Source organism: Brienomyrus brachyistius, chromosome 10 (genome assembly GCF_023856365.1).
Source record: "Brienomyrus brachyistius isolate T26 chromosome 10, BBRACH_0.4, whole genome shotgun sequence".
Classification (NCBI taxonomy): Eukaryota; Metazoa; Chordata; class Actinopteri; order Osteoglossiformes; family Mormyridae; genus Brienomyrus; species Brienomyrus brachyistius.
Window position 1 is genome coordinate 5,734,254 of NC_064542.1, and position 72,089 is coordinate 5,806,342.

General features: G+C 43.6%; 2 protein-coding genes across 3 annotated transcripts; both read right to left on the reverse strand.

Moving 5' to 3' along the window:
- Positions 1 to 35,659: 35,659 nt before the first annotated feature.
- On the reverse strand, positions 35,660 to 53,198 carry LOC125750751 (paraneoplastic antigen Ma1 homolog). 2 transcript variants are annotated; one of them, XM_049028984.1, is made up of 2 exons: positions 52,391 to 53,198; positions 35,660 to 38,047 (listed from the first exon to the last, which is right to left on the reverse strand). In XM_049028984.1, exon 2 carries the CDS (start codon positions 37,213 to 37,215, stop codon positions 35,764 to 35,766), a length of 1,452 nt encoding a protein of 483 aa, XP_048884941.1. In that variant the 5' UTR covers positions 37,216 to 38,047; positions 52,391 to 53,198; the 3' UTR covers positions 35,660 to 35,763. The 2 variants fall into 2 exon arrangements, with proteins under 2 accessions (XP_048884941.1, XP_048884940.1); XM_049028983.1 differs by lacking the exon at positions 52,391 to 53,198 and adding an exon at positions 45,220 to 46,027.
- LOC125750749 (paraneoplastic antigen Ma1 homolog) lies at positions 50,002 to 59,700 on the reverse strand. Its single transcript, XM_049028982.1, has 2 exons — positions 59,562 to 59,700; positions 50,002 to 52,389 (listed from the first exon to the last, which is right to left on the reverse strand). Exon 2 carries the CDS (start codon positions 51,555 to 51,557, stop codon positions 50,106 to 50,108), a length of 1,452 nt encoding a protein of 483 aa, XP_048884939.1. The 5' UTR covers positions 51,558 to 52,389; positions 59,562 to 59,700; the 3' UTR covers positions 50,002 to 50,105.
- Between the last annotated feature and the right edge of the window lie 12,389 nt (positions 59,701 to 72,089).

A 72,089-nucleotide genomic window follows, 5' to 3' on the forward strand; every position in this document is an offset into this window, starting at 1 on the left:
ATTGCGGGGATGGGGAAGGGAGTCTGCACCACCCGGCAGTTCCAGGCTGGTGAGGTGGTATGTGACTACCACGGGCCGGTAGTCACAGCCACTGAGGGCCAGCGAATTCATCAGAGTACAAACGAAGAAGAATCCGGCTATATGTTTTTTTTTTAGGAACAGCCAGGGCATCCACATGTGTGTGGATGCCCATTCACCAGAGTGTGCCTGTCACCCAGGCATACAGACTTTTGGACGTTAATCACTCACGGAAAAAAGCCAACCTCCGGCCAAGGTTGTACAGCACGCCAGAGGGACAGGACATTATTTTATTTTTGTCTGTCAGAAAAATAAATGTTGGGGAGGAACTTTTTATTTGATTATGGGGTGCAGAGGACATCATTCAGGGGAGAGGGGTTGGAGCTCTCCTGGCTCTGAAACCCTGTAACCTCAGTTTGCCCCATTTTATTCTGTTTTGTGTTTCTGTATTATATTTATGAATGTGCAATAAAGTTACACCTTTCTATCAAAAAACAGGTGTACTCATTTTTGAATAGTGTTTAATGCCTATAATATTCCTAGACACATCGGGACAACCACAATACTTTTTTTTACAGCCAGTAAGGCCGATAGCCCTATTAGATCAAGAGCAATATATATATTACCCACTCCTGACACGGGGAGGTAGTGATGAAAAATAACCATACAGGACTCTTTCGAGGCCCTGTAATGAGAATGAGTACACTTTAAATCCTTTAACGAGGATCCATTGGAGGGCAAGTTTGGTGCCAGCAGCCGCGGTAATTCCAGCTCCAATAGCGTATGGTAAGGGTATATTACACTTCTCATAGCACCGACAGGTCTCATGGAATATAAACAAAAGCAACTGCAACAATTATACTCAACACTAAACGTCAAGGCACCAAGGAAAGGCAACAGAGCGTATGTATTTCTCAGGATGCATTCTAGTAAAATGCCCGGAAAATGAGCTGAAGACATATTTCAAGGGGTACTATATAAAACCGATGGAACTTTTACTGATTAAATAAAACGAAAAGCATCGTTTGAAAAATCACAAATGTTTCTAAGATTCAATGCATCGCTTTTTGACCACATCATGGCGATGAACACATCATTGTTCCTGACAATGCCCTAATACAGAAATAAAACTTTATGTAGGTAAACTCAAAACGCCTTCACTTGTCACACTGGCTGACTATCTCAAACGATTATAAAGCAGCATTTTGAAAACTGCTTTTTTAAAATAACAGGTACAACACTTACCTTGGCTTCTGGCCAAATGCCTTTCACAGCTTGGCACTCCAACGCAGCGAAATTTGTATTTCCCCCTACCTCGTTGGCCCTTCAGTTCTTCTTTTTTCCCTTTGGATGTTTTTTTTGTCTTCTTTAAATATTCTTTTTTTCCTTCTTTTGATAATGTTTTTTCGGAACAAGAGCCAGACAGTGTTACGATGTCTGCAGATAGTGCCAAACAGATAAGGTGCAAAGACAGAACTCATGGTACAAACAAAGTAAACGTAGTGCACTATGTAGGGTAGGCTGTACACTTGTCTGCACTTTGCAGCTTCGGGTGGGCCATCCTGATGTGTATAAATATATTTTATACACATATATAATGTGTATAATGACCCACAGGTCATTTACTCAAGCTGTTAACATCAGCATCTGAGATGAGGGGACACAGACTTTGGAAGGGCCTGACAATCAGTACAGATGCCTGCCTGAAACAGATGCCTGAAAGGAATCATGCTTTCATTTTACAGTTTGCAAGGGAATTAGCAAGATATCCATAGTAAAATCACAGACTTCAAAGCAATGTATTCAGTAAAAATAGCCCAACTGGTCAGGCCTGATCTGCAGCAGCATCAAATGTGTGTGTGTGTGTCTCTCCAGCAGACTTCTATGTTAAATATATCAAAATCACATTTTAAATTGCTTTAAATTAAAACAAACACACACAAACCCTTATATATGTAATGCATCAGGAATAATATTTCACTGCTTGCAAGATTCATCATGGATGTTTATATATAATTCACATTTATCAGTGACCTACTGTATATATTCATTTTAAATGTCATTTATCCAAAGCATTGAGCACTGAACAATGGAGATGATCACTGGAATTCAACTGAAAGTCACTAATAAGGACAAATTACAATGATGCAAATATTTTTAATCCAACTATTTGGTTACAAATTACTCAGCCTGTGAGTCATCACCATTGCAATCAGGCAGGTCATTTAATCAAGCAGGGAACATCTCCATCTGTGATGAGGGGACACATTCCTGGGATAGCCTTGCCAGCCCAGGGCTATTGTTTCCTTAATGGCTGTTTTGCACCTCTGTGATGCACATGCAGGGCTATCCAAAGCACATTATTTTTTAATTATTTATATATATATATGCAGGTCACATATGTCTCTCTACCAGAACTCTATCTTTTATGTTTTAAGTGATTTTTATTTTTTAGTGATTAATTGTCATACCACTTACCTCAGTGGTGCTCAAAATCACATTTAAAATTTAATTCCCTTATATGTGTGTGTTTGTCTGTGTGTGTGTCTCCACCAGACTTCTATCTTAAATATATCAAAGTCACATTTTTAATTCTTTTAAATTAAAACAAACAAACACACACAAACCCTTATGTATTTAATGCATCAGAAATAATATTTCACTTCTTACAAGATTCATCATGGATGTTTATATATAATTCACATTTATCAGTGACCTATATATTCATTTTAAATGTCATTTATCCAAAGCATTGAGCACTGTACAATGGAGATGATCACTGGAATTCAACTGAAAGTCACTAATAAGGACAAATTACAATGATGCAAATTTTTTTAATCCAACTATTTAGTTACAAATTACTCAGCCTGTGAGTCATCAGCATTGCAATCAGGCAGGTCATTTACTCAAGCAGGGAACATCTCCATCTGAGATGAGGGGACACATTCCTGGGATAGCTTTGCCAGCCCAGGGCTATTGTTTCCTTAATGGCTGTTTTGCACCTCTGTGATGCACATGCAGGGATAGCCATCCCCCAATAATAACACAACAATTGCGCTGAGATCACATATATACGTAGAAAAAAAAGATTGAGTCAGATAAATGTATCAAATATTTTATTATAATTATCATTATTATTTTTTACAACCAGTAATGCCGATAGCCCCATTGCATGAAGAGCAATACACCAAAATATTAGGAACATTATACACTCAGCCTATCCTCCTGCTAATATGAGTAGTCACTTTATGTATTGCCTGTGTCAGAACAGTACGGATTAGAACAATCTGTATTACAATCTGTAATGCGATCCGGGCCCTTTAAGGCTGGCTCGCTGCGAAGAGTGGGTGAGTCCGAGTGTGCGTTAGAGCGGGGTAGCGATTTCAGTCAGAAATTTCAGGGTAATAGCGGCGAAAAAAATGGATCATATTGCCAGTGTTGCTCAGAATCGCAGTAGCCTTCCGATGGTATGCGGTGCGTTGCGGTAGATTACTGTGACAAGAAAGCAAACTTTCATTATTACCATTCTGTTTATATTAAATTACGATCTTCCATATTAATCAAGGGATTGTAAAACTGAGAATATTTCAGCTCCAGTAGTTTATATTAAAGTTGCCCGAGTCACAACATGGTCTTTAAATGGCAAAGACAGACATAAATCAAATGTATATGAGCAGCAACATATGGGATCTGTTGTTCTGGTAAATGATATTATAGTATACGGAAATGTGATGTGGTGGCGAAGTCGTGCAGAAGTTTTACAACTGCACTATCGATTTATCACTCTATTTAGAAATATAAATTCAGTTCTTATCATTTTTAAAAGTTACTTTCTTTCACATTTGAATTTCAAGGTGTCCCTCACAGTGACACTGAAGGTGGGGTGGGCGGGGCTACGGGGGGCGGAGGTGGGGGACGCGGTCAGAATGGTATATTAAGAGGAGACCTGCACATGTAAAGTCACTCAACCTCTGCTTCCAGCGAGACAAGAGCTCCAGATTCTGTTGAAGATTTCATCTTTTGTTGAACAACTTCTCAAGAATGGCTTCCAAGTTGTAAGTTATGGTCAATTTATTATTTCATTTGAATCTGTAGAAATTGTGGATAAACTTGTTCTACTTTACTGACACTGTGCAAAAGTCTCTGACCACTGACTGCTATTGTTAAAACTTAAATTGCATCCATTACAAAACTAAAACAATATTTTGAAGCAACTTAAGTTTAATTTAATATATTAAATTATATTTTAATATAAATGTAAGTAATTAGTCAACATGTTTCAATAGCTGTGATTATGTACTTTACTCAGTCTAGGAGCCATCAGGATATGCAAATGTTATTTATCCAAACCACTGTGAAACGAACAGTGTTGATGATGACTGGACTGTTTCTTTATTCAACTAAAAGTAATGAATCAAATCTAATCTTTATTTATGACTTTTTTAATTGTATTTTTATCCCCAGTGCTTCCAGCAGGCATTTCCTGCTCTGCCCCGTGTGCAAGAAGACACAGCCAAGCCTCTCAGTGCATCTGGCTAGGGTGTGCATGAAAAGGTCTTCGAAAGAGGCCATCCAGGAAGTGATGGAGAAGGAAAAGCAGAATTCCCTTGAACTTCTGCAGTGGGGCAGGGTCTTCAGCTACAGGCACCTGCGGGAGATTTTGGATGACACTAATGCGTTTGGCAGGTTGGTGGGAAAACTCTTCAGCCTGTTTTACACACCTCACATCTTTCTTCTGTATGAAATTGACTAACAGTTTTTAATTTATTTATTTTTATCATTTATGAAAGGTTGGTCCAGGAGCTGGAGCGTCGGCACATGGTGGTGACTGACATCCCCTTCCCAGCAGTGGCGGCGCAGACCAGCAGTGTTCCTGTGGTGGCTGGTGCAACCGCGCAGGGACCGGAGAGCTCTGCAAGTGAGCAGTCAGAAGACATTGTTGTCAGTGACAGCAGTGGCGAGACCTTTCAAGTGTAAGTATGATTATCTCGGTTTTACAGCTTTCACTGATACCTTTTGCTTTTGTTTGTGAGCCACACGTTGAATGTGCAGTTGTATGACGAAATGTGTTTTCCATTTGGCAGTACCCGGGAGGTGCAATGGCCACAGACCTCCAGGCAGATGATGCAGGAGAAGGGACTGTACAGGAAACATTCCCTGGACCATCCCCTCCTGAAGGGCTTCGCCACATACTTGGAGAAGGATCTCCTGAATGAGAATTTCAAGCAGGAGGTGAGGTCTCCCATAAAAATACACTTTTTCTAAACAATGGATTTTTTCTAAGCAATGGATTTTTTTCTAAGCAATGGATATATCTAATGCTGATTTTTCTTTCCAGGTGGAAAACGTCAGCAGGTTCATGTTTTTTGTGAACCCCGGAGAGCCTTCCCTTGAGTTTGTCAGGGAGAGGGAGAAGACGAAGCTCTTCTTTCGGGAGCTGACTGAGGCTGGTCTCTCCAGGCAGACTCAGGTGAACTACATGAAGAGCCTGAAGAGGTTGGTAGCATGGTTTGTTTTTATATTTTAGGCATATGTTGTATTACATATCTGTTTCTTCGAGGAAGAAGTTCTCCCGCTATTGTCTTTGTCATGACTGCATGTACAAGTTTATGTACATATACATATGGATACTTACATACCTGTCCTTCCTCTGACAGATTCCTCAAGTACCACACTGTCACCACCGACCTGCGGCGTGACAACATTGCCTTGTGGAACGAGGCAAAGTTCTTTGTGGAGTACCTGAGCTCACTACAGCAGAGCTCTGCCAAGTTGGTGAGTAAGGAGATCATCCACAGGAGGTAAGTTCGACTGTCCATTAAATTTCATATCACGGTTTGATTATATATCTCCTCTGCTATGTTTAACACTCTTGTTTTTTTTTTTTATCTCCCTCACTGCTCCTGGGGTGTCCTGCCTGGAGATCCAGAGCCATTTTACATCGTGAGCACATTAAAATGTGGATTGTATTAATTAGGATTGACAGTAATGGAATATTCTTCTGTTTTCCCCCCACACATAGACATGCCGTCCTCACGGAGAAGGACCCTCTCAGTCCAGAGGACTGCTGGGCCGTGCTGAGGGCTGCCAAGAACGACTTCTTGGCAATCCTTGGCAAGGTGTATCCTGAGGAGAGGCCCCTGGAGTCTGCGGAATGCTGCCTGGTCCTCTACTACCTGGAGGCCACGGTCATTCTAAAACATCTCCAGCGACCAGGCGTGGTGGAGCACATGACCGTAAGTATTTTACTCTTTTTTTTTTTTTTGTCTTCACCACTTTTCCTTTTTGCCGGTTCTCTTTTTGATCAGTGGGGCATCATTGTCTTGTGCAGGTCGAGGAGTGGATGGCCAGGAGCAGGACCGAATCGGACCATGCGGTGATTGGGGTGAAGGAGCACAAGACGTCGGCGCAGCAAGTGGCCACGTTTGCACTGTCCTCTGAGGAGGAGACGGTAAGTATATCAAGTTTGAAAAGATTTATTTTGTCGTTTATTTCAAAAGCAGAAATTAAGTCGTTTTCCTCTGCCAACAGTGGTTCGACATCTACTTCACCCGGGTACGGCCACAGCTCCTGACATCCAAGAGAAGCCGGATGACGACGGATGACCAGGGAGGAGATGGACGGTTCTTTGTCTCCACTGCAGGCCGGCCGATCTTCAATGCGTCGAATGACCTCAGCCGGCTACACCAAAAGTCAGCTAATCACCATGATTCATTCCCACTATAATTTGCTCTAGATACACATTGTCAGGTGTTGTGTGAAACGTATTAATGAATTTCTTATTCATTTTGTATTTTAGATACAAGCTGGATCCAGTCACCAGCCAGATGGCCCGGCGCATCTTTGAGACGGCCACCAAGGACTTGAGTGACCAGCAGAAGTCCTTGGTGGCCGATTACCTCACACATTCTACTGCGACAGCTGACGAGCACTATAGGATGAAGCAGTCGCGGAATGTGGTGCTGGCCAGTAAGCTGCTGAAGAAGCTGGCAGGTGACTCGAGGTATGCATGTTTTCCGTTTGTCAATACACTTACCAACCAACATCAAGACACACAACCAAAGTCCTCACCACTGAACACTAACCGTAAAACTTATTTGTGTGTGTGTGTTTTTTTATCCCAGCGCTGACTCTGCTGAAGAAGGATCCAGCTGTTCTGCCCGTGGCGCCGCACGGGATGCTGCCATGGGGTCCAACCAGCAGATGGATGTCCAGGCAGCATTCGATCAGCTACTTCAAACCAACCCTGTGACCCTGGATGGCGACGTCCCAGATAAGAATGTACGGACACAGAAGTCGGGCCAGTTTCAGCGACGGCTCTATGAGCGCTGGCTGAAGGCCCAGATGAGGATGCGTGTCCGGCATGTCCTCTGTGAGTATTGTTTGTAGTACTAATTTTTAAAGCATTTTACTGATAAGCAATCCTATCTACATAGTCTTCCTAACTGACAACAATTTGCTTTGTTCTTGACAGCACACTTTGGCAGACGGCAGCCCACCGAGTCCCGGGTCGACGCTTGGATCAGGAACCAAGGCTGGAGAAGCAACGTTCCAAGCGCGGCCAGCGTCCTCAAGGACTGGAGACCAGTGGGCTCCGTGAACACCGCCATTGATTCTAGCCACATATAGGACCTCATCCGCAGGCAGAAGTGGAAGGGACTTGTTGTGGCGGACATTGCGGGGATGGGGAAGGGAGTCTGCACCACCCGGCAGTTCCAGGCTGGTGAGGTGGTATGTGACTACCACGGGCCGGTAGTCACAGCCACTGAGGGCCAGCGAATTCATAAGAGTACAAACGAAGAAGAATCCGGCTATATGTTTTTTTTTTAGGAACAGCCAGGGCATCCACATGTGTGTGGATGCCCATTCACCAGAGTGTGCCTGTCACCCAGGCATACAGACTTTTGGCCGGCTGGTTAATCACTCACGGAAAAAAGCCAACCTCCGGCCAAGGTTGTACAGCACGCCAGAGGGGCAGGACATTATTTTATTTTTGTCCGTCAGAAAAATAAATGTTGGGTGACAAGAGCTCCAGATTCTGTTGAAGATTTCATCTTTTGTTGAACAACTTCTCAAGAATGGCTTCCAAGTTGTAAGTTATGGTCAATTTATTATTTCATTTGAATCTGTAGAAATTGTGGATAAACTTGTTCTACTTTACTGACACTGTGCAAAAGTCTCTGACCACTGACTGCTATTGTTAAAACTTAAATTGCATCCATTACAAAACTAAAACAATATTTTGAAGCAACTTAAGTTTAATTTAATATATTAAATTATATTTTAATATAAATGTAAGTAATTAGTCAACATGTTTCAATAGCTGTGATTATGTACTTTACTCAGTCTAGGAGCCATCAGGATATGCAAATGTTATTTATCCAAACCACTGTGAAACGAACAGTGTTGATGATGACTGGACTGTTTCTTTATTCAACTAAAAGTAATGAATCAAATCTAATCTTTATTTATGACTTTTTTAATTGTATTTTTATCCCCAGTGCTTCCAGCAGGCATTTCCTGCTCTGCCCCGTGTGCAAGAAGACACAGCCAAGCCTCTCAGTGCATCTGGCTAGGGTGTGCATGAAGAGGTCTTCGAAAGAGGCCATCCAGGAAGTGATGGAGAAGGAAAAGCAGAATTCCCTTGAACTTCTGCAGTGGGGCAGGGTCTTCAGCTACAGGCACCTGCGGGAGATTTTGGATGACACTAATGCGTTTGGCAGGTTGGTGGGAAAACTCTTCAGCCTGTTTTACACACCTCACATCTTTCTTCTGTATGAAATTGACTAACAGTTTTTAATTTATTTATTTTTATCATTTATGAAAGGTTGGTCCAGGAGCTGGAGCATCGGCACATGGTGGTGACTGACATCCCCTTCCCAGCAGTGGCGGCGCAGACCAGCAGTGTTCCTGTGGTGGCTGGTGCAACCGCGCAGGGACCGGAGAGCTCTGCAAGTGAGCAGTCAGAAGACATTGTTGTCAGTGACAGCAGCGGCGAGACCTTTCAAGTGTAAGTATGATTATCTCGGTTTTACAGCTTTCACTGATACCTTTTGCTTTTGTTTGTGAGCCACACGTTGAATGTGCAGTTGTATGACGAAATGTGTTTTCCATTTGGCAGTACCCGGGAGGTGCAATGGCCACAGACCTCCAGGCAGATGATGCAGGAGAAGGGACTGTACAGGAAACATTCCCTGGACCATCCCCTCCTGAAGGGCTTCGCCACATACTTGGAGAAGGATCTCCTGAATGAGAATTTCAAGCAGGAGGTGAGGTCTCCCATAAAAATACACTTTTTCTAAACAATGGATTTTTTCTAAGCAATGGATTTTTTTCTAAGCAATGGATATATCTAATGCTGATTTTTCTTTCCAGGTGGAAAACGTCAGCAGGTTCATGTTTTTTGTGAACCCCGGAGAGCCTTCCCTTGAGTTTGTCAGGGAGAGGGAGAAGACGAAGCTCTTCTTTCGGGAGCTGACTGAGGCTGGTCTCTCCAGGCAGACTCAGGTGAACTACATGAAGAGCCTGAAGAGGTTGGTAGCATGGTTTGTTTTTATATTTTAGGCATATGTTGTATTACATATCTGTTTCTTCGAGGAAGAAGTTCTCCCGCTATTGTCTTTGTCATGACTGCATGTACAAGTTTATGTACATATACATATGGATACTTACATACCTGTCCTTCCTCTGACAGATTCCTCAAGTACCACACTGTCACCACCGACCTGCGGCGTGACAACATTGCCTTGTGGAACGAGGCAAAGTTCTTTGTGGAGTACCTGAGCTCACTACAGCAGAGCTCTGCCAAGTTGGTGAGTAAGGAGATCATCCACAGGAGGTAAGTTCGACTGTCCATTAAATTTCATATCACGGTTTGATTATATATCTCCTCTGCTATGTTTAACACTCTTGTTTTTTTTTTTATCTCCCTCACTGCTCCTGTGGTGTCCTGCCTGGAGATCCAGAGCCATTTTACATCGTGAGCACATTAAAATGTGGATTGTATTAATTAGGATTGACAGTAATGGAATATTCTTCTGTTTTCCCCCCACACATAGACATGCCGTCCTCACGGAGAAGGACCCTCTCAGTCCAGAGGACTGCTGGGCCGTGCTGAGGGCTGCCAAGAACGACTTCTTGGCAATCCTTGGCAAGGTGTATCCTGAGGAGAGGCCCCTGGAGTCTGCGGAATGCTGCCTGGTCCTCTACTACCTGGAGGCCACGGTCATTCTAAAACATCTCCAGCGACCAGGCGTGGTGGAGCACATGACCGTAAGTATTTTACTCTTTTTTTTTTTTTTGTCTTCACCACTTTTCTTTTTTGCCGGTTCTCTTTTTGATCAGTGGGGCATCATTGTCTTGTGCAGGTCGAGGAGTGGATGGCCAGGAGCAGGACCGAATCGGACCATGCGGTGATTGGGGTGAAGGAGCACAAGACGTCGGCGCAGCAAGTGGCCACGTTTGCACTGTCCTCTGAGGAGGAGACGGTAAGTATATCAAGTTTGAAAAGATTTATTTTGTCGTTTATTTCAAAAGCAGAAATTAAGTCGTTTTCCTCTGCCAACAGTGGTTCGACATCTACTTCACCCGGGTACGGCCACAGCTCCTGACATCCAAGAGAAGCCGGATGACGACGGATGACCAGGGAGGAGATGGACGGTTCTTTGTCTCCACTGCAGGCCGGCCGATCTTCAATGCGTCGAATGACCTCAGCCGGCTACACCAAAAGTCAGCTAATCACCATGATTCATTCCCACTATAATTTGCTCTAGATACACATTGTCAGGTGTTGTGTGAAACGTATTAATGAATTTCTTATTCATTTTGTATTTTAGATACAAGCTGGATCCAGTCACCAGCCAGATGGCCCGGCGCATCTTTGAGACGGCCACCAAGGACTTGAGTGACCAGCAGAAGTCCTTGGTGGCCGATTACCTCACACATTCTACTGCGACGGCTGACGAGCACTATAGGATGAAGCAGTCGCGGAATGTGGTGCTGGCCAGTAAGCTGCTGAAGAAGCTGGCAGGTGACTCGAGGTATGCATGTTTTCCGTTTGTCAATACACTTACCAACCAACATCAAGACACACAACCAAAGTCCTCACCACTGAACACTAACCGTAAAACTTATTTGTGTGTGTGTGTTTTTTTATCCCAGCGCTGACTCTGCTGAAGAAGGATCCAGCTGTTCTGCCCGTGGCGCCGCACGGGATGCTGCCATGGGGTCCAACCAGCAGATGGATGTCCAGGCAGCATTCGATCAGCTACTTCAAACCAACCCTGTGACCCTGGATGGCGACGTCCCAGATAAGAATGTACGGACACAGAAGTCGGGCCAGTTTCAGCGACGGCTCTATGAGCGCTGGCTGAAGGCCCAGATGAGGATGCGTGTCCGGCATGTCCTCTGTGAGTATTGTTTGTAGTACTAATTTTTAAAGCATTTTACTGATAAGCAATCCTATCTACATAGTCTTCCTAACTGACAACAATTTGCTTTGTTCTTGACAGCACACTTTGGCAGACGGCAGCCCACCGAGTCCCGGGTCGACGCTTGGATCAGGAACCAAGGCTGGAGAAGCAACGTTCCAAGCGCGGCCAGCGTCCTCAAGGACTGGAGACAAGTGGGCTCCGTGAACACCGCCATTGATTCTAGCCACATATAGGACCTCATCCGCAGGCAGAAGTGGAAGGGACTTGTTGTGGCGGACATTGCGGGGATGGGGAAGGGAGTCTGCACCACCCGGCAGTTCCAGGCTGGTGAGGTGGTATGTGACTACCACGGGCCGGTAGTCACAGCCACTGAGGGCCAGCGAATTCATCAGAGTACAAACGAAGAAGAATCCGGCTATATGTTTTTTTTTTAGGAACAGCCAGGGCATCCACATGTGTGTGGATGCCCATTCACCAGAGTGTGCCTGTCACCCAGGCATACAGACTTTTGGCCGGCTGGTTAATCACTCACGGAAAAAAGCCAACCTCCGGCCAAGGTTGTACAGCACGCCAGAGGGGCAGGACATTATTTTATTTTTGTCCGTCAGAAAAATAAATGTTGGGGAGGAACTTTTTCCTGGCTCTGAAACCCTGTACCTCAGTTTGCCCCATTTTATTCTGTTTTGTGTTTCTGTATTATATTTATGAATGTGCAATAAAGTTACACCTTTCTATCAAAAAACAGGTGTACTCATTTTTGAATAGTGTTTAATGCCTATAATATTCCTAGACACATCGGGACAACCACAATACTTTTTTTTACAACCAGTAAGGCCGATAGCCCTATTAGATCAAGAGCAATATATATATTACCCACTCCTGACACGGGGAGGTAGTGATGAAAAATAACCATACAGGACTCTTTCGAGGCCCTGTAATGAGAATGAGTACACTTTAAATCCTTTAACGAGGATCCATTGGAGGGCAAGTTTGGTGCCAGCAGCCGCGGTAATTCCAGCTCCAATAGCGTATGGTAAGGGTATATTACACTTCTCATAGCACCGACAGGTCTCATGGAATATAAACAAAAGCAACTGCAACAATTATACTCAACACTAAACGTCAAGGCACCAAGGAAAGGCAACAGAGCGTATGTATTTCTCAGGATGCATTCTAGTAAAATGCCCGGAAAATGAGCTGAAGACATATTTCAAGGGGTACTATATAAAACCGATGGAACTTTTATTGATTAAATAAAACGAAAAGCAACGTTTGAAAAATCACAAATGTTTCTAAGATTCAATGCATCGCTTTTTGACCACATCATGGCGATGAACACATTATTGTTCCTGACAATGCCCTAATACAGAAATAAAACTTTATGTAGGTAAACTCAAAACGCCTTCACTTGTCACACTGGCTGACTATCTCATACGATTATAAAGCAGCATTTTGAAAACTGCTTTTTTAAAATAACAGGTACAACACTTACCTTGGCTTCTGGCCAAATGCCTTTCACAGCTTGGCACTCCAACGCAGCGAAATTTGTATTTCCCCCTACCTCGTTGGCCCTTCAGTTTTTCTTTTTTCCCTTTGGATGTTTTTCCTTCTTCTTCGGATATTGTTTTTTTTGTTAAGTTTTTTTCCCTTTGGATGTTTTTTTTGTCTTCTTTAAATATTCTTTTTTTCCTTCTTTTGATAATGTTTTTTCGGAACAAGAGCCAGACAGTGTTACGATGTCTGCAGATAGTGCCAAACAGATAAGGTGCAAAGACAGAACTCATGGTACAAACAAAGTAAACGTAGTGCACTATGTAGGGTAGGCTGTACACTTGTCTGCACTTTGCAGCTTCGGGTGGGCCATCCTGATGTGTATAAATATATTCTATACACATATATAATGTGTATAATGACCCACAGGTCATTTACTCAAGCTGTTAACATCAGCATCTGAGATGAGGGGACACAGACTTTGGAAGGTCCTGACAATCAGTACAGATGCCTGAAACAGATGCCTGAAAGGAATCATGCTTTCATTTTACAGTTTGCAAGGGAATTAGCAAGATATCCATAGTAAAATCACAGACTTCAAAGCAATGTATTCAGTAAAAATAGCCCAACTGGTCAGGCCTGATCTGCAGCAGCATCAAATGTGTGTGTGTGTGTCTCTCCAGCAGAGTTCTATGTTAAATAATATCAAAATCACATTTTAAATTGCTTTAAATTAAAACAAACACACACAAACCCTTATATATGTAATGCATCAGGAATAATATTTCACTGCTTGCAAGATTCATCATGGATGTTTATATATAATTCACATTTATCAGTGACCTATATATTCATTTTAAATGTCATTTATCCAAAGCATTGAGCACTGAACAATGGAGATGATCACTGGAATTCAACTGAAAGTCACTAATAAGGACAAATTACAATGATGCAAATATTTTTAATCCAACTATTTGGTTACAAATTCCTCAGCCTGTGAGTCATCAGCATTGCAATCAGGCAGGTCATTTACTCAAGCAGGGAACATCTCCATCTGAGATGAGTGGACACATTCCTGGGATAGCCTTGCCAGCCCAGGGCTATTGTTTCCTTAATGGCTGTTTTGCACCTCTGTGATGCACATGCAGGGCTATCCAAAGCACATTATTTTTTAATTATTCATATATATATGCAGGCCACATATGTCTCTCTACCAGAACTCTATCTTTTATGTTTTTAGTGATTTTTATTTTTTAGTGATTAATTGTCATACTACTTACCTCAGTGGTGCTCAAAATCACATTTAAAATTTAATTCCCTTACATGTGTGTGTTTGTCTGTGTGTGTGTGTGTCTCCATCAGACTTCTATCTTAAATATATCAAAGTCACATTTTTAATTCTTTTAAATTAAAACAAACACACACACAAACCCTTATATATTTATTGCATCAGGAATAATATTTCACTTCTTGCAAGATTCATCATGGATGTTTATATATAATTCACATTTATCAGTGACCTATATATTCATTTTAAATGTCATTTATCCAAAGCATTGAGCACTGTACAATGGAGATGATCACTGGAATTCTACTGAAAGTCACTAATAAGGACAAATTACAAATATTTTTAATCCAACTATTTAGTTACAAATTACTCAGCCTGTGAGTCATCAGCATTGCAATCAGGCAGGTCATTTACTCAAGCAGGGAACATCTCCATCTGAGATGAGGGGACACATTCCTGGGATAGCCTTGCCAGCCCAGGGCTATTGTTTCCTTAATGGCTGTTTTGCACCTCTGTGATGCACATGCAGGGATAGCCATCCCCCAATAATAACACAACAATTGCGCTGAGATCACATATATACGTAGAAAAAAAAGATTGAGTCAGATAAATGTATCAAATATTTTATTATAATTATCATTATTATTTTTTACAACCAGTAATGCCGATAGCCCCATTGCATGAAGAGCAATACACCAAAATATTAGGAACATTATACACTCAGCCTATCCTCCTGCTAATATGAGTAGTCACTTTTTGTATTGCCTGTGTCAGAACAGTACGGATTAGAACAATCTGTATTACAATCTGTAATGCGATCCGGGCCCTTTAAGGCTGGCTCGCTGCGAAGAGTGGGTGAGTCCGAGTGTGCGTTAGAGCGGGGTAGCGATTTCAGTCAGAAATTTCAGGGTAATAGCGGCGAAAAAAATGGATCATATTGCCAGTGTTGCTCAGAATCGCAGTAGCCTTCCGATGGTATGCGGTGCGTTGCGGTAGATTACTGTGACAAGAAAGCAAACTTTCATTATTACCATTCTGTTTATATTAAATTACGATCTTCCATATTAATCAAGGGATTGTAAAACTGAGAATATTTCAGCTCCAGTAGTTTATATTAAAGTTGCCCGAGTCACAACATGGTCTTTAAATGGCAAAGACAGACATAAATCAAATGTATATGAGCAGCAACATATGGGATCTGTTGTTCTGGTAAATGATATTATAGTATACGGAAATGTGATGTGGTGGCGAAGTCGTGCAGAAGTTTTACAACTGCACTATCGATTTATCACTCTATTTAGAAATATAAATTCAGTTCTTATCATTTTTAAAAGTTACTTTCTTTCACATTTGAATTTCAAGGTGTCCCTCACAGTGACACTGAAGGTGGGGTGGGCGGGGCTACGGGGGGCGGAGGTGGGGGACGCGGTCAGAATGGTATATTAAGAGGAGACCTGCACATGTAAAGTCACTCTACCTCTGCTTCCAGCGAGACAAGAGCTCCAGATTCTGTTGAAGATTTCATCTTTTGTTGAACAACTTCTCAAGAATGGCTTCCAAGTTGTAAGTTATGGTCAATTTATTATTTCATTTGAATCTGTAGAAATTGTGGATAAACTTGTTCTACTTTACTGACACTGTGCAAAAGTCTCTGACCACTGACTGCTATTGTTAAAACTTAAATTGCATCCATTACAAAACTAAAACAATATTTTGAAGCAACTTAAGTTTAATTTAATTAATTAAATTATATTTTAATATAAATGTAAGTAATTAGTCAACATGTTTCAATAGCTGTGATTATGTACTTTACTCAGTCTAGGAGCCATCAGGATATGCAAATGTTATTTATCCAAACCACTGTGAAACGAACAGTGTTGATGATGACTGGACTGTTTCTTTATTCAACTAAAAGTAATGAATCAAATCTAATCTTTATTTATGACTTTTTTAATTGTATTTTTATCCCCAGTGCTTCCAGCAGGCATTTCCTGCTCTGCCCCGTGTGCAAGAAGACACGGCCAAGCCTCTCAGTGCATCTGGCTAGGGTGTGCATGAAGAGGTCTTCGAAAGAGGCCATCCAGGAAGTGATGGAGAAGGAAAAGCAGAATTCCCTTGAACTTCTGCAGTGGGGCAGGGTCTTCAGCTACAGGCACCTGCGGGAGATTTTGGATGACACTAATGCGTTTGGCAGGTTGGTGGGAAAACTCTTCAGCCTGTTTTACACACCTCACATCTTTCTTCTGTATGAAATTGACTAACAGTTTTTAATTTATTTATTTTTATCATTTATGAAAGGTTGGTCCAGGAGCTGGAGCGTCGGCACATGGTGGTGACTGACATCCCCTTCCCAGCAGTGGCGGCGCAGACCAGCAGTGTTCCTGTGGTGGCTGGTGCAACCGCGCAGGGACCGGAGAGCTCTGCAAGTGAGCAGTCAGAAGACATTGTTGTCAGTGACAGCAGCGGCGAGACCTTTCAAGTGTAAGTATGATTATCTCGGTTTTACAGCTTTCACTGATACCTTTTGCTTTTGTTTGTGAGCCACACGTTGAATGTGCAGTTGTATGACGAAATGTGTTTTCCATTTGGCAGTACCCGGGAGGTGCAATGGCCACAGACCTCCAGGCAGATGATGCAGGAGAAGGGACTGTACAGGAAACATTCCCTGGACCATCCCCTCCTGAAGGGCTTCGCCACATACTTGGAGAAGGATCTCCTGAATGAGAATTTCAAGCAGGAGGTGAGGTCTCCCATAAAAATACACTTTTTCTAAACAATGGATTTTTTCTAAGCAATGGATTTTTTTCTAAGCAATGGATATATCTAATGCTGATTTTTCTTTCCAGGTGGAAAACGTCAGCAGGTTCATGTTTTTTGTGAACCCCGGAGAGCCTTCCCTTGAGTTTGTCAGGGAGAGGGAGAAGACGAAGCTCTTCTTTCGGGAGCTGACTGAGGCTGGTCTCTCCAGGCAGACTCAGGTGAACTACATGAAGAGCCTGAAGAGGTTGGTAGCATGGTTTGTTTTTATATTTTAGGCATATGTTGTATTACATATCTGTTTCTTCGAGGAAGAAGTTCTCCCGCTATTGTCTTTGTCATGACTGCATGTACAAGTTTATGTACATATACATATGGATACTTACATACCTGTCCTTCCTCTGACAGATTCCTCAAGTACCACACTGTCACCACCGACCTGCGGCGTGACAACATTGCCTTGTGGAACGAGGCAAAGTTCTTTGTGGAGTACCTGAGCTCACTACAGCAGAGCTCTGCCAAGTTGGTGAGTAAGGAGATCATCCACAGGAGGTAAGTTCGACTGTCCATTAAATTTCATATCACGGTTTGATTATATATCTCCTCTGCTATGTTTAACACTCTTGTTTTTTTTTTTTTATCTCCCTCACTGCTCCTGGGGTGCACTGCCTGGAGATCCAGAGCCATTTTACATCGTGAGCACATTAAAATGTGGATTGTATTAATTAGGATTGACAGTAATGGAATATTCTTCTGTTTTTCCCCCACACATAGACATGCCGTCCTCACGGAGAAGGACCCTCTCAGTCCAGAGGACTGCTGGGCCGTGCTGAGGGCTGCCAAGAACGACTTCTTGGCAATCCTTGGCAAGGTGTATCCTGAGGAGAGGCCCCTGGAGTCTGCGGAATGCTGCCTGGTCCTCTACTACCTGGAGGCCACGGTCATTCTAAAACATCTCCAGCGACCAGGCGTGGTGGAGCACATGACCGTAAGTATTTTACTCTTTTTTTTTTTTGTCTTCACCACTTTTCCTTTTTGCCGGTTCTCTTTTTGATCAGTGGGGCATCATTGTCTTGTGCAGGTCGAGGAGTGGATGGCCAGGAGCAGGACCGAATCGGACCATGCGGTGATTGGGGTGAAGGAGCACAAGACGTCGGCGCAGCAAGTGGCCACGTTTGCACTGTCCTCTGAGGAGGAGACGGTAAGTATATCAAGTTTGAAAAGATTTATTTTGTCGTTTATTTCAAAAGCAGAAATTAAGTCGTTTTCCTCTGCCAACAGTGGTTCGACATCTACTTCACCCGGGTACGGCCACAGCTCCTGACATCCAAGAGAAGCCGGATGACGACGGATGACCAGGGAGGAGATGGACGGTTCTTTGTCTCCACTGCAGGCCGGCCGATCTTCAATGCGTCGAATGACCTCAGCCGGCTACACCAAAAGTCAGCTAATCACCATGATTCATTCCCACTATAATTTGCTCTAGATACACATTGTCAGGTGTTGTGTGAAACGTATTAATGAATTTCTTATTCATTTTGTATTTTAGATACAAGCTGGATCCAGTCACCAGCCAGATGGCCCGGCGCATCTTTGAGACGGCCACCAAGGACTTGAGTGACCAGCAGAAGTCCTTGGTGGCCGATTACCTCACACATTCTACTGCGACAGCTGACGAGCACTATAGGATGAAGCAGTCGCGGAATGTGGTGCTGGCCAGTAAGCTGCTGAAGAAGCTGGCAGGTGACTCGAGGTATGCATGTTTTCCGTTTGTCAATACACTTACCAACCAACATCAAGACACACAACCAAAGTCCTCACCACTGAACACTAACCGTAAAACTTATTTGTGTGTGTGTGTTTTTTTATCCCAGCGCTGACTCTGCTGAAGAAGGATCCAGCTGTTCTGCCCGTGGCGCCGCACGGGATGCTGCCATGGGGTCCAACCAGCAGATGGATGTCCAGGCAGCATTCGATCAGCTACTTCAAACCAACCCTGTGACCCTGGATGGCGACGTCCCAGATAAGAATGTACGGACACAGAAGTCGGGCCAGTTTCAGCGACGGCTCTATGAGCGCTGGCTGAAGGCCCAGATGAGGATGCGTGTCCGGCATGTCCTCTGTGAGTATTGTTTGTAGTACTAATTTTTAAAGCATTTTACTGATAAGCAATCCTATCTACATAGTCTTCCTAACTGACAACAATTTGCTTTGTTCTTGACAGCACACTTTGGCAGACGGCAGCCCACCGAGTCCCGGGTCGACGCTTGGATCAGGAACCAAGGCTGGAGAAGCAACGTTCCAAGCGCGGCCAGCGTCCTCAAGGACTGGAGACCAGTGGGCTCCGTGAACACCGCCATTGATTCTAGCCACATATAGGACCTCATCTGCAGGCAGAAGTGGAAGGGACTTGTTGTGGCGGACATTGCGGGGATGGGGAAGGGAGTCTGCACCACCCGGCAGTTCCAGGCTGGTGAGGTGGTATGTGACTACCACGGGCCGGTAGTCACAGCCACTGAGGGCCAGCGAATTCATCAGAGTACAAACGAAGAAGAATCCGGCTATATGTTTTTTTTTTAGGAACAGCCAGGGCATCCACATGTGTGTGGATGCCCATTCACCAGAGTGTGCCTGTCACCCAGGCATACAGACTTTTGGCCGGCTGGTTAATCACTCACGGAAAAAAGCCAACCTCCGGCCAAGGTTGTACAGCACGCCAGAGGGGCAGGACATTATTTTATTTTTGTCCGTCAGAAAAATAAATGTTGGGGAGGAACTTTTTCCTGGCTCTGAAACCCTGTACCTCAGTTTGCCCCATTTTATTCTGTTTTGTGTTTCTGTATTATATTTATGAATGTGCAATAAAGTTACACCTTTCTATCAAAAAACAGGTGTACTCATTTTTGAATAGTGTTTAATGCCTATAATATTCCTAGACACATCGGGACAACCACAATACTTTTTTTTACAATCAGTAAGGCCGATAGCCCTATTAGATCAAGAGCAATATATATATTACCCACTCCTGACACGAGGAGGTAGTGATGAAAAATAACCATACAGGACTCTTTCGAGGCCCTGTAATGAGAATGAGTACACTTTAAATCCTTTAACGAGGATCCATTGGAGGGCAAGTTTGGTGCCAGCAGCCGCGGTAATTCCAGCTCCAATAGCGTATGGTAAGGGTATATTACACTTCTCATAGCACCGACAGGTCTCATGGAATATAAACAAAAGCAACTGCAACAATTATACTCAACACTAAACGTCAAGGCACCAAGGAAAGGCAACAGAGCGTATGTATTTCTCAGGATGCATTCTAGTAAAATGCCCGGAAAATGAGCTGAAGACATATTTCAAGGGGTACTATATAAAACCGATGGAACTTTTACTGATTAAATAAAACGAAAAGCATCGTTTGAAAAATCACAAATGTTTCTAAGATTCAATGCATCGCTTTTTGACCACATCATGGCGATGAACACATCATTGTTCCTGACAATGCCCTAATACAGAAATAAAACTTTATGTAGGTAAACTCAAAACGCCTTCACTTGTCACACTGGCTGACTATCTCAAACGATTATAAAGCAGCATTTTGAAAACTGCTTTTTTAAAATAACAGGTACAACACTTACCTTGGCTTCTGGCCAAATGCCTTTCACAGCTTGGCACTCCAACGCAGCGAAATTTGTATTTCCCCCTACCTCGTTGGCCCTTCAGTTCTTCTTTTTTCCCTTTGGATGTTTTTTTTGTCTTCTTTAAATATTCTTTTTTTCATTCTTTTGATAATGTTTTTTCGGAACAAGAGCCAGACAGTGTTACGATGTCTGCAGATAGTGCCAAACAGATAAGGTGCAAAGACAGAACTCATGGTACAAACAAAGTAAACGTAGTGCACTATGTAGGGTAGGCTGTACACTTGTCTGCACTTTGCAGCTTCGGGTGGGCCATCCTGATGTGTATAAATATATTTTATACACATATATAATGTGTATAATGACCCACAGGTCATTTACTCAAGCTGTTAACATCAGCATCTGAGATGAGGGGACACAGACTTTGGAAGGGCCTGACAATCAGTACAGATGCCTGAAACAGATGCCTGAAAGGAATCATGCTTTCATTTTACAGTTTGCAAGGGAATTAGCAAGATATCCATAATAAAATCACAGACTTCAAAGCAATGTATTCAGTAAAAATAGCCCAACTGGTCAGGCCTGATCTGCAGCAGCATCAAATGTGTGTGTGTGTGTCTCTCCAGCAGACTTCTATGTTAAATATATCAAAATCACATTTTAAATTGCTTTAAATTAAAACAAACACACACAAACCCTTATATATGTAATGCATCAGGAATAATATTTCACTGCTTGCAAGATTCATCATGGATGTTTATATATAATTCACATTTATCAGTGACCTATATATTCATTTTAAATGTCATTTATCCAAAGCATTGAGCACTGTACAATGGAGATGATCACTGGAATTCAACTGAAAGTCACTAATAAGGACAAATTACAATGATGCAAATATTTTTAATCCAACTATTTGGTTACAAATTACTCAGCCTGTGAGTCATCAGCATTGCAATCAGGCAGGTCATTTACTCAAGCAGGGAACATCTCCATCTGAGATGAGGGGACACATTCCTGGGATAGCCTTGCCAGCCCAGGGCTATTGTTTCCTTAATGGCTGTTTTGCACCTCTGTGATGCACATGCAGGGCTATCCAAAGCACATTATTTTTTAATTATTTATATATATATATATATATATATATATGCAGGTCACATATGTCTCTCTACCAGAACTCTATCTTTTATGTTTTTAGTGATTTTTATTTTTTAGTGATTAATTGTCATACCACTTACCTCAGTGGTGCTCAAAATCACATTTAAAATTTAATTCCCTTATATGTGTGTGTTTGTCTGTGTGTGTGTGTCTCCACCAGACTTCTATCTTAAATATATCAAAGTCACATTTTTAATTCTTTTAAATTAAAACAAACACACACACAAACCCTTATATATTTAATGCATCAGGAATAATATTTCACTTCTTGCAAGATTCATCATGGATGTTTATATATAATTCACATTTATCAGTGACCTATATATTCATTTTAAATGTCATTTATCCAAAGCATTGAGCACTGTACAATGGAGATGATCACTGGAATTCAACTGAAAGTCACTAATAAGGACAAATTACAATGATGCAAATATTTTTAATCCAACTATTTAGTTACAAATTACTCAGCCTGTGAGTCATCAGCATTGCAATCAGGCAGGTCATTTACTCAAGCAGGGAACATCTCCATCTGAGATGAGGGGACACATTCCTGGGATAGCCTTGCCAGCCCAGGGCTATTGTTTCCTTAATGGCTGTTTTGCACCTCTGTGATGCACATGCAGGGATAGCCATCCCCCAATAATAACACAACAATTGCGCTGAGATCACATATATACGTAGAAAAAAAAGATTGAGTCAGATAAATGTATCAAATATTTTATTATAATTATCATTATTATTTTTTACAACCAGTAATGCCGATAGCCCCATTGCATGAAGAGCAATACACCAAAATATTAGGAACATTATACACTCCTATCCTCCTGCTAATATGAGTAGTCACTTTATGTATTGCCTGTGTCAGAACAGTACGGATTAGAACAACCACAATACTTTTTTTTACAATCAGTAAGGCCGATAGCCCTATTAGATCAAGAGCAATATATATATTACCCACTCCTGACACGGGGAGGTAGTGATGAAAAATAACCATACAGGACTCTTTCGAGGCCCTGTAATGAGAATGAGTACACTTTAAATCCTTTAACGAGGATCCATTGGAGGGCAAGTTTGGTGCCAGCAGCCGCGGTAATTCCAGCTCCAATAGCGTATGGTAAGGGTATATTACACTTCTCATAGCACCGACAGGTCTCATGGAATATAAACAAAAGCAACTGCAACAATTATACTCAACACTAAACGTCAAGGCACCAAGGAAAGGCAACAGAGCGTATGTATTTCTCAGGATGCATTCTAGTAAAATGCCCGGAAAATGAGCTGAAGACATATTTCAAGGGGTACTATATAAAACCGATGGAACTTTTACTGATTAAATAAAACGAAAAGCATCGTTTGAAAAATCACAAATGTTTCTAAGATTCAATGCATCGCTTTTTGACCACATCATGGCGATGAACACATCATTGTTCCTGACAATGCCCTAATACAGAAATAAAACTTTATGTAGGTAAACTCAAAACGCCTTCACTTGTCACACTGGCTGACTATCTCAAACGATTATAAAGCAGCATTTTGAAAACTGCTTTTTTAAAATAACAGGTACAACACTTACCTTGGCTTCTGGCCAAATGCCTTTCACAGCTTGGCACTCCAACGCAGCGAAATTTGTATTTCCCCCTACCTCGTTGGCCCTTCAGTTCTTCTTTTTTCCCTTTGGATGTTTTTTTTGTCTTCTTTAAATATTCTTTTTTTCATTCTTTTGATAATGTTTTTTCGGAACAAGAGCCAGACAGTGTTACGATGTCTGCAGATAGTGCCAAACAGATAAGGTGCAAAGACAGAACTCATGGTACAAACAAAGTAAACGTAGTGCACTATGTAGGGTAGGCTGTACACTTGTCTGCACTTTGCAGCTTCGGGTGGGCCATCCTGATGTGTATAAATATATTTTATACACATATATAATGTGTATAATGACCCACAGGTCATTTACTCAAGCTGTTAACATCAGCATCTGAGATGAGGGGACACAGACTTTGGAAGGGCCTGACAATCAGTACAGATGCCTGAAACAGATGCCTGAAAGGAATCATGCTTTCATTTTACAGTTTGCAAGGGAATTAGCAAGATATCCATAATAAAATCACAGACTTCAAAGCAATGTATTCAGTAAAAATAGCCCAACTGGTCAGGCCTGATCTGCAGCAGCATCAAATGTGTGTGTGTGTGTCTCTCCAGCAGACTTCTATGTTAAATATATCAAAATCACATTTTAAATTGCTTTAAATTAAAACAAACACACACAAACCCTTATATATGTAATGCATCAGGAATAATATTTCACTGCTTGCAAGATTCATCATGGATGTTTATATATAATTCACATTTATCAGTGACCTATATATTCATTTTAAATGTCATTTATCCAAAGCATTGAGCACTGTACAATGGAGATGATCACTGGAATTCAACTGAAAGTCACTAATAAGGACAAATTACAATGATGCAAATATTTTTAATCCAACTATTTGGTTACAAATTACTCAGCCTGTGAGTCATCAGCATTGCAATCAGGCAGGTCATTTACTCAAGCAGGGAACATCTCCATCTGAGATGAGGGGACACATTCCTGGGATAGCCTTGCCAGCCCAGGGCTATTGTTTCCTTAATGGCTGTTTTGCACCTCTGTGATGCACATGCAGGGCTATCCAAAGCACATTATTTTTTAATTATTTATATATATATATATATATATATATATGCAGGTCACATATGTCTCTCTACCAGAACTCTATCTTTTATGTTTTTAGTGATTTTTATTTTTTAGTGATTAATTGTCATACCACTTACCTCAGTGGTGCTCAAAATCACATTTAAAATTTAATTCCCTTATATGTGTGTGTTTGTCTGTGTGTGTGTGTCTCCACCAGACTTCTATCTTAAATATATCAAAGTCACATTTTTAATTCTTTTAAATTAAAACAAACACACACACAAACCCTTATATATTTAATGCATCAGGAATAATATTTCACTTCTTGCAAGATTCATCATGGATGTTTATATATAATTCACATTTATCAGTGACCTATATATTCATTTTAAATGTCATTTATCCAAAGCATTGAGCACTGTACAATGGAGATGATCACTGGAATTCAACTGAAAGTCACTAATAAGGACAAATTACAATGATGCAAATATTTTTAATCCAACTATTTAGTTACAAATTACTCAGCCTGTGAGTCATCAGCATTGCAATCAGGCAGGTCATTTACTCAAGCAGGGAACATCTCCATCTGAGATGAGGGGACACATTCCTGGGATAGCCTTGCCAGCCCAGGGCTATTGTTTCCTTAATGGCTGTTTTGCACCTCTGTGATGCACATGCAGGGATAGCCATCCCCCAATAATAACACAACAATTGCGCTGAGATCACATATATACGTAGAAAAAAAAGATTGAGTCAGATAAATGTATCAAATATTTTATTATAATTATCATTATTATTTTTTACAACCAGTAATGCCGATAGCCCCATTGCATGAAGAGCAATACACCAAAATATTAGGAACATTATACACTCCTATCCTCCTGCTAATATGAGTAGTCACTTTATGTATTGCCTGTGTCAGAACAGTACGGATTAGAACAATCTGTATTACAATATGTAATGCGATCCGGGCCCTTTAAGGCTGGCTCGCTGCGAAGAGTGGGTGAGTCCGAGTGTGCGTTAGAGCGGGGTAGCGATTTCAGTCAGAAATTTCAGGGTAATAGCGGCGAAAAAAATGGATCATATTGCCAGTGTTGCTCAGAATCGCAGTAGCCTTCCGATGGTATGCGGTGCGTTGCGGTAGATTACTGTGACAAGAAAGCAAACTTTCATTATTACCATTCTGTTTATATTAAATTACGATCTTCCATATTAATCAAGGGATTGTAAAACTGAGAATATTTCAGCTCCAGTAGTTTATATTAAAGTTGCCCGAGTCACAACATGGTCTTTAAATGGCAAAGACAGACATAAATCAAATGTATATGAGCAGCAACATAAGGGATCTGTTGTTCTGGTAAATGATATTATAGTATATAGTATAAATGTGATGTGGTGGCGAAGTCGTGCAGAAGTTTTACAACTGCACTATCGATTTATCACTCTATTTAGAAATATAAATTCAGTTCTTATCATTTTTAAAAGTTACTTTCTTTCACATTTGAATTTCAAGGTGTCCCTCACAGTGACACTGAAGGTGGGGTGGGCGGGGCTACGGGGGGCGGAGGTGGGGGACGCGGTCAGAATGGTATATTAAGAGGAGACCTGCACATGTAAAGTCACTCTACCTCTGCTTCCAGCGAGACAAGAGCTCCAGATTCTGTTGAAGATTTCATCTTTTGTTGAACAACTTCTCAAGAATGGCTTCCAAGTTGTAAGTTATGGTCAATTTATTATTTCATTTGAATCTGTAGAAATTGTGGATAAACTTGTTCTACTTTACTGACACTGTGCAAAAGTCTCTGACCACTGACTGCTATTGTTAAAACTTAAATTGCATCCATTACAAAACTAAAACAATATTTTGAAGCAACTTAAGTTTAATTTAATATATTAAATTATATTTTAATATAAATGTAAGTAATTAGTCAACATGTTTCAATAGCTGTGATTATGTACTTTACTCAGTCTAGGAGCCATCAGGATATGCAAATGTTATTTATCCAAACCACTGTGAAACGAACAGTGTTGATGATGACTGGACTGTTTCTTTATTCAACTAAAAGTAATGAATCAAATCTAATCTTTATTTATGACTTTTTTAATTGTATTTTTATCCCCAGTGCTTCCAGCAGGCATTTCCCGCTCTGCCCCGTGTGCAAGAAGACACAGCCAAGCCTCTCAGTGCATCTGGCTAGGGTGTGCATGAAGAGGTCTTCGAAAGAGGCCATCCAGGAAGTGATGGAGAAGGAAAAGCAGAATTCCCTTGAACTTCTGCAGTGGGGCAGGGTCTTCAGCTACAGGCACCTGCGGGAGATTTTGGATGACACTAATGCGTTTGGCAGGTTGGTGGGAAAACTCTTCAGCCTGTTTTACACACCTCACATCTTTCTTCTGTATGAAATTGACTAACAGTTTTTAATTTATTTATTTTTATCATTTATGAAAGGTTGGTCCAGGAGCTGGAGCATCGGCACATGGTGGTGACTGACATCCCCTTCCCAGCAGTGGCGGCGCAGACCAGCAGTGTTCCTGTGGTGGCTGGTGCAACCGCGCAGGGACCGGAGAGCTCTGCAAGTGAGCAGTCAGAAGACATTGTTGTCAGTGACAGCAGCGGCGAGACCTTTCAAGTGTAAGTATGATTATCTCGGTTTTACAGCTTTCACTGATACCTTTTGCTTTTGTTTGTGAGCCACACGTTGAATGTGCAGTTGTATGACGAAATGTGTTTTCCATTTGGCAGTACCCGGGAGGTGCAATGGCCACAGACCTCCAGGCAGATGATGCAGGAGAAGGGACTGTACAGGAAACATTCCCTGGACCATCCCCTCCTGAAGGGCTTCGCCACATACTTGGAGAAGGATCTCCTGAATGAGAATTTCAAGCAGGAGGTGAGGTCTCCCATAAAAATACACTTTATCTAAACAATGGATTTTTTCTAAGCAATGGATTTTTTTCTAAGCAATGGATATATCTAATGCTGATTTTTCTTTCCAGGTGGAAAACGTCAGCAGGTTCATGTTTTTTGTGAACCCCGGAGAGCCTTCCCTTGAGTTTGTCAGGGAGAGGGAGAAGACGAAGCTCTTCTTTCGGGAGCTGACTGAGGCTGGTCTCTCCAGGCAGACTCAGGTGAACTACATGAAGAGCCTGAAGAGGTTGGTAGCATGGTTTGTTTTTATATTTTAGGCATATGTTGTATTACATATCTGTTTCTTCGAGGAAGAAGTTCTCCCGCTATTGTCTTTGTCATGACTGCATGTACAAGTTTATGTACATATACATATGGATACTTACATACCTGTCCTTCCTCTGACAGATTCCTCAAGTACCACACTGTCACCACCGACCTGCGGCGTTACAACATTGCCTTGTGGAACGAGACAAAGTTCTTTGTGGAGTACCTGAGCTCACTACAGCAGAGCTCTGCCAAGTTGGTGAGTAAGGAGATCATCCACAGGAGGTAAGTTCGACTGTCCATTAAATTTCATATCACGGTTTGATTATGTATCTCCTCTGCTATGTTTAACACTCTTGTTTTTTTTTATCTCCCTCACTGCTCCTGGGGTGTCCTGCCTGGAGATCCAGAGCCATTTTACATCGTGAGCACATTAAAATGTGGATTGTATTAATTAGGATTGACAGTAATGGAATATTCTTCTGTTTTCCCCCCACACATAGACATGCCGTCCTCACGGAGAAGGACCCTCTCAGTCCAGAGGACTGCTGGGCCGTGCTGAGGGCTGCCAAGAACGACTTCTTGGCAATCCTTGGCAAGGTGTATCCTGAGGAGAGGCCCCTGGAGTCTGCGGAATGCTGCCTGGTCCTCTACTACCTGGAGGCCACGGTCATTCTAAAACATCTCCAGCGACCAGGCGTGGTGGAGCACATGACCGTAAGTATTTTACTCTTTTTTTTTTTTTTGTCTTCACCACTTTTCCTTTTTGCCGGTTCTCTTTTTGATCAGTGGGGCATCATTGTCTTGTGCAGGTCGAGGAGTGGATGGCCAGGAGCAGGACCGAATCGGACCATGCGGTGATTGGGGTGAAGGAGCACAAGACGTCGGCGCAGCAAGTGGCCACGTTTGCACTGTCCTCTGAGGAGGAGACGGTAAGTATATCAAGTTTGAAAAGATTTATTTTGTCGTTTATTTCAAAAGCAGAAATTAAGTCGTTTTCCTCTGCCAACAGTGGTTCGACATCTACTTCACCCGGGTACGGCCACAGCTCCTGACATCCAAGAGAAGCCGGATGACGACGGATGACCAGGGAGGAGATGGACGGTTCTTTGTCTCCACTGCAGGCCGGCCGATCTTCAATGCGTCGAATGACCTCAGCCGGCTACACCAAAAGTCAGCTAATCACCATGATTCATTCCCACTATTATTTTCTCTAGATACACATTGTCAGGTGTTGTGTGAAACGTATTAATGAATTTCTTATTCATTTTGTATTTTAGATACAAGCTGGATCCAGTCACCAGCCAGATGGCCCGGCGCATCTTTGAGACGGCCACCAAGGACTTGAGTGACCAGCAGAAGTCCTTGGTGGCCGATTACCTCACACATTCTAGCTGCTGAAGAAGCTGGCAGGTGACTCGAGGTATGCATGTTTTCCGTTTGTCAATACACTTACCAACCAACATCAAGACACACAACCAAAGTCCTCACCCCTGAACACTAACCGTAAAACTTATTTGTGTGTGTGTGTTTTTTTATCCCAGCGCTGACTCTGCTGAAGAAGGATCCAGCTGTTCTGCCCGTGGCGCCGCACGGGATGCTGCCATGGGGTCCAACCAGCAGATGGATGTCCAGGCAGCATTCAATCAGCTACTTCAAACCAACCCTGTGACCCTGGATGGCGACGTCCCAGATAAGAATGTACGGACACAGAAGTCGGGCCAGTTTCAGCGACGGCTCTATGAGCGCTGGCTGAAGGCCCAGATGAGGATGCGTGTCCGGCATGTCCTCTGTGAGTATTGTTTGTAGTACTAATTTTTAAAGCATTTTACTGATAAGCAATCCTATCTACATAGTCTTCCTAACTGACAACAATTTGCTTTGTTCTTGACAGCACACTTTGGCAGACGGCAGCCCACCGAGTCCCGGGTCGACGCTTGGATCAGGAACCAAGGCTGGAGAAGCAACGTTCCAAGCGCGGCCAGCGTCCTCAAGGACTGGAGACCAGTGGGCTCCGTGAACACCGCCATTGATTCTAGCCACATATAGGACCTCATCCGCAGGCAGAAGTGGAAGGGACTTGTTGTGGCGGACATTGCGGGGATGGGGAAGGGAGTCTGCACCACCCGGCAGTTCCAGGCTGGTGAGGTGGTATGTGACTACCACGGGCCGGTAGTCACAGCCACTGAGGGCCAGCGAATTCATCAGAGTACAAACGAAGAAGAATCCGGCTATATGTTTTTTTTTTAGGAACAGCCAGGGCATCCACATGTGTGTGGATGCCCATTCACCAGAGTGTGCCTGTCACCCAGGCATACAGACTTTTGGCCGGCTGGTTAATCACTCACGGAAAAAAGCCAACCTCCGGCCAAGGTTGTACAGCACGCCAGAGGGACAGGACATTATTTTATTTTTGTCTGTCAGAAAAATAAATGTTGGGGAGGAACTTTTTATTTGATTATGGGGTGCAGAGGACATCATTCAGGGGAGAGGGGTTGGAGCTCTCCTGGCTCTGAAACCCTGTACCTCAGTTTGCCCCATTTTATTCTGTTTTGTGTTTCTGTATTATATTTATGAATGTGCAATAAAATGTGCCTCTGCTGGCACTCCAAGTAGTAAGATAGCGTGACTGGGATCCACCAGCTCTTCACCGCACCAAACACCTAGTTCAGCTTGCAATACAGGATGGGATCTCAAATCCATGGCTAGCTATCCTTACAAAGGAAACAGTATCAACAAAGGAAACAGTATCAAAGAGACTAGTGTTATAACAATATCCCGGACGAGCCCCCACTTGTGTAGCGCTCCCTACCCTCCCCTGTCTAACTAAATCCGAGGTTGCTGCGGCAGAGCACTGGGTTCATAATACGTATATATTAAACTGACCCCAAATATACCATATGTTACTACCACTTTGTCTCTTTGTCCCGTTCACTTGTATATGAAACGCACACACCCTTTCCCTCCCGTAAAACCTTCCCCCGCAATACAGTCAACAATCACAATTTAAATATAACACAATTTAATATAAATCAGTCCCGTACCCCACAAACTCCTTACACATTGGATAACCCTAAACCACAGAACAAATGGAAAATAAATCGAGAATAACATTACATCGATTTCACATGGAATTAAACGAAATGGGTACCCATTAACTGAACGATGCAGGCCTGTTTCTTGAGTTGGAAAAAGTAGCTGTATCCTCTCTATGAGGCGAACAGGTGTCCAAAAGTCCCCTCCAGTGCACGTCCCACGCCGGTTCTCACAAAGCAGTGTGGTGGCGAGCCACAACGCTCTAAATCCACCGCTGCCCCTCTCTCGTTCTTCCGGACGGACGTCAGTCCCCTTGGTTATTCCACTGTGAAAACTTCGCCGTTCGCTTAGCTTTCGACTGGTCCACTCCTATCATGGCGTCAGCTCCCCGCGTTGGCAAGCTAAAGTTAACCTATTCTTGCGAATGGCGTTTTAGGAACCGTAAAACCCAGTGGGTACATAAGCACATTCACTGTCCGTTCACCGCACACATACGCCACTCGCTTTTTAAGCTTTTTTCCCCCAAACCCAGGGACTACGTAGTTACAAAAACTATATCTCGTCCCGAACACAGAAAAAACTCCACCATTTCCTTCTAGCCCTTCCCGCTCTCTCCTTTTTCCCGCCCCCAGCTTAACAGTGAATGAGCTAACAGACAGACAAACGGAACAACCAATCATAAATTAACACCGGTTAAACCACCATAACATTTCTCACCTTTCTAGAATAAAGCAACTTAATTACACAAATATAAAGACATTCACAATACTTATTATTTTACCCGGGTTACACCCTCCCCCATCTAAATCTTTTCATGTCCCCATGAAAATCCTTAAACTATTATTATCATTTCTAGATATGCATGCCCTGACACAGTTTACACATTGGGCCAGAGGGTGACACCAAAAAGTTTTACAGTCTGTCCTCGCTGATTCTGTTGACTGGCATATTTGAACTACCATTCCCCTATGGACAATAGTTAATGGAACATTAGTCTGTATTCCTGGTCTCTCATAACTTAACCTAATCACTGGTTTCACCCCTCTCTTGGGCCGATTCCTACTATACTCTGCCTTTTCTGTACAAAGAGTACTAGGGTCAGAAGGACCAGGGTGCTTATTTAAATTGGTGTCCCCCACCGAATCCTGTGACAGCTGGCCTCCGGTATGTTCCCCTCTCGTCTCCCCAATTCTCTCTTCCTGGGAATGCACATCACCGTCCTCTTGAATGGTTACATCCCTATCTGCCTCTGGTGGTGCAGATGATGGACTAAACACTTGGGATTCGGGCTTCTGACTAGTCTCTGCCAACACAGGTGTTTCAACTCTTCCACAACATCATGCCGATAAAATGAAGACTGCTCTTTTTCACCCTCAGAAAAGTCATCACCTCCACCTTCTTCAGATAAGTTTTCTTCTGGTAAGTAATGTTTTCCCTCTGCAGGATTCTTTCTACGTTGCTTTTGTCTTGTTTGTGATCGAGTTACTGGGTTATGAACTACAGCTTCCTGTTGATTGGAAGGGTTCAATCTCACAAACTCACTGACTGGTAGGATATGGTCTCTATGCAAAGTTTTTACTCCTCCCCCTCCCTGTTCTGGTTGCAAGATATATACCGGTAGGTTTGGAAGTTTCTTCACCACGATGTAAGGCAAGGAACACCATCGATCAGCCAACTTGTGCTTTCCTCTGAGTCCAAGATTTCGGATCAACACACGGTCTCCTTCCATTACACACTGAATCTTCACCCGTTTGTCATATGCTCTTTTATTTTTCTGGTGCATCTTCATGGAAGTCTCCGCAGCAAGCTGGTAGGCTTTCTGCAAATCATCTTTCATCTTCTCTACATACCTCTGATGGGTAACCCTCTCTGTCCCATCAGGAGAGATGTTGAAACAAATGTCTATCGGTAGGCGAGCTTCCCTTCCAAAAAGAAGGAAATAGGGGGAATATCCTGTGGCCTCATTCTTTGTGCAGTTGTAGGCATGCACAAGACAGCTAATGTGTTGACTCCACCTTTGTTTCTGAGAAGGATCAAGAGTGCCTAGCATTGAGAGGAGGGTTCTATTAAACCTCTCAGGCTGTGCATCTCCTTGAGGATGGTACGGCGATGTCCTTGACTTACGGATACCTAACATGCTCAACAGTTCTTTAAGGAGACGACTTTCGAAGTCACGTCCCTGATCAGAATGTATCCGAGCAGGTAACCCGTAATGGACAAAAAACTTCTCATACAGCACTTTAGCCACAGTTCCCGCCCTTTGGTCCTTAGTAGGAAAAGCTTGCGCATAACGTGAAAAATGATCTGTAACTACCAGAACATCTGAAATCCCTTTTTGGTCTGGATCTATGGACAAAAAGTCGATGCATACTAAATCTAATGGACCCTCACTAGTGATATGATTAAGTGGTGCAGCTCGTTGAGGAAGTGTTTTCCTGGCTATGCATCTTCCACAATTTTTTATGTAACTCCCAATTTCGGATGCCATTTTGGGCCAGTAGAACCGGTCCCTGATTAATTCGGTTGTGCGCTCAACCCCTAAATGTCCACACTCATCATGTAGAGATCTGAGAACTATCAGTCTGTACTTCTCCGGTAACACTAATTGCTGCAGTGCCTTTCCATGCTGAGTCATCTTCATCCGGTGAAGGAGATTATTCTTTATCATCAACTTATCATACTGTCGCAATAGCAGTGTGACAGCTGGGTCCTGATGTTTGACAACAGTGGGTACCTTACCAGCTTCCACCTCACGTTTTACAAATCCAATAGCAGGGTCTCGATCTTGTGCCTGTTTCAGATCACGGTTACTCAACCGCTCTAAGGTGGTTTCTTCCAGCATCACAGGCCAAACATAAGCTTCTGGAATAGAAGAGGGAGGTACTCTTAGTTGGTCTATAAGCCTCACAGGGGTTGAGGTGGTCTGGCCCACAGAAGCTAGCTGACATATAGCTTTAATTCCCGACTGAGGGATCACTTCCCAATCAGAGTTTTCAGGCATACGCGACAATACATCAGCATCAATATTATGCTGTCCAGGCCTGTACTGTACAGTAAAGTCATATGTGGTCAAGGCTGACAACCACCGATGGCCAGTCGCATTTAGTTTGGCACTGGACAAAACATAAGTTAGGGGGTTGTTGTCAGTTTTCACAGTGAACTTAGCTCCATATAAATAGTCATGGAACTTGTCCACTACCGCCCACTTCAACGCCAGAAATTCTAACTGGTGAATAGTGTACCGTTGTTCTGCATTGCTCAATTTTCGACTTGCAAAAGCTACAGGCCGAAGACCTTCTGGGTACTCTTGATTTAGGACTGCCCCTAAACCACAAAGACTGGCGTCCACATGCAGCACATACGGTTTGGACGGATCAGCAAATGCTAAAACAGGAGCATTAGTGAGACAGCCAAGGATTTTGTTAAAGGCTTCTGTACATGCCAGGGAGACAAAACTGGCACTTGTCAATTGACACCTTCAATCCAGCCTCCTCCAGTCTATCAAGCACCTTAAAGAGTCGTTCCTCATGCTCTTCTAGACTATGTCCGAACACAATTATGTCATCCAAGTAAACTATTACTTGGAGGAGATGCATGTCCCCAACTGCCTTCTCCATCAACCTCTGGAAGGTGGCTGGAGCTCCAGTAATCCCTTGTGGCATCCTCTCAAACTGGTAAAAACCCAAGGGACAAAGGAACGCTGTTTTCTCTTTATCTTCCTCTGCCATTGGGATCTGGTAATAGCCACTACGCAGATCAAGGACAGAGAACCATTGGCTCCCCGTGAGACAATCAAGGGCATCTTCAATCCTCGGAGTGGTGTACTGGTCAGGTATTGTTCGGTTATTTAGAGTGCGATAGTCCACACACATACGTATTTTACCATTCTTTTTCCTTGCAATAACAATTGGGGACGCATATGGGCTTCTTGACTCTTTGATGATGCCAGCTGCTAGTAAATCCTTTAAATGACGCCGCACATCATCAATGTCTGCAGGAGCAATCCTACGAGACCGTTCTCGAAATGGCTTACTGTCCTGTAGTCGGATGTGGTGCTCGACTCATGTGGCAACTCCAACATCCCACTCATCCAATGAAAAAACACCTCCACGTTCAGACAGTTTTCTGCGGAGTCTTGTCTTCCAGATTTCTGGAATCGGAGATTCCCCGAAATCAAATAGTTCAGGATCAATCAATTTTTTTACTTGGTTGGTTTTAGAAATTTCAGTCACAGCGTCAGTGGCAAACAATTGCGCAATCACCGTTCCAGCTGGGATGGAAATATCGCTGAAGGTCTTATTATGGATGGGTACTCTAAATTTTTGCAAGTCAATGTCAGAAAAGTGCAAAACTGCAGGGGGAATAAGCAATCCCGCTGGCACTGTCTCATCAAGTGAGGCCTCCATCAAAAAGATGTCTCGAGGCAAAGGCTTCTGACATTCAACCCTACATACCATATATCGCTCACCTCTAGGCGGAACAGTAAAAGGACCAGGACCAACCCATTTCACCACACCTTCAGGTTGGTCGAGGCTTTTGTCTTGCTGGAGTGGAACAGGTGTATTACCATCCCTCCATTTGGGTAAGATTTTGAAAGCATGGGCTGATTTAGACTTACTAGCCAGTCCACCCAAGGCAGCTAAACGTTGGAAAAGGTTGGCATTTGTTCCAATGATCACTGGAACATGCTGGGGACCTTGTGGTTCAGGGCAAATCAAGGCAAGAACAGAGACTGACTCCTCTGCCCCCATTAGGGATGCAGGAAAAGTGACATCCACCACAATGTATCCTCTATAGGGGTAACTGGATGAACTGAGCCCCCAAATGGATAAGCCAGTGATGGGAAAAATAGGCACATGAGATAAGTATTTAGTATACCAGCCCTCAAAGACAATGGTCACCTGTGACCCACTATCTAGCAGTGCCTGGCAAGAGTGGTCATTAACCTTCACTTCTACAGTGGAAGTAGGACCAACCAACCCAGTACACCTATCTTCGCTCACCTGGCTCTTCTTTGAGAAACAAACTTTATTGCTGACATCGGGTCGTGGGGAGGTCTTCCCTCGCTTGGCTTTCTGAAGAGACCGAAGCAGTTTTTAGATAACTTGGGAAGGGTTTTCAGCAGCCTGACATTTTGCAGAGAGGTGGCCATCTTCTCCACACCGGTAGCAAAAGAAGTCATCTCTACTCATAACAGATTGGGACTTTACTGACACATTTTCTGGTGCATTCTCTGTGCTTTTCCCAACCTTCATAACAGTGATCTGTTGTTGCAACTGCTCTACTTGTTGCTTCAAGAATTGCATCTCGGACTCTCCACCATTATCAGAACATTTGGTAAGCGTTTTCTTCTTATCTTCCGATAATTTAGTGGGCAGTGTGGGCTCTTTGGAGACCTCCCCAAGTCTAGCTTTTAATTCGCAGATCTCAGCCTTAAGCTCCTGAACCACAGATGGGCTGGTGCTCCCCTCTGACTGAAATTTCACCTGTTTCACTGAGGCATCAATTTTGTGTCTAGCTGCTTCAATTTCCTCCGCTTCCCGTATCTCATTGAGAAGAGTTAAGAAAGTAGGGGGGTCCTCTTTCCTCTCTCTAAGTCTCAACTGTAATAGCATTATATCAGATTGAACCGCACCTCTAATTAGCTGTTCTACTCTGGCTCTATTCATATGAGAATGAGCCAAACCACCCCTTTTTACCACTTGTGAAAGGGTCATCTCCATACGACGAAGGAAATCTGACAATAGTTCACCAGTCTGCTGGCGGAGCATCCTGAAAGCAAAATAAAGGTCCTCCCCAGACTCAGAAGAACCAAAAGCACTTTCTATAGCATCAACATACTCCTTAGAGGAAGCATCCGGATTAGAGAGTCTCACTGCTTTAATCATTTCAAAGGCGGCGCCCCTTAGGCTCTCCATAATGCGTCTGCGCTTTTCTTTTTCAGAACATTCACACTCTGATATCATGAGCTGAGCCTGCTCCAACCAATGCTCCACAGTTTCTTCACCGACTGGCGTGGGTGAAATCCCTGAAAACACTCTCAGCCTTCTATAAGAACTACTGTCAGTAGATTGCTTGGCTGACTTCTCTAATACCTCCCCCATAGCTCGAATGATGGACTCCGGAGAAGTTGCACTAGTGGACAGAGAGGTAAACATAGACTGAAGGTCACTCATAGACTTTCCTTCACTCAACAAAAAGTCACTCAGCTTTGTGCTAAAAGCAGTGGGATCAGGCCTTTTACCAGCTACAATTTCCCATGTTTGATCACCACCTGAGGGTTTCAGGGTAGTGGGTAGGCGCGTGACGTCTATGTTCTCCCGACACTCACACAGCACTGACATGGTGTTTTGGGTAGGACCAGGCTTAGTACTACGAACTCTCACTCTACCTAAGACTTTGACAGTCTCCACAGTGGCCTCAATGTGCTCTATTTCAGCCTCTGCTGGCACTCCAAGTAGTAAGATAGCGTGACTGGGATCCACCAGCTCTTCACCGCACCAAACACCTAGTTCAGCTTGCAATACAGGATGGGATCTCAAATCCATGGCTAGCTATCCTTACAAAGGAAACAGTATCAACAAAGGAAACAGTATCAAAGAGACTAGTGTTATAACAATATCCCGGATGAGCCCCCACTTGTGTAGCGCTCCCTACCCTCCCCGGTCTAACTAAATCCGAGGTTGCTGCGGCAGAACACTGGGTTCATAATACGTATATATTAAACTGACCCCAAATATACCATATGTTACTACCACTTTGTCTCTTTGTCCCGTTCACTTGTATATGAAACGCACACACCCTTTCCCTCCCGTAAAACCTTCCCCCGCAATACAGTCAACAATCACAATTTAAATATAACACAATTTAATATAAATCAGTCCCGTACCCCACAAACTCCTTACACATTGTATAACCCTAAACCACAGAACAAATGGAAAATAAATCGAGAATAACATTACATCGATTTCACATGGAATTAAACGAAATGGGTACCCATTAACTGAACGATGCAGGCCTGTTTCTTGAGTTGGAAAAAGTAGCTGTATCCTCTCCACGAGGCGAACAGGTGTCCAAAAGTCCCCTCCAGTGCACGTCCCACGCCGGTTCTCACAAAGCAGTGTGGTGGCGAGCCACAACGCTCTAAATCCACCGCTGCCCCTCTCTCGTTCTTCCGGACGGACGTCAGTCCCCTTGGTTATTCCACTGTGAAAACTTCGCCGTTCGCTTAGCTTTCGACTGGTCCACTCCTATCATGGCGTCAGCTCCCCGCGTTGGCAAGCTAACATTAACCTATTCTTGCGAATGGCGTTTTAGGAACCGTAAAACCCAGTGGGTATATAAGCACATTCACTGTCCGTTCACCGCACACATACGCCACTCGCTTTTTAAGCTTTTTTCCCCCAAACCCAGGGACTACGTAGTTACAAAAACTATATCTCGTCCCAAACACAGAAAAAACTCCACCATTTCCTTCTAGCCCTTCCCGCTCTCTCCTTTTTCCCGCCCCCAGCTTAACAGTGAATGAGCTAACAGACAGACAAACGGAACAACCAATCATAAATTAACACCGGTTAAACCACCATAACATTTCTCACCTTTCTAGAATAAAGCAACTTAATTACACAAATATAAAGACATTCACAATACTTATTATTTTACCCGGGTTACACCCTCCCCCATCTAAATCTTTTCATGTCCCCATGAAAATCCTTAAACTATTATTATCCTTTCTAGATATGCATGCCCTGACACAGTTTACACATTGGGCCAGAGGGTGACACCAAAAAGTTTTACAGTCTGTCCTCGCTGATTCTGTTGACTGGCATATTTGAACTACCATTCCCCTATGGACAATAGTTAATGGAACATTAGTCTGTATTCCTGGTCTCTCATAACTTAACCTAATCACTGGTTTCACCCCTCTCTTGGGCCGATTCCTACTATACTCTGCCTTTTCTGTACAAAGAGTACTAGGGTCAGAAGGACCAGGGTGCTTATTTAAATTGGTGTCCCCCACCGAATCCTGTGACAGCTGGCCTCCGGTATGTTCCCCTCTCGTCTCCCCAATTCTCTCTTCCTGGGAATGCACATCACCGTCCTCTTGAATGGTTACATCCCTATCTGCCTCTGGTGGTGCAGATGATGGACTAAACACTTGGGATTCGGGCTTCTGACTAGTCTCTGCCAACACAGGTGTTTCAACTCTTCCACAACATCATGCCGATAAAATGAAGACTGCTCTTTTTCACCCTCAGAAAAGTCATCACCTCCACCTTCTTCAGATAAGTTTTCTTCTGGTAAGTAATGTTTTCCCTCTGCAGGATTCTTTCTACGTTGCTTTTGTCTTGTTTGTGATCGAGTTACTGGGTTATGAACTACAGCTTCCTGTTGATTGGAAGGGTTCAATCTCACAAACTCACTGACTGGTAGGATATGGTCTCTATGCAAAGTTTTTACTCCTCCCCCTCCCTGTTCTGGTTGCAAGATATATACCGGTAGGTTTGGAAGTTTCTTCACCACGATGTAAGGCAAGGAACACCATCGATCAGCCAACTTGTGCTTTCCTCTGAGTCCAAGATTTCGGATCAACACACGGTCTCCTTCCATTACACACTGAATCTTCACCCGTTTGTCATATGCTCTTTTATTTTTCTGGTGCATCTTCATGGAAGTCTCCGCAGCAAGCTGGTAGGCTTTCTGCAAATCATCTTTCATCTTCTCTACATACCTCTGATGGGTAACCCTCTCTGTCCCATCAGGAGAGATGTTGAAACAAATGTCTATCGGTAGGCGAGCTTCCCTTCCAAAAAGAAGGAAATAGGGGGAATATCCTGTGGCCTCATTCTTTGTGCAGTTGTAGGCATGCACAAGACAGCTAATGTGTTGACTCCACCTTTGTTTCTGAGAAGGATCAAGAGTGCCTAGCATTGAGAGGAGGGTTCTATTAAACCTCTCAGGCTGTGCATCTCCTTGAGGATGGTACGGCGATGTCCTTGACTTACGGATACCTAACATGCTCAACAGTTCTTTAAGGAGACGACTTTCGAAGTCACGTCCCTGATCAGAATGTATCCGAGCAGGTAACCCGTAATGGACAAAAAACTTCTCATACAGCACTTTAGCCACAGTTCCCGCCCTTTGGTCCTTAGTAGGAAAAGCTTGCGCATAACGTGAAAAATGATCTGTAACTACCAGAACATCTGAAATCCCTTTTTGGTCTGGATCTATGGACAAAAAGTCGATGCATACTAAATCTAATGGACCCTCACTAGTGATATGATTAAGTGGTGCAGCTCGTTGAGGAAGTGTTTTCCTGGCTATGCATCTTCCAAAATTTTTTATGTAACTCCCAATTTCGGATGCCATTTTGGGCCAGTAGAACCGGTCCCTGATTAATTCGGTTGTGCGCTCAACCCCTAAATGTCCACACTCATCATGTAGAGATCTGAGAACTATCAGTCTGTACTTCTCCGGTAACACTAATTGCTGCAGTGCCTTTCCATGCTGAGTCATCTTCATCCGGTGAAGGAGATTATTCTTTATCATCAACTTATCATACTGTCGCAATAGCAGTGTGACAGCTGGGTCCTGATGTTTGACAACAGTGGGTACCTTACCAGCTTCCACCTCACGTTTTACAAATCCAATAGCAGGGTCTCGATCTTGTGCCTGTTTCAGATCACGGTTACTCAACCGCTCTAAGGTGGTTTCTTCCAGCATCACAGGCCAAACATAAGCTTCTGGAATAGAAGAGGGAGGTACTCTTAGTTGGTCTATAAGCCTCACAGGGGTTGAGGTGGTCTGGCCCACAGAAGCTAGCTGACATATAGCTTTAATTCCCGACTGAGGGATCACTTCCCAATCAGAGTTTTCAGGCATACGCGACAATACATCAGCATCAATATTATGCTGTCCAGGCCTGTACTGTACAGTAAAGTCATATGTGGTCAAGGCTGACAACCACCGATGGCCAGTCGCATTTAGTTTGGCACTGGACAAAACATAAGTTAGGGGGTTGTTGTCAGTTTTCACAGTGAACTTAGCTCCATATAAATAGTCATGGAACTTGTCCACTACCGCCCACTTCAACGCCAGAAATTCTAACTGGTGAATAGTGTACCGTTGTTCTGCATTGCTCAATTTTCGACTTGCAAAAGCTACAGGCCGAAGACCTTCTGGGTACTCTTGATTTAGGACTGCCCCTAAACCACAAAGACTGGCGTCCACATGCAGCACATACGGTTTGGACGGATCAGCAAATGCTAAAACAGGAGCATTAGTGAGACAGCCAAGGATTTTGTTAAAGGCTTCTGTACATGCCAGATTCCATCGATGCCCAAAGGGCTCAGACTCTTTAAAATAAGTCTGGGACAAGCCTTTAACAGCTTTACATCCCCGCCTAACCGGTGGGTAGCCCTTGGTAAGGTCAGTGAGTGGTTTCACTATGGAGGAATAGTTCTGAATGAACCTACGATAGTACCCACAAAATCCCAAAAAAGATCTTAATGACTTCAGGTCAGTGGGCTTTTTCCAGTGTTTTACCGCCTCTACTTTCTCAGGATCAGTGGAAATTCCTTGAGCCGAAACAACATGCCCTACATATTTAACTTCAGGGAGACAAAACTGGCACTTGTCAATTGACACCTTCAATCCAGCCTCCTCCAGTCTATCAAGCACCTTAAAGAGTCGTTCCTCATGCTCTTCTAGACTATGTCCGAACACAATTATGTCATCCAAGTAAACTATTACTTGGAGGAGATGCATGTCCCCAACTGCCTTCTCCATCAACCTCTGGAAGGTGGCTGGAGCTCCAGTAATCCCTTGTGGCATCCTCTCAAACTGGTAAAAACCCAAGGGACAAAGGAACGCTGTTTTCTCTTTATCTTCCTCTGCCATTGGGATCTGGTAATAGCCAATACGCAGATCAAGGACAGAGAACCATTGGCTCCCCGTGAGACAATCAAGGGCATCTTCAATCCTCGGAGTGGTGTACTGGTCAGGTATTGTTCGGTTATTTAGAGTGCGATAGTCCACACACATACGTATTTTACCATTCTTTTTCCTTGCAATAACAATTGGGGACGCATATGGGCTTCTTGACTCTTTGATGATGCCAGCTGCTAGTAAATCCTTTAAATGACGCCGCACATCATCAATGTCTGCAGGAGCAATCCTACGAGACCGTTCTCGAAATGGCTTACTGTCCTGTAGTCGGATGTGGTACTCGACTCATGTGGCAACTCCAACATCCCACTCATCCAATGAAAAAACACCTCCACGTTCAGACAGTTTTCTGCGGAGTCTTGTCTTCCAGATTTCTGGAATCGGAGATTCCCCGAAATCAAATAGTTCAGGATCAATCAATTTTTTTACTTGGTTGGTTTTAGAAATTTCAGTCACAGCGTCAGTGGCAAACAATTGCGCAATCACCGTTCCAGCTGGGATGGAAATATCGCTGAAGGTCTTATTATGGATGGGTACTCTAAATTTTTGCAAGTCAATGTCAGAAAAGTGCAAAACTGCAGGGGGAATAAGCAATCCCGCTGGCACTGTCTCATCAAGTGAGGCCTCCATCAAAAAGATGTCTCGAGGCAAAGGCTTCTGACATTCAACCCTACATACCATATATCGCTCACCTCTAGGCGGAACAGTAAAAGGACCAGGACCAACCCATTTCACCACACCTTCAGGTTGGTCGAGGCTTTTGTCTTGCTGGAGTGGAACAGGTGTATTACCATCCCTCCATTTGGGTAAGATTTTGAAAGCATGGGCTGATTTAGACTTACTAGCCAGTCCACCCAAGGCAGCTAAACGTTGGAAAAGGTTGGCATTTGTTCCAATGATCACTGGAACATGCTGGGGACCTTGTGGTTCAGGGCAAATCAAGGCAAGAACAGAGACTGACTCCTCTGCCCCCATTAGGGATGCAGGAAAAGTGACATCCACCACAATGTATCCTCTATAGGGGTAACTGGATGAACTGAGCCCCCAAATGGATAAGCCAGTGATGGGAAAAATAGGCACATGAGATAAGTATTTAGTATACCAGCCCTCAAAGACAATGGTCACCTGTGACCCACTATCTAGCAGTGCCTGGCAAGAGTGGTCATTAACCTTCACTTCTACAGTGGAAGTAGGACCAACCAACCCAGTACACCTATCTTCGCTCACCTGGCTCTTCTTTGAGAAACAAACTTTATTGCTGACATCGGGTCGTGGGGAGGTCTTCCCTCGCTTGGCTTTCTGAAGAGACCGAAGCAGTTTTTAGATAACTTGGGAAGGGTTTTCAGCAGCCTGACATTTTGCAGAGAGGTGGCCATCTTCTCCACACCGGTAGCAAAAGAAGTCATCTCTACTCATAACAGATTGGGACTTTACTGACACATTTTCTGGTGCATTCTCTGTGCTTTTCCCAACCTTCATAACAGTGATCTGTTGTTGCAACTGCTCTACTTGTTGCTTCAAGAATTGCATCTCGGACTCTCCACCATTATCAGAACATTTGGTAAGCGTTTTCTTCTTATCTTCCGATAATTTAGTGGGCAGTGTGGGCTCTTTGGAGACCTCCCCAAGTCTAGCTTTTAATTCGCAGATCTCAGCCTTAAGCTCCTGAACCACAGATGGGCTGGTGCTCCCCTCTGACTGAAATTTCACCTGTTTCACTGAGGCATCAATTTTGTGTCTAGCTGCTTCAATTTCCTCCGCTTCCCGTATCTCATTGAGAAGAGTTAAGAAAGTAGGGGGGTCCTCTTTCCTCTCTCTAAGTCTCAACTGTAATAGCATTATATCAGATTGAACCGCACCTCTAATTAGCTGTTCTACTCTGGCTCTATTCATATGAGAATGAGCCAAACCACCCCTTTTTACCACTTGTGAAAGGGTCATCTCCATACGACGAAGGAAATCTGACAATAGTTCACCAGTCTGCTGGCGGAGCATCCTGAAAGCAAAATAAAGGTCCTCCCCAGACTCAGAAGAACCAAAAGCACTTTCTATAGCATCAACATACTCCTTAGAGGAAGCATCCGGATTAGAGAGTCTCACTGCTTTAATCATTTCAAAGGTGGCGCCCCTTAGGCTCTCCATAATGCGTCTGCGCTTTTCTTTTTCAGAACATTCACACTCTGATATCATGAGCTGAGCCTGCTCCAACCAATGCTCCACAGTTTCTTCACCGACTGGCGTGGGTGAAATCCCTGAAAACACTCTCAGCCTTCTATAAGAACTACTGTCAGTAGATTGCTTGGCTGACTTCTCTAATACCTCCCCCATAGCTCGAATGATGGACTCCGGAGAAGTTGCACTAGTGGACAGAGAGGTAAACATAGACTGAAGGTCACTCATAGACTTTCCTTCACTCAACAAAAAGTCACTCAGCTTTGTGCTAAAAGCAGTGGGATCAGGCCTTTTACCAGCTACAATTTCCCATGTTTGATCACCACCTGAGGGTTTCAGGGTAGTGGGTAGGCGCGTGACGTCTATGTTCTCCCGACACTCACACAGCACTGACATGGTGTTTTGGGTAGGACCAGGCTTAGTACTACGAACTCTCACTCTACCTAAGACTTTGACAGTCTCCACAGTGGCCTCAATGTGCTCTATTTCAGCCTCTGCTGGCACTCCAAGTAGTAAGATAGCGTGACTGGGATCCACCAGCTCTTCACCGCACCAAACACCTAGTTCAGCTTGCAATACAGGATGGGATCTCAAATCCATGGCTAGCTATCCTTACAAAGGAAACAGTATCAACAAAGGAAACAGTATCAAAGAGACTAGTGTTATAACAATATCCCGGATGAGCCCCCACTTGTGTAGCGCTCCCTACCCTCCCCGGTCTAACTAAATCCGAGGTTGCTGCGGCAGAACACTGGGTTCATAATACGTATATATTAAACTGACCCCAAATATACCATATGTTACTACCACTTTGTCTCTTTGTCCCGTTCACTTGTATATGAAACGCACACACCCTTTCCCTCCCGTAAAACCTTCCCCCGCAATACAGTCAACAATCACAATTTAAATATAACACAATTTAATATAAATCAGTCCCGTACCCCACAAACTCCTTACACATTGTATAACCCTAAACCACAGAACAAATGGAAAATAAATCGAGAATAACATTACATCGATTTCACATGGAATTAAACGAAATGGGTACCCATTAACTGAACGATGCAGGCCTGTTTCTTGAGTTGGAAAAAGTAGCTGTATCCTCTCCACGAGGCGAACAGGTGTCCAAAAGTCCCCTCCAGTGCACGTCCCACGCCGGTTCTCACAAAGCAGTGTGGTGGCGAGCCACAACGCTCTAAATCCACCGCTGCCCCTCTCTCGTTCTTCCGGACGGACGTCAGTCCCCTTGGTTATTCCACTGTGAAAACTTCGCCGTTCGCTTAGCTTTCGACTGGTCCACTCCTATCATGGCGTCAGCTCCCCGCGTTGGCAAGCTAACATTAACCTATTCTTGCGAATGGCGTTTTAGGAACCGTAAAACCCAGTGGGTATATAAGCACATTCACTGTCCGTTCACCGCACACATACGCCACTCGCTTTTTAAGCTTTTTTCCCCCAAACCCAGGGACTACGTAGTTACAAAAACTATATCTCGTCCCAAACACAGAAAAAACTCCACCATTTCCTTCTAGCCCTTCCCGCTCTCTCCTTTTTCCCGCCCCCAGCTTAACAGTGAATGAGCTAACAGACAGACAAACGGAACAACCAATCATAAATTAACACCGGTTAAACCACCATAACATTTCTCACCTTTCTAGAATAAAGCAACTTAATTACACAAATATAAAGACATTCACAATACTTATTATTTTACCCGGGTTACACCCTCCCCCATCTAAATCTTTTCATGTCCCCATGAAAATCCTTAAACTATTATTATCCTTTCTAGATATGCATGCCCTGACACAGTTTACACATTGGGCCAGAGGGTGACACCAAAAAGTTTTACAGTCTGTCCTCGCTGATTCTGTTGACTGGCATATTTGAACTACCATTCCCCTATGGACAATAGTTAATGGAACATTAGTCTGTATTCCTGGTCTCTCATAACTTAACCTAATCACTGGTTTCACCCCTCTCTTGGGCCGATTCCTACTATACTCTGCCTTTTCTGTACAAAGAGTACTAGGGTCAGAAGGACCAGGGTGCTTATTTAAATTGGTGTCCCCCACCGAATCCTGTGACAGCTGGCCTCCGGTATGTTCCCCTCTCGTCTCCCCAATTCTCTCTTCCTGGGAATGCACATCACCGTCCTCTTGAATGGTTACATCCCTATCTGCCTCTGGTGGTGCAGATGATGGACTAAACACTTGGGATTCGGGCTTCTGACTAGTCTCTGCCAACACAGGTGTTTCAACTCTTCCACAACATCATGCCGATAAAATGAAGACTGCTCTTTTTCACCCTCAGAAAAGTCATCACCTCCACCTTCTTCAGATAAGTTTTCTTCTGGTAAGTAATGTTTTCCCTCTGCAGGATTCTTTCTACGTTGCTTTTGTCTTGTTTGTGATCGAGTTACTGGGTTATGAACTACAGCTTCCTGTTGATTGGAAGGGTTCAATCTCACAAACTCACTGACTGGTAGGATATGGTCTCTATGCAAAGTTTTTACTCCTCCCCCTCCCTGTTCTGGTTGCAAGATATATACCGGTAGGTTTGGAAGTTTCTTCACCACGATGTAAGGCAAGGAACACCATCGATCAGCCAACTTGTGCTTTCCTCTGAGTCCAAGATTTCGGATCAACACACGGTCTCCTTCCATTACACACTGAATCTTCACCCGTTTGTCATATGCTCTTTTATTTTTCTGGTGCATCTTCATGGAAGTCTCCGCAGCAAGCTGGTAGGCTTTCTGCAAATCATCTTTCATCTTCTCTACATACCTCTGATGGGTAACCCTCTCTGTCCCATCAGGAGAGATGTTGAAACAAATGTCTATCGGTAGGCGAGCTTCCCTTCCAAAAAGAAGGAAATAGGGGGAATATCCTGTGGCCTCATTCTTTGTGCAGTTGTAGGCATGCACAAGACAGCTAATGTGTTGACTCCACCTTTGTTTCTGAGAAGGATCAAGAGTGCCTAGCATTGAGAGGAGGGTTCTATTAAACCTCTCAGGCTGTGCATCTCCTTGAGGATGGTACGGCGATGTCCTTGACTTACGGATACCTAACATGCTCAACAGTTCTTTAAGGAGACGACTTTCGAAGTCACGTCCCTGATCAGAATGTATCCGAGCAGGTAACCCGTAATGGACAAAAAACTTCTCATACAGCACTTTAGCCACAGTTCCCGCCCTTTGGTCCTTAGTAGGAAAAGCTTGCGCATAACGTGAAAAATGATCTGTAACTACCAGAACATCTGAAATCCCTTTTTGGTCTGGATCTATGGACAAAAAGTCGATGCATACTAAATCTAATGGACCCTCACTAGTGATATGATTAAGTGGTGCAGCTCGTTGAGGAAGTGTTTTCCTGGCTATGCATCTTCCACAATTTTTTATGTAACTCCCAATTTCGGATGCCATTTTGGGCCAGTAGAACCGGTCCCTGATTAATTCGGTTGTGCGCTCAACCCCTAAATGTCCACACTCATCATGTAGAGATCTGAGAACTATCAGTCTGTACTTCTCCGGTAACACTAATTGCTGCAGTGCCTTTCCATGCTGAGTCATCTTCATCCGGTGAAGGAGATTATTCTTTATCATCAACTTATCATACTGTCGCAATAGCAGTGTGACAGCTGGGTCCTGATGTTTGACAACAGTGGGTACCTTACCAGCTTCCACCTCACGTTTTACAAATCCAATAGCAGGGTCTCGATCTTGTGCCTGTTTCAGATCACGGTTACTCAACCGCTCTAAGGTGGTTTCTTCCAGCATCACAGGCCAAACATAAGCTTCTGGAATAGAAGAGGGAGGTACTCTTAGTTGGTCTATAAGCCTCACAGGGGTTGAGGTGGTCTGGCCCACAGAAGCTAGCTGACATATAGCTTTAATTCCCGACTGAGGGATCACTTCCCAATCAGAGTTTTCAGGCATACGCGACAATACATCAGCATCAATATTATGCTGTCCAGGCCTGTACTGTACAGTAAAGTCATATGTGGTCAAGGCTGACAACCACCGATGGCCAGTCGCATTTAGTTTGGCACTGGACAAAACATAAGTTAGGGGGTTGTTGTCAGTTTTCACAGTGAACTTAGCTCCATATAAATAGTCATGGAACTTGTCCACTACCGCCCACTTCAACGCCAGAAATTCTAACTGGTGAATAGTGTACCGTTGTTCTGCATTGCTCAATTTTCGACTTGCAAAAGCTACAGGCCGAAGACCTTCTGGGTACTCTTGATTTAGGACTGCCCCTAAACCACAAAGACTGGCGTCCACATGCAGCACATACGGTTTGGACGGATCAGCAAATGCTAAAACAGGAGCATTAGTGAGACAGCCAAGGATTTTGTTAAAGGCTTCTGTACATGCCAGATTCCATCGATGCCCAAAGGGCTCAGACTCTTTAAAATAAGTCTGGGACAAGCCTTTAACAGCTTTACATCCCCGCCTAACCGGTGGGTAGCCCTTGGTAAGGTCAGTGAGTGGTTTCACTATGGAGGAATAGTTCTGAATGAACCTACGATAGTACCCACAAAATCCCAAAAAAGATCTTAATGACTTCAGGTCAGTGGGCTTTTTCCAGTGTTTTACCGCCTCTACTTTCTCAGGATCAGTGGAAATTCCTTGAGCCGAAACAACATGCCCTACATATTTAACTTCAGGGAGACAAAACTGGCACTTGTCAATTGACACCTTCAATCCAGCCTCCTCCAGTCTATCAAGCACCTTAAAGAGTCGTTCCTCATGCTCTTCTAGACTATGTCCGAACACAATTATGTCATCCAAGTAAACTATTACTTGGAGGAGATGCATGTCCCCAACTGCCTTCTCCATCAACCTCTGGAAGGTGGCTGGAGCTCCAGTAATCCCTTGTGGCATCCTCTCAAACTGGTAAAAACCCAAGGGACAAAGGAACGCTGTTTTCTCTTTATCTTCCTCTGCCATTGGGATCTGGTAATAGCCACTACGCAGATCAAGGACAGAGAACCATTGGCTCCCCGTGAGACAATCAAGGGCATCTTCAATCCTCGGAGTGGTGTACTGGTCAGGTATTGTTCGGTTATTTAGAGTGCGATAGTCCACACACATACGTATTTTACCATTCTTTTTCCTTGCAATAACAATTGGGGACGCATATGGGCTTCTTGACTCTTTGATGATGCCAGCTGCTAGTAAATCCTTTAAATGACGCCGCACATCATCAATGTCTGCAGGAGCAATCCTACGAGACCGTTCTCGAAATGGCTTACTGTCCTGTAGTCGGATGTGGTACTCGACTCATGTGGCAACTCCAACATCCCACTCATCCAATGAAAAAACACCTCCACGTTCAGACAGTTTTCTGCGGAGTCTTGTCTTCCAGATTTCTGGAATCGGAGATTCCCCGAAATCAAATAGTTCAGGATCAATCAATTTTTTTACTTGGTTGGTTTTAGAAATTTCAGTCACAGCGTCAGTGGCAAACAATTGCGCAATCACCGTTCCAGCTGGGATGGAAATATCGCTGAAGGTCTTATTATGGATGGGTACTCTAAATTTTTGCAAGTCAATGTCAGAAAAGTGCAAAACTGCAGGGGGAATAAGCAATCCCGCTGGCACTGTCTCATCAAGTGAGGCCTCCATCAAAAAGATGTCTCGAGGCAAAGGCTTCTGACATTCAACCCTACATACCATATATCGCTCACCTCTAGGCGGAACAGTAAAAGGACCAGGACCAACCCATTTCACCACACCTTCAGGTTGGTCGAGGCTTTTGTCTTGCTGGAGTGGAACAGGTGTATTACCATCCCTCCATTTGGGTAAGATTTTGAAAGCATGGGCTGATTTAGACTTACTAGCCAGTCCACCCAAGGCAGCTAAACGTTGGAAAAGGTTGGCATTTGTTCCAATGATCACTGGAACATGCTGGGGACCTTGTGGTTCAGGGCAAATCAAGGCAAGAACAGAGACTGACTCCTCTGCCCCCATTAGGGATGCAGGAAAAGTGACATCCACCACAATGTATCCTCTATAGGGGTAACTGGATGAACTGAGCCCCCAAATGGATAAGCCAGTGATGGGAAAAATAGGCACATGAGATAAGTATTTAGTATACCAGCCCTCAAAGACAATGGTCACCTGTGACCCACTATCTAGCAGTGCCTGGCAAGAGTGGTCATTAACCTTCACTTCTACAGTGGAAGTAGGACCAACCAACCCAGTACACCTATCTTCGCTCACCTGGCTCTTCTTTGAGAAACAAACTTTATTGCTGACATCGGGTCGTGGGGAGGTCTTCCCTCGCTTGGCTTTCTGAAGAGACCGAAGCAGTTTTTAGATAACTTGGGAAGGGTTTTCAGCAGCCTGACATTTTGCAGAGAGGTGGCCATCTTCTCCACACCGGTAGCAAAAGAAGTCATCTCTACTCATAACAGATTGGGACTTTACTGACACATTTTCTGGTGCATTCTCTGTGCTTTTCCCAACCTTCATAACAGTGATCTGTTGTTGCAACTGCTCTACTTGTTGCTTCAAGAATTGCATCTCGGACTCTCCACCATTATCAGAACATTTGGTAAGCGTTTTCTTCTTATCTTCCGATAATTTAGTGGGCAGTGTGGGCTCTTTGGAGACCTCCCCAAGTCTAGCTTTTAATTCGCAGATCTCAGCCTTAAGCTCCTGAACCACAGATGGGCTGGTGCTCCCCTCTGACTGAAATTTCACCTGTTTCACTGAGGCATCAATTTTGTGTCTAGCTGCTTCAATTTCCTCCGCTTCCCGTATCTCATTGAGAAGAGTTAAGAAAGTAGGGGGGTCCTCTTTCCTCTCTCTAAGTCTCAACTGTAATAGCATTATATCAGATTGAACCGCACCTCTAATTAGCTGTTCTACTCTGGCTCTATTCATATGAGAATGAGCCAAACCACCCCTTTTTACCACTTGTGAAAGGGTCATCTCCATACGACGAAGGAAATCTGACAATAGTTCACCAGTCTGCTGGCGGAGCATCCTGAAAGCAAAATAAAGGTCCTCCCCAGACTCAGAAGAACCAAAAGCACTTTCTATAGCATCAACATACTCCTTAGAGGAAGCATCCGGATTAGAGAGTCTCACTGCTTTAATCATTTCAAAGGCGGCGCCCCTTAGGCTCTCCATAATGCGTCTGCGCTTTTCTTTTTCAGAACATTCACACTCTGATATCATGAGCTGAGCCTGCTCCAACCAATGCTCCACAGTTTCTTCACCGACTGGCGTGGGTGAAATCCCTGAAAACACTCTCAGCCTTCTATAAGAACTACTGTCAGTAGATTGCTTGGCTGACTTCTCTAATACCTCCCCCATAGCTCGAATGATGGACTCCGGAGAAGTTGCACTAGTGGACAGAGAGGTAAACATAGACTGAAGGTCACTCATAGACTTTCCTTCACTCAACAAAAAGTCACTCAGCTTTGTGCTAAAAGCAGTGGGATCAGGCCTTTTACCAGCTACAATTTCCCATGTTTGATCACCACCTGAGGGTTTCAGGGTAGTGGGTAGGCGCGTGACGTCTATGTTCTCCCGACACTCACACAGCACTGACATGGTGTTTTGGGTAGGACCAGGCTTAGTACTACGAACTCTCACTCTACCTAAGACTTTGACAGTCTCCACAGTGGCCTCAATGTGCTCTATTTCAGCCTCTGCTGGCACTCCAAGTAGTAAGATAGCGTGACTGGGATCCACCAGCTCTTCACCGCACCAAACACCTAGTTCAGCTTGCAATACAGGATGGGATCTCAAATCCATGGCTAGCTATCCTTACAAAGGAAACAGTATCAACAAAGGAAACAGTATCAAAGAGACTAGTGTTATAACAATATCCCGGATGAGCCCCCACTTGTGTAGCGCTCCCTACCCTCCCCGGTCTAACTAAATCCGAGGTTGCTGCGGCAGAACACTGGGTTCATAATACGTATATATTAAACTGACCCCAAATATACCATATGTTACTACCACTTTGTCTCTTTGTCCCGTTCACTTGTATATGAAACGCACACACCCTTTCCCTCCCGTAAAACCTTCCCCCGCAATACAGTCAACAATCACAATTTAAATATAACACAATTTAATATAAATCAGTCCCGTACCCCACAAACTCCTTACACATTGTATAACCCTAAACCACAGAACAAATGGAAAATAAATCGAGAATAACATTACATCGATTTCACATGGAATTAAACGAAATGGGTACCCATTAACTGAACGATGCAGGCCTGTTTCTTGAGTTGGAAAAAGTAGCTGTATCCTCTCCACGAGGCGAACAGGTGTCCAAAAGTCCCCTCCAGTGCACGTCCCACGCCGGTTCTCACAAAGCAGTGTGGTGGCGAGCCACAACGCTCTAAATCCACCGCTGCCCCTCTCTCGTTCTTCCGGACGGACGTCAGTCCCCTTGGTTATTCCACTGTGAAAACTTCGCCGTTCGCTTAGCTTTCGACTGGTCCACTCCTATCATGGCGTCAGCTCCCCGCGTTGGCAAGCTAACATTAACCTATTCTTGCGAATGGCGTTTTAGGAACCGTAAAACCCAGTGGGTATATAAGCACATTCACTGTCCGTTCACCGCACACATACGCCACTCGCTTTTTAAGCTTTTTTCCCCCAAACCCAGGGACTACGTAGTTACAAAAACTATATCTCGTCCCAAACACAGAAAAAACTCCACCATTTCCTTCTAGCCCTTCCCGCTCTCTCCTTTTTCCCGCCCCCAGCTTAACAGTGAATGAGCTAACAGACAGACAAACGGAACAACCAATCATAAATTAACACCGGTTAAACCACCATAACATTTCTCACCTTTCTAGAATAAAGCAACTTAATTACACAAATATAAAGACATTCACAATACTTATTATTTTACCCGGGTTACACCCTCCCCCATCTAAATCTTTTCATGTCCCCATGAAAATCCTTAAACTATTATTATCCTTTCTAGATATGCATGCCCTGACACAGTTTACACATTGGGCCAGAGGGTGACACCAAAAAGTTTTACAGTCTGTCCTCGCTGATTCTGTTGACTGGCATATTTGAACTACCATTCCCCTATGGACAATAGTTAATGGAACATTAGTCTGTATTCCTGGTCTCTCATAACTTAACCTAATCACTGGTTTCACCCCTCTCTTGGGCCGATTCCTACTATACTCTGCCTTTTCTGTACAAAGAGTACTAGGGTCAGAAGGACCAGGGTGCTTATTTAAATTGGTGTCCCCCACCGAATCCTGTGACAGCTGGCCTCCGGTATGTTCCCCTCTCGTCTCCCCAATTCTCTCTTCCTGGGAATGCACATCACCGTCCTCTTGAATGGTTACATCCCTATCTGCCTCTGGTGGTGCAGATGATGGACTAAACACTTGGGATTCGGGCTTCTGACTAGTCTCTGCCAACACAGGTGTTTCAACTCTTCCACAACATCATGCCGATAAAATGAAGACTGCTCTTTTTCACCCTCAGAAAAGTCATCACCTCCACCTTCTTCAGATAAGTTTTCTTCTGGTAAGTAATGTTTTCCCTCTGCAGGATTCTTTCTACGTTGCTTTTGTCTTGTTTGTGATCGAGTTACTGGGTTATGAACTACAGCTTCCTGTTGATTGGAAGGGTTCAATCTCACAAACTCACTGACTGGTAGGATATGGTCTCTATGCAAAGTTTTTACTCCTCCCCCTCCCTGTTCTGGTTGCAAGATATATACCGGTAGGTTTGGAAGTTTCTTCACCACGATGTAAGGCAAGGAACACCATCGATCAGCCAACTTGTGCTTTCCTCTGAGTCCAAGATTTCGGATCAACACACGGTCTCCTTCCATTACACACTGAATCTTCACCCGTTTGTCATATGCTCTTTTATTTTTCTGGTGCATCTTCATGGAAGTCTCCGCAGCAAGCTGGTAGGCTTTCTGCAAATCATCTTTCATCTTCTCTACATACCTCTGATGGGTAACCCTCTCTGTCCCATCAGGAGAGATGTTGAAACAAATGTCTATCGGTAGGCGAGCTTCCCTTCCAAAAAGAAGGAAATAGGGGGAATATCCTGTGGCCTCATTCTTTGTGCAGTTGTAGGCATGCACAAGACAGCTAATGTGTTGACTCCACCTTTGTTTCTGAGAAGGATCAAGAGTGCCTAGCATTGAGAGGAGGGTTCTATTAAACCTCTCAGGCTGTGCATCTCCTTGAGGATGGTACGGCGATGTCCTTGACTTACGGATACCTAACATGCTCAACAGTTCTTTAAGGAGACGACTTTCGAAGTCACGTCCCTGATCAGAATGTATCCGAGCAGGTAACCCGTAATGGACAAAAAACTTCTCATACAGCACTTTAGCCACAGTTCCCGCCCTTTGGTCCTTAGTAGGAAAAGCTTGCGCATAACGTGAAAAATGATCTGTAACTACCAGAACATCTGAAATCCCTTTTTGGTCTGGATCTATGGACAAAAAGTCGATGCATACTAAATCTAATGGACCCTCACTAGTGATATGATTAAGTGGTGCAGCTCGTTGAGGAAGTGTTTTCCTGGCTATGCATCTTCCACAATTTTTTATGTAACTCCCAATTTCGGATGCCATTTTGGGCCAGTAGAACCGGTCCCTGATTAATTCGGTTGTGCGCTCAACCCCTAAATGTCCACACTCATCATGTAGAGATCTGAGAACTATCAGTCTGTACTTCTCCGGTAACACTAATTGCTGCAGTGCCTTTCCATGCTGAGTCATCTTCATCCGGTGAAGGAGATTATTCTTTATCATCAACTTATCATACTGTCGCAATAGCAGTGTGACAGCTGGGTCCTGATGTTTGACAACAGTGGGTACCTTACCAGCTTCCACCTCACGTTTTACAAATCCAATAGCAGGGTCTCGATCTTGTGCCTGTTTCAGATCACGGTTACTCAACCGCTCTAAGGTGGTTTCTTCCAGCATCACAGGCCAAACATAAGCTTCTGGAATAGAAGAGGGAGGTACTCTTAGTTGGTCTATAAGCCTCACAGGGGTTGAGGTGGTCTGGCCCACAGAAGCTAGCTGACATATAGCTTTAATTCCCGACTGAGGGATCACTTCCCAATCAGAGTTTTCAGGCATACGCGACAATACATCAGCATCAATATTATGCTGTCCAGGCCTGTACTGTACAGTAAAGTCATATGTGGTCAAGGCTGACAACCACCGATGGCCAGTCGCATTTAGTTTGGCACTGGACAAAACATAAGTTAGGGGGTTGTTGTCAGTTTTCACAGTGAACTTAGCTCCATATAAATAGTCATGGAACTTGTCCACTACCGCCCACTTCAACGCCAGAAATTCTAACTGGTGAATAGTGTACCGTTGTTCTGCATTGCTCAATTTTCGACTTGCAAAAGCTACAGGCCGAAGACCTTCTGGGTACTCTTGATTTAGGACTGCCCCTAAACCACAAAGACTGGCGTCCACATGCAGCACATACGGTTTGGACGGATCAGCAAATGCTAAAACAGGAGCATTAGTGAGACAGCCAAGGATTTTGTTAAAGGCTTCTGTACATGCCAGATTCCATCGATGCCCAAAGGGCTCAGACTCTTTAAAATAAGTCTGGGACAAGCCTTTAACAGCTTTACATCCCCGCCTAACCGGTGGGTAGCCCTTGGTAAGGTCAGTGAGTGGTTTCACTATGGAGGAATAGTTCTGAATGAACCTACGATAGTACCCACAAAATCCCAAAAAAGATCTTAATGACTTCAGGTCAGTGGGCTTTTTCCAGTGTTTTACCGCCTCTACTTTCTCAGGATCAGTGGAAATTCCTTGAGCCGAAACAACATGCCCTACATATTTAACTTCAGGGAGACAAAACTGGCACTTGTCAATTGACACCTTCAATCCAGCCTCCTCCAGTCTATCAAGCACCTTAAAGAGTCGTTCCTCATGCTCTTCTAGACTATGTCCGAACACAATTATGTCATCCAAGTAAACTATTACTTGGAGGAGATGCATGTCCCCAACTGCCTTCTCCATCAACCTCTGGAAGGTGGCTGGAGCTCCAGTAATCCCTTGTGGCATCCTCTCAAACTGGTAAAAACCCAAGGGACAAAGGAACGCTGTTTTCTCTTTATCTTCCTCTGCCATTGGGATCTGGTAATAGCCACTACGCAGATCAAGGACAGAGAACCATTGGCTCCCCGTGAGACAATCAAGGGCATCTTCAATCCTCGGAGTGGTGTACTGGTCAGGTATTGTTCGGTTATTTAGAGTGCGATAGTCCACACACATACGTATTTTACCATTCTTTTTCCTTGCAATAACAATTGGGGACGCATATGGGCTTCTTGACTCTTTGATGATGCCAGCTGCTAGTAAATCCTTTAAATGACGCCGCACATCATCAATGTCTGCAGGAGCAATCCTACGAGACCGTTCTCGAAATGGCTTACTGTCCTGTAGTCGGATGTGGTACTCGACTCATGTGGCAACTCCAACATCCCACTCATCCAATGAAAAAACACCTCCACGTTCAGACAGTTTTCTGCGGAGTCTTGTCTTCCAGATTTCTGGAATCGGAGATTCCCCGAAATCAAATAGTTCAGGATCAATCAATTTTTTTACTTGGTTGGTTTTAGAAATTTCAGTCACAGCGTCAGTGGCAAACAATTGCGCAATCACCGTTCCAGCTGGGATGGAAATATCGCTGAAGGTCTTATTATGGATGGGTACTCTAAATTTTTGCAAGTCAATGTCAGAAAAGTGCAAAACTGCAGGGGGAATAAGCAATCCCGCTGGCACTGTCTCATCAAGTGAGGCCTCCATCAAAAAGATGTCTCGAGGCAAAGGCTTCTGACATTCAACCCTACATACCATATATCGCTCACCTCTAGGCGGAACAGTAAAAGGACCAGGACCAACCCATTTCACCACACCTTCAGGTTGGTCGAGGCTTTTGTCTTGCTGGAGTGGAACAGGTGTATTACCATCCCTCCATTTGGGTAAGATTTTGAAAGCATGGGCTGATTTAGACTTACTAGCCAGTCCACCCAAGGCAGCTAAACGTTGGAAAAGGTTGGCATTTGTTCCAATGATCACTGGAACATGCTGGGGACCTTGTGGTTCAGGGCAAATCAAGGCAAGAACAGAGACTGACTCCTCTGCCCCCATTAGGGATGCAGGAAAAGTGACATCCACCACAATGTATCCTCTATAGGGGTAACTGGATGAACTGAGCCCCCAAATGGATAAGCCAGTGATGGGAAAAATAGGCACATGAGATAAGTATTTAGTATACCAGCCCTCAAAGACAATGGTCACCTGTGACCCACTATCTAGCAGTGCCTGGCAAGAGTGGTCATTAACCTTCACTTCTACAGTGGAAGTAGGACCAACCAACCCAGTACACCTATCTTCGCTCACCTGGCTCTTCTTTGAGAAACAAACTTTATTGCTGACATCGGGTCGTGGGGAGGTCTTCCCTCGCTTGGCTTTCTGAAGAGACCGAAGCAGTTTTTAGATAACTTGGGAAGGGTTTTCAGCAGCCTGACATTTTGCAGAGAGGTGGCCATCTTCTCCACACCGGTAGCAAAAGAAGTCATCTCTACTCATAACAGATTGGGACTTTACTGACACATTTTCTGGTGCATTCTCTGTGCTTTTCCCAACCTTCATAACAGTGATCTGTTGTTGCAACTGCTCTACTTGTTGCTTCAAGAATTGCATCTCGGACTCTCCACCATTATCAGAACATTTGGTAAGCGTTTTCTTCTTATCTTCCGATAATTTAGTGGGCAGTGTGGGCTCTTTGGAGACCTCCCCAAGTCTAGCTTTTAATTCACAGATCTCAGCCTTAAGCTCCTGAACCACAGATGGGCTGGTGCTCCCCTCTGACTGAAATTTCACCTGTTTCACTGAGGCATCAATTTTGTGTCTAGCTGCTTCAATTTCCTCCGCTTCCCGTATCTCATTGAGAAGAGTTAAGAAAGTAGGGGGGTCCTCTTTCCTCTCTCTAAGTCTCAACTGTAATAGCATTATATCAGATTGAACCGCACCTCTAATTAGCTGTTCTACTCTGGCTCTATTCATATGAGAATGAGCCAAACCACCCCTTTTTACCACTTGTGAAAGGGTCATCTCCATACGACGAAGGAAATCTGACAATAGTTCACCAGTCTGCTGGCGGAGCATCCTGAAAGCAAAATAAAGGTCCTCCCCAGACTCAGAAGAACCAAAAGCACTTTCTATAGCATCAACATACTCCTTAGAGGAAGCATCCGGATTAGAGAGTCTCACTGCTTTAATCATTTCAAAGGCGGCGCCCCTTAGGCTCTCCATAATGCGTCTGCGCTTTTCTTTTTCAGAACATTCACACTCTGATATCATGAGCTGAGCCTGCTCCAACCAATGCTCCACAGTTTCTTCACCGACTGGCGTGGGTGAAATCCCTGAAAACACTCTCAGCCTTCTATAAGAACTACTGTCAGTAGATTGCTTGGCTGACTTCTCTAATACCTCCCCCATAGCTCGAATGATGGACTCCGGAGAAGTTGCACTAGTGGACAGAGAGGTAAACATAGACTGAAGGTCACTCATAGACTTTCCTTCACTCAACAAAAAGTCACTCAGCTTTGTGCTAAAAGCAGTGGGATCAGGCCTTTTACCAGCTACAATTTCCCATGTTTGATCACCACCTGAGGGTTTCAGGGTAGTGGGTAGGCGCGTGACGTCTATGTTCTCCCGACACTCACACAGCACTGACATGGTGTTTTGGGTAGGACCAGGCTTAGTACTACGAACTCTCACTCTACCTAAGACTTTGACAGTCTCCACAGTGGCCTCAATGTGCTCTATTTCAGCCTCTGCTGGCACTCCAAGTAGTAAGATAGCGTGACTGGGATCCACCAGCTCTTCACCGCACCAAACACCTAGTTCAGCTTGCAATACAGGATGGGATCTCAAATCCATGGCTAGCTATCCTTACAAAGGAAACAGTATCAACAAAGGAAACAGTATCAAAGAGACTAGTGTTATAACAATATCCCGGATGAGCCCCCACTTGTGTAGCGCTCCCTACCCTCCCCGGTCTAACTAAATCCGAGGTTGCTGCGGCAGAACACTGGGTTCATAATACGTATATATTAAACTGACCCCAAATATACCATATGTTACTACCACTTTGTCTCTTTGTCCCGTTCACTTGTATATGAAACGCACACACCCTTTCCCTCCCGTAAAACCTTCCCCCGCAATACAGTCAACAATCACAATTTAAATATAACACAATTTAATATAAATCAGTCCCGTACCCCACAAACTCCTTACACATTGTATAACCCTAAACCACAGAACAAATGGAAAATAAATCGAGAATAACATTACATCGATTTCACATGGAATTAAACGAAATGGGTACCCATTAACTGAACGATGCAGGCCTGTTTCTTGAGTTGGAAAAAGTAGCTGTATCCTCTCCACGAGGCGAACAGGTGTCCAAAAGTCCCCTCCAGTGCACGTCCCACGCCGGTTCTCACAAAGCAGTGTGGTGGCGAGCCACAACGCTCTAAATCCACCGCTGCCCCTCTCTCGTTCTTCCGGACGGACGTCAGTCCCCTTGGTTATTCCACTGTGAAAACTTCGCCGTTCGCTTAGCTTTCGACTGGTCCACTCCTATCATGGCGTCAGCTCCCCGCGTTGGCAAGCTAACATTAACCTATTCTTGCGAATGGCGTTTTAGGAACCGTAAAACCCAGTGGGTATATAAGCACATTCACTGTCCGTTCACCGCACACATACGCCACTCGCTTTTTAAGCTTTTTTCCCCCAAACCCAGGGACTACGTAGTTACAAAAACTATATCTCGTCCCAAACACAGAAAAAACTCCACCATTTCCTTCTAGCCCTTCCCGCTCTCTCCTTTTTCCCGCCCCCAGCTTAACAGTGAATGAGCTAACAGACAGACAAATGGAACAACCAATCATAAATTAACACCGGTTAAACCACCATAACATTTCTCACCTTTCTAGAATAAAGCAACTTAATTACACAAATATAAAGACATTCACAATACTTATTATTTTACCCGGGTTACATTTCTATCAAAAAACAGGTATACTCATTTTTGAATAGTGTTTAATGCCTATAATATTCCTAGACACATCGGGACAACCACAATACTTTTTTTTACAACCAGTAAGGCCGATAGCCCTATTAGATCAAGAGCAATATATATATTACCCACTCCTGACACGGGGAGGTAGTGATGAAAAATAACCATACAGGACTCTTTCGAGGCCCTGTAATGAGAATGAGTACACTTTAAATCCTTTAACGAGGATCCATTGGAGGGCAAGTTTGGTGCCAGCAGCCGCGGTAATTCCAGCTCCAATAGCGTATGGTAAGGGTATATTACACTTCTCATAGCACCGACAGGTCTCATGGAATATAAACAAAAGCAACTGCAACAATTATACTCAACACTAAACGTCAAGGCACCAAGGAAAGGCAACAGAGCGTATGTATTTCTCAGGATGCATTCTAGTAAAATGCCCGGAAAATGAGCTGAAGACATATTTCAAGGGGTACTATATAAATAAAGCATCGTTTGAAAAATCACAAATGTTTCTAAGATTCAATGCATCGCTTTTTGACCACATCATGGCGATGAACACATCATTGTTCCTGACAATGCCCTAATACAGAAATAAAACTTTATGTAGGTAAACTCAAAACGCCTTCACTTGTCACACTGGCTGACTATCTCAAACGATTATAAAGCAGCATTTTGAAAACTGCTTTTTTAAAATAACAGGTACAACACTTACCTTGGCTTCTGGCCAAATGCCTTTCACAGCTTGGCACTCCAACGCAGCGAAATTTGTATTTCCCCCTACCTCGTTGGCCCTTCAGTTCTTCTTTTTTCCCTTTGGATGTTTTTCCTTCTTCTTCGGATATTGTTTTTTTTGTTAAGTTTTTTTCCCTTTGGATGTTTTTTTTGTCTTCTTTAAATATTCTTTTTTTCCTTCTTTTGATAATGTTTTTTCGGAACAAGAGCCAGACAGTGTTACGATGTCTGCAGATAGTGCCAAACAGATAAGGTGCAAAGACAGAACTCATGGTACAAACAAAGTAAACGTAGTGCACTATGTAGGGTAGGCTGTACACTTGTCTGCACTTTGCAGCTTCGGGTGGGCCATCCTGATGTGTATAAATATATTTTATACACATATATAATGTGTATAATGACCCACAGGTCATTTACTCAAGCTGTTAACATCAGCATCTGAGATGAGGGGACACAGACTTTGGAAGGGCCTGACAATCAGTACAGATGCCTGAAACAGATGCCTGAAAGGAATCCTGCTTTCATTTTACAGTTTGCAAGGGAATTAGCAAGATATCCATAGTAAAATCACAGACTTCAAAGCAATGTATTCAGTAAAAATAGCCCAACTGGTCAGGCCTGATCTGCAGCAGCATCAAATGTGTGTGTGTGTGTCTCTCCAGCAGACTTCTCTGTTAAATATATCAAAATCACATTTTTAATTCTTTTAAATTAAAACAAACACACACACAAACCCTTATATATTTAATGCATCAGGAATAATATTTCACTTCTTGCAAGATTCATCATGGATGTTTATATATAATTCACATTTATCAGTGACCTATATATTCATTTTAAATGTCATTTATCCAAAGCATTGAGCACTGTACAATGGAGATGATCACTGGAATTCAACTGAAAGTCACTAATAAGGACAAATTACAATGATGCAAATATTTTTAATCCAACTATTTAGTTACAAATTACTCAGCCTGTGAGTCATCAGCATTGCAATCAGGCAGGTCATTTACTCAAGCAGGGAACATCTCCATCTGAGATGAGGGGACACATTCCTGGGATAGCCTTGCCAGCCCAGGGCTATTGTTTCCTTAATGGCTGTTTTGCACCTCTGTGATGCACATGCAGGGATAGCCATCCCCCAATAATAACACAACAATTGCGCTGAGATCACATATATACGTAAAAAAAAAGATTGAGTCAGATAAATGTATCAAATATTTTATTATAATCATCATTATTATTTTTTACAACCAGTAATGCCGATAGCCCCATTGCATGAAGAGCAATACACCAAAATATTAGGAACATTATACACTCAGCCTATCCTCCTGCTAATATGAGTAGTCACTTTATGTATTTCCTGAGTCAGAACAGTACGGATTAGAACAATCTGTATTACAATCTGTTTTGCGATCCGGGCCCTTTAAGGCTGGCTCGCTGCGAAGAGTGGGTGAGTCCGAGTGTGCGTTAGAGCGGGGTAGCGATTTCAGTCAGAAATTTCAGGGTAATAGCGGCGAAAAAAATGGATCGTATTGCCAATGTTGCTCAGAATCGCAGTAGCCTTCCGATGGTATGCGGTGCGTTGCGGTAGATTACTGTGACAAGAAAGCAAACTTTCATTATTACCATTCTGTTTATATTAAATTACGATCTTCCATATTAATCAAGGGATTGTAAAACTGAGAATATTTCAGCTCCAGTAGTTTATATTAAAGTTGCCCGAGTCACAACATGGTCTTTAAATGGCAAAGACAGACATAAATCAAATGTATATCTCTCCTCTCTCTATTTGACTATCCCTGCCGGCCCCTGGAGGATGGGCTTCCCCTTTGAGTCTGGTCCCTCTCAAGGTTTCTTCTTTCTAGGGAGTTTTTCCTTGCCACTGTCGCCTATGGCTTACTCACTGGGGGTTTGGGTGAGGATACTGTAAAGCGCTTTGAGACAATGTAATGTTGTGATAATACGCTATATAAAAATAAATTTGTTGTTGTTGTTGTTGTTTATGAGCAGCAACATAAGGGATCTGTTGTTCTGGTAAATGATATTATAGTATACGGAAATGTGATGTGGTGGCGAAGTCGTGCAGAAGTTTTACAACTGCACTATCGATTTATCACTCTATTTAGAAATATAAATTCAGTTCTTATCATTTTTAAAAGTTACTTTCTTTCACATTTGAATTTCAAGGTGTCCCTCACAGTGACACTGAAGGTGGGGTGGGCGGGGCTACGGGGGGCGGAGGTGGGGGACGCGGTCAGAATGGTATATTAAGAGGAGACCTGCACATGTAAAGTCACTCTACCTCTGCTTCCAGCGAGACAAGAGCTCCAGATTCTGTTGAAGATTTCATCTTTTGTTGAACAACTTCTCAAGAATGGCTTCCAAGTTGTAAGTTATGGTCAATTTATTATTTCATTTGAATCTGTAGAAATTGTGGATAAACTTGTTCTACTTTACTGACACTGTGCAAAAGTCTCTGACCACTGACTGCTATTGTTAAAACTTAAATTGCATCCATTACAAAACTAAAACAATATTTTGAAGCAACTTAAGTTTAATTTAATTAATTAAATTATATTTTAATATAAATGTAAGTAATTAGTCAACATGTTTCAATAGCTGTGATTATGTACTTTACTCAGTCTAGGAGCCATCAGGATATGCAAATGTTATTTATCCAAACCACTGTGAAACGAACAGTGTTGATGATGACTGGACTGTTTCTTTATTCAACTAAAAGTAATGAATCAAATCTAATCTTTATTTATGACTTTTTTAATTGTATTTTTATCCCCAGTGCTTCCAGCAGGCATTTCCTGCTCTGCCCCGTGTGCAAGAAGACACAGCCAAGCCTCTCAGTGCATCTGGCTAGGGTGTGCATGAAAAGGTCTTCGAAAGAGGCCATCCAGGAAGTGATGGAGAAGGAAAAGCAGAATTCCCTTGAACTTCTGCAGTGGGGCAGGGTCTTCAGCTACAGGCACCTGCGGGAGATTTTGGATGACACTAATGCGTTTGGCAGGTTGGTGGGAAAACTCTTCAGCCTATTTTACACACCTCACATCTTTCTTCTGTATGAAATTGACTAACAGTTTTTAATTTATTTATTTTATTTATAAAATAAAATAGGTCCGGCTCTATAGTCACCATAGGCAAAAGATGAGCAGTCCTGACCTGCGCAGCCGCCCTGGCTGCCGCATCAGAGGCCGCATTGCCTTGAATGACAAAATCACGACCTTTGCGGTGTGCATGACACTAAACAATAGCCAAACGCTTGGGATGCATCATTGCGTGTAGCAACTTCAAAATCTGATTATAATGCTGAATGAGGGAGCCGTCAATTTTGCGAAACCCCCTTTGCTTCCAGACTGCTCCAAACAGATGGCATACATCGTGTGCGTATGCAGAGTATGTGTAGATTGTAACCGTCTTATGTTGTCCTCGCCGGCACACTGCAGTCAAAGCCTTTATCTCCACTAATTGAGCGGAACAGGGTTGTGCCACTGGCTCTGAAACGAGAGTGTGAAAACAATCACCCTGAGGCTGAACTACAGCAAACCCAGCCTTCAAGGCATCCCCATCTCTCCAACATGAGCCATCCACAAACAACACCATCTCGCTATTTTCAGTGGGAGAGCTCTCCAAGTCTGCTCTCAGTTTAGTGTGCTTGCCAAATGGGAACAAACAGGGCAAGGCAGGAGAGAACAGGACAAGGCAGGGATGGATTCTGACACTAAATATGCCCAAGTGCTTAGAATGCTTTAGTGCAGGTCTTAGACAATGGTATCTCTGAATGATGCAGCAGTTTTACTCCTCCTGAAGGCTCTATAACTGTCCTGAGAAGTTGTTTGTATGCACTTGCTGCCTTGACATTTGTTGATGTGCATGTGCCCTGCTCGAGCAGTAAAGGGGAGATCGCATGCAGAGCTGAGTATCTATAGTTTCTTAGTCTGAGTAAAAATAAAATCTTCTCATCATATAGGAACCAAGTCTATGGCTGGAAATTTCTACAACAGAGGCATTTAGTTATTCCTAGAAAAATAAATAGAGCCAATGAAGGAACCAGATGTCACAGTAACACTGGTCGCTGTCCATGTTACTGAATACTCTACTTGTTGGGCTGGCGCTGAACAAATAGGATAACCGGCCAACTTGTCCGTGTGCTGACATATAATTATTTTTAACACTGAAGGGGAGAAAGATCATACAGGAAATTAGTTAAGCGTAATTAGCAATCACTTATAGTTCTCATTTATAATGATGTAAAATTATATACATTATATATATTATTATGGACAAAATATAATTATGATTTAATGTATCCCTTCTGCTCTTAAAAAAGCGCAAAATGTCTGAATGACAAATATGTCTATTACGTTTTAATAATTTTGTTAATATTAACTTATTTGTTTATCTTTTTTTCTGTAATCACTCTGCGTTGAAGCAATTCTTAAAACTAGCTGTGGGGTTTCCAAAGCAGAACCACCAGTGTCTTCACGGAGCTTGATGGACCGGGCTTCCAAAAAACAGGTGTGTCCTGTGAGTGCGATCTCCTAGAGGGGCGTGGATGTTGAGATGTTGAAGGGGCATCCCCGGAGTGGTCCATGGTAGGGAGGTCATTGGCCACATACTTCATAGGGATCAATGGGTCATTCTAAGCTGACATCAAATACATCAAGGCAAGGAAACCAAAGAACTACAGGATGGAAAGCTTTGCTAAAAGCCATGTGTTATGTACAGCCCTTAGTTGTTTATACACCTTACCTATAGATGGCATTGTGACCTCGGGTCCATTGGAGACATACTGTAGCAGATGGAGAATGGGTAACCTTTCTATCATCTTCCTTGTACCTGGGTTACCTCTCTTTACTAGGCCTATGTCCATATCACGGGCGGGTCACACCTCCTCAGGCACTTCCATCTCCTGCCAACATTCCTCTGTACTTTATTTTATAACACAGATTGTGTTGTTTTATCTGCGAGCACCGATTCCCATTTTGATATTGGTATATTGTACTGTTTATGTGTGTACATGCAACGCAATTTGCCTGTAAGTAATGGTAGCGTTTTGTATTTTCAGTTTTACACTTTCCCTGCACATTAAACCTGTGGACAAAGGAACATGCTGTCTTCAGAGTCTATAGTTCTCATTTATAATGATGTAAAATTCTAAATATATATATATATTTATATATATATGGCTGGATAGTGTAGTGGTAAGATCGCCGCCTTAAGATCGCCGTTCACACGGGAGACCGGGGTTCGAATCCCGGTTGTGGCCTACCTCCAGTAGGGGTCCTTAGGCAAGACCTCCTCACGCTATACTGTGCCTACCTCAAAATATGAGAGACAAACATACGAATACGGCTCATACGGCTCAGACGTCGCCCGGATTAACAAGGTCTGCGCCAGATGTTGAGGAACCAGGACAATCTGACGATAAGTGGGCTACTGGAACAAGAACAAGACATGCATGGACAAGAGATGAGAACAAGGGACTGTTGGAATGCTACTATACAAGTAACCCCAGTGAAAGAGGTTACATGAAGCGGATGTGGGACCTATGGATTCTTCGACACCCCACATCAAGACTAACACCAAAACAACTAGTAAGCATCCGCAAGAAACAACTGCTATCACAACTAGAGATTGATGAGGTACAACACGAATGCTACGACAAGGGGGAGCCAGGACGACAGGTCAGGGGGGAGATATCATCATCATCATCCCCACATTCCGAGATTGGGTACCAAGCCCTAGTAGGCTGAATACAAGAGCAGCTGACCTGAGAAATAAGATCATGGCTAAGCAGGAAACCTGGACCCTCCGACACCGATTACCAAGAATGCGTGAAGTACCCTCAGAAGGTCTACTAGAAGATGTGAATGCAGCACTACGGACAATCCCTACTACAACCATCACTGACACCAACCAGCTGATCTACACCACAGCAACAGTGATCCTTGAGGTGCTTGGCTATAAGATGAACAACAGCCGCAAGGAGCAGTATCCCCCATGGAAGAGAAGGTTAGAGGCTAAAATCAAGGCAGCACGAAGTGAAGTTAGCCAGCTATCGGAATTACAGAAAGGTGTGATGAAAAAAGAGGTACCTAAGAAGTATAACAAGCTGTCCATAGCTGAGGCTTTAGAAACTGCCAAGCAAAGACTCACAGCCTTGGCTACCCGTCTGAAGAGGTACACCAGAGATATAGAAGCCAGGAGAATAAACCGGACCTTCTCCACTGAACCATCCAAGGTGTACTCTCAGTGGCAGGGTAATAGCATGAAGATAGACCCACCAAGGCTGGAGACTGAGCAATACTGGAAGAGCATATGGGAGAAAGAGGCATCACATAACAACAATGCACAGTGGCTTGTGGAACTAAGAGCAGACCACAGCAACCTCCCTGAACAAGCCCCAGTAACCATCACATTGGCAGACATCCAAGAAAGAGTCTCAAACATGAAGAACTGGACAGCACCAGGTCCTGACATGATTCACGCCTACTGGCTAAAGAAGTTACCTGCACTCCATGAGCGCCTGGCAGCACAGATGAACCAGCTGCTAATGGATGGGACCCACCCGGAATGGCTGACCAAAGGTAGGACAGTCCTGATACCAAAGGACCCCCAGAAGGGACCGGTCCCATCCAACTACTGACCAATAACCTGCCTCTGCACAACATGGAAGCTCCTATCAGGCATCATAGCGGCTAAGATGAATAGGCACATGGATCAATACATGAGCGGGACCCAGAAAGGAATTGGTAGAGATACCAGAGGAGTAAAACACCAGCTACTGGTAGATAGAGCAGTCACTCAAGACTGTAAGACCAGACATACCAACCTGAGCACCGCCTGGATTGATTACAAGAAAGCCTATGACTCAATGCCTCACACATGGATCCTAGAATGCTTGGAACTGTACAAGATCAACAGGACTCTAAGAGCCTTCATCAGGAATTCAATGGGGCTGTGGAAAACAACTCTAGAGGCCAACTTCAAGCCAATAGCACAGGTTAGCATTAAGTGCGGGATTTACCAAGGAGATGCCCTGTCCCCGCTGCTGTTCTGCATAGGCCTTAACCCTCTCAGCCAGATCATCAACAAGACTGGCTACGGATACCGACTACGGAATGGGGCGAACATCAGCCACCTCCTCTACATGGATGACATCAAGCTGTATGCCAAGAGTGAACGAGACATCGATTCACTGATCCACACCACCAGGATCTACAGCAATGACATCGGAATGTCATTCGGGCTGGATAAGTGTAGTCGAATGGTAACAAAGAGGGGGAAAGTAGTCAGAACCGAGGGGATCGTACTGCCAGAGGGCAATATAGCAGACATTGAGGATAGCTACAAGTACCTTGGAATCCCGCAGGCAAACAGGAACCATGAAGAGGCCACAAGGAAAGCAGCAACAACCAAATACCTGCAACGAGTAAGGCAAGTCCTGAGAAGTCAGCTGAATGGGAGGAACAAGATCCGGGCAATCAATACCTACGCCCTACCAGTCATCAGATACCCCGCTGGCGTTATAAGCTGGCCAAAGGAGGAGATGGAAGCCACTGACATCAAGACAAGGAAGCTCCTCACAATGCATGGTGGGTTTCACCCCAAATCCAGCACACTGAGACTATACACTAAGCGGAAAGAAGGAGGCAGAGGACTAGTGAGCGTCAAAGCCACTATCCAGGATGAAACATCGAAGATCCATGATTACATCAGGAAGATGGCCCCGACTGATGACGTGCTCAGTGAATACCTCAGGCAACAGAAACCCAAGAAGGAAGAGGAGCAAGAACAGGAACCATCATGGAAAGATAAACCCCTGCACGGCATGTACCACCGGCAGATAGAGGAAGTGGCTGACATTGAAAAATCCTACCAGTGGCTGGACAAAGCTGGACTGAAAGACAGCACAGAGGCATTAATCATGGCAGCACAGGAACAAGCTCTAAGTACAAGATCAATAGAGGCTGGGGTCTACCACACCAGGCAGGACCCCAGGTGCAGGCTGTGCAAAGATGCCCCCGAGACGATCCAGCACATAACAGCAGGGTGCAAGATGCTAGCAGGCAAGGCGTACATGGAACGCCATAACCAAGTGGCTGGCATAGTGTACAGGAACATCTGCGGGGAGTATGGGCTGGAAGTCCCAGGGTCAAGATGGGAGACACCTCCAAAGGTGGCTGAGAATGATAAGGCTAAGATCCTGTGGGACTTCCAGATACAGACTGACAAACTGGTAATGGCTAACCAACCGGACATAGTAGTGGTGGACAAGCAGAGGAAGAAGGCCGTAGTGATAGACGTAGCAATCCCAAGCGATGGTAACATCAGGAAGAAGGAACATGAGAAGCTCGAGAAATACCAAGGCCTGAGAGAAGAGCTAGAAAAGATGTGGAAGGTGAAGGTAACAGTGGTCCCAGTGGTAATTGGAACACTCGGGGCAGTAACACCCAAACTGGGAGAGTGGCTCCAACAGATTCCAGGAATGACATCTGAGATCTCTGTCCAGAAGAGCGCAATCCTAGGAACAGCTAAGATACTGCGCAGGACCCTCAAGCTCCCAGGCCTCTGGTAGAGGACCCGAGCTTGAAGGACAAAGACCGCCCACAGGAGGGCAAGTGGGGATTTTTTTTTTTATATATATACATACATCCATCCATCCATCCATTTTCCAAACCGCTTATCCTACTGGGTCGCGGGTGGTCCGGAGCCTATCCCGGAAGCAATGGGCACGAGGCAGGGAACAACCCAGGATGGGGGGCCAGCCCATCGCAGGGCACACTCACACACCATCCACTCACACATGCACACCTACGGGCAATTTAGCAACTCCAATTAGCCTCAGCATGTTTTTGGACTGTGGGGGGAAACCGGAGTACCCGGAGGAAACCCCACGACGACATGGGGAGAACATGCAAACTCCACACACATGTGACCCAGGCAGAGATTCGAACCCGGGTCCCAGAGGTGTGAGGCAACAGTGCTAACCACTGCACCATCATGCCGCCCCCTTATATACATACATAATGATGTAAAATTCTAAATATATATATATATATTTAGAATTTTACATCATTATAAATGAGAACTATAAGTGATTGCTAATTACTGTTAACTAACTATATATATATGTAGGGGAGCAGCGTGTGCCTCAGTGGGCTAAGCCTGTGTGCCTGTAATCAGAAGGTCACAGGTTCAAACCCCACTTCAGACTGTGGGTCCTTGAGCAAGGCCCTTAACCCCCAGCTCCCTGCTCCTCGGGCCACCATGTGGCTTAGTTTGACATGTGATCAAAATTTAGAGTAAACCAATACATGATAGCTTGCCTTAAAAAGAGATCAATGGTAGAACAGGGGATCTGAACACAGTCTGCATTAAAAAGGAATTAACCATCTCTCTCAATATAAAATTGGGATGATTATTCTCTTTAGAGGCCTCCATAGAATAGTGCATCCATCCCCTCACTCATGCGTATAGAGGCATATCCTAAGGCTCTGGCAACATCTTTCAGATAAACAACAGCATTAACAATTTCACAGATAGTTTTAAAACTTGCTTTAATATACAGTGATTGCAGAAAATGATAAATAAATTAGGTAATATTAATTAAATTACTGAAATGTGCAGATTAATAGTCAGAAAAAGTTTTTTAATTTAACATCATGATAAATGAGAACTATATGTGATTGCTAATTACTGTTACCTAATTTCCTGTCTGAACTTTCCCCCCAATCATTGGTAAAAGTCATTGTATGTCAGGGTGCCAGTCAATGGAAGCACAGAGACACGTTGGCCAGCTGGCCTATTCATTCAGCACCAGCCCATCAGGTAGAGAATACAGCACCACGGACAGTGACCTGTGTTACTATGACATCAGGTCCCTTCATTGGCTCTATATATTTTTCTAGAAATAACTAATTGGCTCTTTTCTAGAAACTTCCAGCCTATATGAAGAGAATATTTTATTTTTATTTAGACTAAGAAACTACAGAAAATCAGCTCTGCATGTGATCTCCCCTTTACTGCTCAAGGAGGGCACACGCACATCAACAAATATCAATGCAACAATTACAGATGAACAATTTCTCACAGCTTCAGAAGAAGTAAGAGTTCTGTGTAATTCAGAAATTGTCTATGACCTCTGCTAGAACATTTTCTGCACTTCAAAATAAATGACACCTGGGTCCATTAAAAGAAGGTGATGCTGCCTGAACCACCAGCCAAGGCTGGGAGGAAAGGGAGGAACACTAGTAAAATGAAGGAAGAAAAGCAGCCCACCCTATCTCATGGTCACGGATACAAAAGTCAGGGAGTGTTATGAAGAAGACACCACACTTAAGACCATGGTTTTATGCAGTGAATTACACCAGAGAGAACTTTTGCATTTTAACTGTGTTACGTAACATTCCTCAGCCTTCATTTTTTTCCACAGAATGCAGGACATAATTTACGGTGCCAAACAAAACAGCGGAACTGCATTGTAGCCAATTATTTGTTTCTGTAGTTTTAAGATAAATACAACATAAAATGTTTGTTTTACTTAGGTAAAAATCCAGTTGAAACAGACTTTATTTTTAAAAAGTTACATTGGCTTTAAGTGATGGCACATGTCGCTTGTGTTAATACTGCTTTGATTTTGAGGATGAAGTCTGAAGTGTAGGTGACATGCAGAAGCATGCAATTTGACGTTTGGGGATTGTAGTTTTTAATGGGACAATTTGAATAAGGAATACTGGTGATATGCTTTTTAAGGGGACAACACACGAAAATTATAATACAGAGTATTAAAAGTACCGCTCTTTAAAGGAACTGAATTATCTTAGTGTATTTTACATCACAAGCACTCTTGGTCCGTTGGGGAGTCCGTCCCACTGTACTTGGAGAATGCTGCCATGCATTTATCATAAATTTCATTCAGTTGTGCGACAGAAGTTCCCTTCTAATGTTTTCTTCAACACAACAAAGTCCCACGGTAACAAAAGCGCTGAGGTCACCAGCTGGGGTGGGGGATCGTGCTCAGTCACGGTAAAAGGCAAACGGGTAAATTGTGAATACGCTCTTAATCTAAATACAGCTTCTTGAATTGTGGGAGGCGTGTGTAACATAACGTTGTTCCACATACCAATATCACTACGTATCGGTATCGCAAAACAAAGTTTTAAATGTTAAGATTCTGTCATTCTGAAAATCTCAGTATTTAAGACATTATGTTCCATAGCGCTTTGTGGAGAGACATGCCCTCGGACAGTAGCGTTCATTTCACAAGTAAGTCTCTTTAAGTCATTGTTTTATGTTATGCAGGATGAATGTGTAATTTTTAATTAATCAACCTTTAAGGGTTATATGCTTACGCTGTTGTATACTATTCTCGGTGTACAAGTCATCTTATAAGAGTTTGTTCCTCTAATTACAGAATAATATATAGAATAATTATACAAGAGCTATTATTATTATGATGTTATTATTT

What these genes read in the sequence shown, in the direction of transcription:
- LOC125750749 (XM_049028982.1), bottom strand. Translation starts at nt 51,557, where the DNA reads ATGGATTTGAGATCCCATCCTGTATTGCAAGCTGAACTAGGTGTTTGG.
- LOC125750751 (XM_049028984.1), bottom strand. Translation starts at nt 37,215, where the DNA reads ATGGATTTGAGATCCCATCCTGTATTGCAAGCTGAACTAGGTGTTTGG.